Here is a 53212-nt window from a genome sequence, read left to right as displayed (position 1 = left end):
GAGGACATCCTGCCTCTGTTTACTATTTCTTTGAGTTCATTTTTAGTGAGCTCCCATGTATGGACCCATTCACACCTGCCCTCTTGAGAGAAATAAACATGCACATGTAGTCTAACTCTTTGTCTTTCTTAGAGCAGACTCAGTAATGGTTAACACTCCTTAACAAAGGTTTGTTCAAGAACAGAGAGTGGGATTCCCTTTACCAGAGGTTTCACCAGGAACAAATAGAATCAGGCTGTACTGTGCTATAATGTGCTTATTTATTTATTCTCATTACACCACAGAATCATGCATGCATAAGAGTCAGAAAATAATTCTGAACACTGAGGTAAGCAAGCTGAAGGAGACCCTTTCTACACTTAGAGCAGTCCCAACTCAGGACACCTGTGTCAACAATAATTACAGTCTCCGTATATGTTTAGCCATGATGTGAGAAAGGAATTTCTTAATAGGATAGATTGCAAATACAATAAGATAAATGTCAAAATGTTGATTGAAATTACAGTTCCAAGATTTCTGCATTCTCAAACTAAGCTTGTCTGGCTATGAATCACTTGCCTGGAAATCTCCAGGTTGCCTCTTCCTTCCCAGGTTTCCCCTCCCACCTCCTAAAGTCTTGAATCTTGCCTCCAGTAAGAAATCAGGTGGCAGAGAGATGGAGGAGGAGGAGCTTTCAGAGATGACCAGCCTGGTGGGTGGTGGCCCAGGTGAAAAAGAGCTCTGGGGTGGAGTTTGGAGGCCTGGGAGGGGCCTAGGGCAGGAGAGGGCTCATCCCAGTGGCCAAGGCGTTGCAGGTGATGGAGGGCAGGGTTTGGGGAGGAGAGGGAGATAGGGTTCTGAGCTCCTGGCCCTGGGTGTGATTGGAGGAAAGGGCCCTTCCTGGGGGCCTCAGAGGCTGGGCAGAGTCTGGAGGACCCTCCCGGAGTGGGCTGGCTGAAAACAGGAACTTGTGCTGAGATCTCTCTGCCCTTGGAATTAGGATCTCCCTGCCTTCCTCCCTAGTAGCTGAAGTAACTGCTGCCTTCTCTTGGACCTGAGATCTCTGCCTTCAGGACACCAGCTCTGTGGGGCAGATCCCACTTAGGTCTGAGCCAGCCCCTCACAGACCTGCTGCCTGTTCAGGCCCTTGGATTTCATCCTCCTTCTCAGACCATGTGGTGAGTGCCCTCCAGGTCTGCCTGGAGCAATCTTCCTGCCCAGGCCTGGCTACTGCACAAGCTTTAAGCTGCTCTCTTTTGCAGACTCCCAATCACTTCCCAAATGTTCAGAGTCACTCTTCAGATTTAAGATTGGTCACACTTTCCCAAAATTCAAACCTTACCCACAAGGATGCAGGGATCCTGTCTCCCTGCCTCCAGCTTTTGGTTAGAGATTGAGTTGTTCTCCCTTCCAACCAAGCCCCTGTAAGGACAGAAAGTTCTGCCTGGGGGTAGTTGCACCAGGTGGCCTTCCAAGAGGTGGCTGACCTTCCCTTTCAGCTGTTCCCAGAGTTTCTCCATCTCCTCATCCAGGTGCTCCTGATCTCTCTGAATCATATCCTTTGTCCATGGTTGGGGAAGCTTGATGAACATGTTTCCAAAGCAAACCATCACTTCCTTGGCTTTTTGACCCTGTGCAAGTCAACTTCATTCAGCCCATTAAGATAAATTGGGAAAACACACAGATCTGAAATTTGTTGACTTGATCTTAAGTTGACTTCACTTGAGTGTTACCTTTTTTTTTTCACATGAGGCACTTTAGTGCCTAACACAATGCCTGATGGAGGGCAAACATTCTAAATGTTAATTATTATTATTATTAGTTAGTATTATTAGTTATTATTTTTATTAGGTAGTATTATTAGTATTAGTGTTATTAGTATTAGAGAAGAGGGGAGATGATGTCAAAGAGCACAGCTGACAGCAGCTCTAAGGGTAAATGAGGTGGATACGCCTGACTCTCCTCCCTTAGGAAGATGGCCAAGGCAGCCTCCCTATGGCAATGGGGAGTGATCAGAGACCCCACATGCCCACTACCATATAGTTGGGGTCCTAAAAAGAAACTATTTCCACTCTTGTATACTATATAGGAACCCTTAAAGACATCCTGGCAAGTGGGTAGCCATAGAAGGATAGGAGGGAAATTCAGTCATGGTAAAAGAAGCTTAATTAAGACTAAAAATAGGGGACTTGCCACCCAGAGAGTGTGTGGTTTACATCAGCTCAGCATGGAGGAAGAATATATCATGGATAGGCAAGAGCATGAAGACCAGCCCCGCCTCTGGGTCTGCATCAATCCCTCTTATTTTGTAAACTTGCCAAGTCCCTGGAAACCATCTGTGTGGGCAAGGTCATCAGCCCTGGGAAAAGAGCTTGTTTGGGTTATGGAGTTCCTAAACAATGAACACGGCTTGCTGAGAATTTGCAAGGTTATGTAAAACACAGAAATGATTTCTAATGATTGGCTTTTATATCAGGACAAATTTAAATTTGAGACAAAAATTAAAACAAGTGAAATATGTTCATGAAATCTCTTATGTGAGTACTGGTAAGTATTTTATTGTTTCTTGCAGCTCCATGAGAATAAAAATAATTGTATCTAGCCCTAAGCTGTGATTAATGAGACTTGCTATTTGAGGTAAAAGATCTTGAGAACGTAACTGATTTCATTTTAAGGTTTGAATTTAGGTGTAGTTATCTCTCATTAAATAGTAATCCACCATTTCAGAGAAATGCCACAAGGTACTCAGAGGGAATGTGATTTGGGACTGTTATAGGAGGTTTGCATCTGGGAAAAGCCTAGAGGACAACTTTGACATTAGCCAAAAGTGGGAACTTCCTGGCTCAGTTTCCCCATTGTGTTCCTTTGAAAAGGAATGTTTCCCAATTGCCTATTCCTGAGTCTGGTTATGAGGTGGAATTGACATGGTTGGTTGCAAAACTGTGACACTTCACTGAAATCAAACATAGCTCAGGATGCTTTATCCTACCATATATGTGCCCTTAGGTTTAAGCCTGAAGGATCAGTTTGATGCTGGTATAATTATGACCCTACTTCTTGCTTTCATAGCAAATTTCTATAGTCAGAGTAAATGGGCAGTAAAAGAGCACAATGCAAGTAGGTGAGATCTTGCTGTTTTCAATGTGAATATGTAATAATTCCATATTCCAAAACTATGAGGTAAATTTGTTCTTGATCTTGTCATCAGCCTGCTAATGCATACACAGTCTTATATAAAATTGAATCCCTGAAATAGTTCATTCTTTCAGCATAGTATGGGAATAATTAGGCAAAGATAAAATAAGGTCCTTAAATGTTTCAAAATGATGTAAGATTAATTGGGTATTGGCACAACTGATTGAGGAACCTAGCTGTTATTCTATTAATTACTGAAATTAAATCAGAAACATCTTCAGTTTGCTTTGTGGAAGTGAATTTCAGCGCAATCAGTTTTCTTAGAGGGATATAACTCATGGAATATTTTGTGTTACATTAATGGAAAAGTCAATTTCATCAAGTTTACTACTAATGTGGAAATAACACCTGTTTATACTGCATGTCCTGTAGTACAAACATGTTTTATTATAAGCAACTTATTGATATGTACTATTTTGGAGTTAAATATCCTCCCAATTATTTTATTATAATTGGAATAAAGCCAGCCTCTTATAAGCAAATTCATTTGTATAACTATTGAACCCAGAGGTGGAAAGCTTCTACCCACAAGAATGTTGTTACTTAAATTTTCATGTATAGGATTGAATCCTCATAACATCTGATCCTCCTAAAGGAATTGGAATCAGAGTGGAAACTTTTGACAAAGTGACAAGATCAGACAATGCTGTATGTCAAAACCAAATGATTTTAATGGGGCATGTGAAAAAAAAACAACCTAAATTTTCTGAAGCTTCAAGCAAACTTTGGATTCCTACTTGGATGTTTCCATTTATAGATCTGTTGTTAAGATCAAAACTCTAAAATTTGAGCTGGTTTCCACAGCATGAATTAGTTATTTAAGAAGCAAATTTGACAGCCTATACTAATTTGTATCAAGATCTGTTTTGCAAAAGATTTTAGCAAGAATATCTAAGGAGTGCCTTCAACCTGGAACTAGAACAACAATTCTAGCAAAGGTTTGCCCTGATGACAAGACATTCTCTAGACGGCGCCAAGAAAAGATGTTCCAGAGACCAGACTACGACATGGGACATCTGGATTCCAAGATAAAGTTTACCAGTTAAATGTACAGTGGGAGTAGGTTGATGGTCATCACTGTACAAGTCTCCCCTTGACAAAACAAGGTGGATTGAGAAAATCAAATTGTTCAGATCCTGTTCTCTGTCACCCCAATATGTTGTAAAACTTCCCAAGCCATGTTTACGTGTCTCTGAACCAAGTTTAGAAATTCAGCTCGCCCATTAATTTCAAATGCCATTCATTCTTCCTTCACCTCCCCAGGGGTGAGATGGAAGAAAATACTAACAATTGGGATCATTTTTTTGTTGGTCATATTATTTTCCTGCCTGTGCTTATATTGCTTATGTACTTTATGCTTACAAATGAGGTCATACTGGCATAATAATTTCCCTGGAGAACCCTTTTAAACTTTTTTTTTTCTGTTGCCATGTCTGAGACCCCATCATGACTGCCAAACATTTTTTCCATTTCCCTGGGGTATAATAGGTACTGTTTTGGAGCATCACTTCTTTAGGACAGCCATTATCCATTTACTTTTCAAAATTTATCTTCAGTGATTCCAATCTGTCATCATCAGGCATAGAGTGATTTTGGTGTTCATGAAGTGATGATACTAAACTCTGATCACTTCTAAGTGCAACAAATTCTTTTGGTTTCTCAACCTGAGATCAAATTGTTTCCAAACTGCCAGAAAGGTTTGACATGCAAGTGCAAACCTTCCCAATAGATGGATCCAGGTATGCGCATATCCTCATTTACTTTCTATACACTGCACCAAAGCAATGGCCACATGCCAAGATTACCTTGTAATCTCATCCCATCAGCCTGGTAATCACCACATAAGATGTTAAAAATGTTTGCATTCTTCCAGTACAGGTGGAAAGCTCATTGAAAAACATGATCACGAGGTACACACTTTACAAACCATCTTGAAACCACTGCGTGCCATCAAAAACATTCTATGAAAACAGCCCTTACCTTGCCTCGCATTGTAGTATTAAACCTACTTTCTGATTTGAACTTATTTTTGATTTATGTTACCCTCCGTCTATCCTGTGGATTTGCAAAGGAACTGGATGGCAGCACAGGTCACTCATTCCGTGCTTGCTCTGAGAGTGTGGTCGGTGTAGCACAAAGAAGAAAGTGAGGTAAGAAGAGGTCTTGCCTTACAAATATTGTCTTATCTACTTAATACACGACTTATTATTTGCGAATAGAAAAAAAGATCTTTTATGTGTCGGCTCCCCATTTGTTTTGTTGCCAGGCTTGGGGACTAAAAAGAATGAATTTCTATCTCTGAACAATAGATTATGCAAGTTCTCCTGTCACATCCAGGTACAAGGGAGCATATTCACTGCATGCTGGTTATAAATCAAAACACAGCTGGTAATGCATTGCATGGATACACCTGGACTTTATAAATTTATAGAAATATACATTTATATAGTTGGACTATATATGTATATATATAGATATACTTGGACTAAGCAGTCAGGAAGATCTTAGTTCAGATTTCTTTTTAGACACTTGCCAGCACTCTGCAAGTCACAACCTCTGCTTGCCTCTGTTCCCTCTACAGTAAAATGGAGATAACAGTACCTCCCTTTAACATTGTGGTGAGAATTAAATGAGATAATGTCTATAAATCACTAAGCCCAGTAACTAGGCACTATATAAATGCTAATTATTATTGTTTTGTTGTTAGTATTCTATTAAATTAACTTGATGAAAAACCAAATCAAAGACGGCATTTGTCAGGTGTTGAAGCAAATACCACAACCTTTTGTTCAGAGAAAAAAGCCCAACTTTGAATTAATTTCATGTATTACATTATGTTCAACACCTTCCAAGTTGTAACTTATTTGATTAAAAATATTATTCAAACATTTGTTAAATAAAGAAATTTACATCGAACTCTTACAGGAAATAGTAAATATAAGGTTTTATTGGATATGCCCTAAACAGCATTGCTTATGGATATGAAGTGGAAGTGATGAATAGATTTAGGGGATTAGAGCTGATAGAGTGACTGAAGAACTGTGGACAGAGGTTTGCAATAATGTACAGAAGGCAGCAACAAAAAATATTCAAAAGAAAAAGAAGAGCAAGAAAGCATAATGGCTGTCTAATGAGGCCTTAGAAATAGCTAAGGAAAGGAAAAGGGAAAACATATACCCAAATGAATGCAGAATTCCAGACAATAGCAAGGAGAGATAAGAGATTTGTGAAGTCTCATGAGATCTGTGCTACAGGCAAAGGTCTTCTGTCATTAATCAAATCCATCAGATTTATCTCCAAGATGATTTCTCCAATATACACACATGTATGAGCTCCAGTTGAAGGCCTTCCCACAATTATTGCTTTTATAAGGATTCCTTCCAGTGTAAATATTGTGATGTTGAGTGACCTGCATCTTCCAGGGAAAGGCAGGTCCTCACTGAGCACATTCATAAGTCTCCTCTCCACCATAAATCCCTGATGTAAAGAAACAGGAGATCTCTGCTGAAGGCATTCCCACATTGAATCCTTGTACGGCTTGTTCCTAAGATGATTTTTTCTGGAGTCTAACAAGCTCTATAGACCATCTGAATGTCTTTCCACATTCATTATAGGAATACGAATTCAACCTCATGGCAATTCTCCAATGGGAAATAAGATATGACTTTAGCCTAAATGCTTTTTTGTATTGATTATATTAACAAGGTATATCCTCTAGAACGGATTCTCTGATGTGAGATCACTTATAATTTTTCTCATATTAATAACCACTTATTGATTTAGGCCTCAGCTCTGTACCCCGCAGTTTCTATTTTCATTCAAGAATCAGCCCCTGTAGGTGATTCAGCCTGTCTCTAAAGGGCAGGGCTGATGAAGAGATGAAATCTTGGGAGAGACTTACGCAACTGAGAAAGTGTAGATCTAACCAAAAGGTAAAGAGATTTTAGTCTTGGGGTAAATGCTGGTCCATTGTGTTTTAGTCAGAAAGGTCTGAGGGGAAGTAGATTCCCCTTTTTTTCTAGATTTCCCGAGGCATGGGTGGTCTGGGAAGAGAAAGGCTATCTGTCCAAAATTGAGTAATGAGTCCAGTCCATCAGCTACTCATTAGAGTAAGTCCACCTCTGCTAATAATATTCATTCTCAGTAATTTTTAACCAATTAGACTTGATTGGTACCTGTTAGTAACACCCACTTTTCTAAAGGCACCTGATCTGTTCTCAACCACCTCCATGTTTGTAGGCCGTTGGCAGCTCCTTGACAGCAGGGACTGCCTTTTCCCTTCATAAAGCTCAGTGAGGTACTTAGAAAACTGGAGCTATTCATCCATGCTTGCTGACTGATGCCTAGGCCCAGGGCTGACACCAAGCTCCAGGCTGTACCTCAAGCCCTATATTCTGGTCTCTGTTGTACTTGGCAAATGCAGGTTCTGGTTTCAGGCTTGTTCTTATCTCTTTCCTGCACTTTATCTCCTATATTGAGTGGCCTTTTTGTCTAATTCTAACAATGTTGGAACCTGACTAGATCCACAGTAAAGATCACAGAGACCTCTTTCTAGGCTCCTGAAGCATCTTATACTATGGGACACCTGGGAGTTTCCACTTGCCACTACCCCAAACTGAGAGTGACTGTCAACTCAATGAATCTGACCAATGATTCTCCAAGAATTGGCCAAAGATTGAGCCTCAGAGACCAGGGGAGGGACACAGGTAGAAGGTTTACATAAATCATAGCCTTGGGTTAATTCTACTTTGTGACTACTTGGATACTTAGAACCAGGATTCCTAGGTTCACTTCATATTCAGGCTATACAACCTCAATGTGGCCCTTACTGTGCTAAGGCCATCTTTTGACATCTCCATAACTGACTTCCTTGGGACAGCTATATGGTGCGGTGGATCAAATACTGGTCAGGAAGACTTGAGTTCAAATCCAGCCACAGACACTTACTAACTGTGTGACCCTGGACAAGTCACTTAGGCCAGATGGCCTCAGTTAACTCATGGGCAACAGGAGCCTGAAAAGGAAATGGCAAACCACTCCAGCATCCTTACCAACAAAACCCCAAACTAGGTCATGAAGAGTCAGATACAACTGAAATGACTGAACCATCACATGACTGACTCCCTGTTGCATTTACAACAACAGCTTTTCCAATTCTTTTTATTCTTCCCCAACCCTCCCTTATTTCTCACCCCCACTCTCTACACCCACCACCCACCTCCTCAGCAGGGAAATTTGCCTCATATTTTATTGAAAAAATTGGATACTTAACAAGAGCTACCTTATCTTCATCTCCCATAAATCAAGCGCTTTTTTTCCCTTTATGACACCAGTATCAGATAAAAGCTTCCCCCTGCTTCCTAAAGAAAACTCCTTTCCATGTGTAAATCATCCCATTCATCACACCATCTTGCAGGCATACTGCCTCTCCAGTGTTGCCTTTTTTTCACTACTTTTCACTCTCTCCAACACTAATATCTCCTTCCCTATTGCCGCAAATAATACCTTTTCTCTCTAATCCTCAAAATATAGTCACTTGATCCATTTAATCCAAGAGATATATTCTAATTTCTTTCTTCCATGTCATGACTAAAAAGCTGGACAGGCCCGTTTACGACTGCTGTCTCCAACTCCTTGCTTTTGCTTTCTCTGAAATACTCTGCAGTCTAGTTCCCAGTTTCATTCTTCAATGGAAACTCCTCTCCAAAATTACCAAAACTCTCAAAAGTTGCTAAATCGACTGGTCATTTCTTCATCCTCATCCTTTTTTGACTTTTCTGCAGCCTTAGACACAGTCAATCACCCTTTCCTCTCTCTCTCTGAGTTTCAGTGACATTCCTCTCCTGGTTCTCCTACTGTATCCAAACTAAACTCCTCCTTTTTTCCTCAGCCCTCCTACCTGCCTAAGGCTGTCCAAGGCATCCTCTCAATAGTGCTGACTCACAAATGAGGTGTCATGCACCCCTCAATGACTCTCATACATTTACACTCCTGAACCCCATATTCAATCTCTTGCAAAGTTCTGTGATTCCACCTAGGTAACTTCTCTCCCATGCACCCTCTTCTCTCCCAACACTGCCGCTGTCTTGGTTCAGGCCCCAAACACCTCACACCTGAGGTACTGCCAGAACCTGCTGCTTGGCCCAGCTGCCACAAGTCTCCCCCCACTCCACTCATTCCTCCACTCACTTCTCAAAGTTCATCTTCCTAAAGTTTTGACTGAACATGATCCCCATGTACTCAACAACCTGCTATATCTCCCTAGGAAAAGGATCAAACATAAAATCCCCTCTAGGGCTATTAATCACCTACCCCTTCTTTACCTACCCCTCTCCCACTCTTCCAATCTTCTTTCATCTTATATCTCCACCAAACATGCTATACTCCAGTGCTACGGGCCTCCCTTCTCTTCTGTGAACAGGACACTCCATCACCTGACTCTACAGGCTGTCCTCACCATCCCTGTGCCTAGAATGCTCACCCTGGCTTCCCTGAAGCCCCAGCTGGAGCCCTCTGTAGAGGGCCGGCTTTGGGGAGCTGGACGGCATAGGCCAGCCCGCGTCTTACCTATACTAAGCCCAACAGCTGTGAAACTCAGGATGTGGGCTCACCACCCCTCTGTTCCATCTCTTGAGAACAGGATACAGGAAGGGAGGAAACAGGAAGGGTACAGGACAGGACTCGGAAAAGAAAGTAACAGACCAGGTACAAGGAAGTAAGGAAGTCACTTAATTAGGTTTGTGCTTTTTATGGAAAATAATGTTACTATTTCTTGATCCAGTACTATGTAAGCCTGAGCCCTCAGATCAATAAACAGAGTTTGTTCTTCACTGCTCTCACCTGGCCCGTGTTTCTTTCTATCTTCACACTCTGCCAGCATCAGACCATGGCTGCGGACACAGGTGCTCGTGGCAGCTCTCCTTCCACAATAAGCCTTTCCAGTGAACCTCACTCAGTGAGCTCCTGTGCATAGAAGAATTCTACATAGTTGTTGGTATGTCATCTGCCCCAAGCTACCCCCACCCCAGGTTCTGAGCTTAGGGGAGAGCAGTGTCTCTTTATATCTTGGATTCTTAGCAGAGGGTCTGGCAAATAGCTGGCACTTAATAAATGTTCATTGACTTGAAGAAAGTCTAAGAAAGAACTCAAATTGGAAAGCCTAACCTCTTTTTGCATTTTCAGAAGAGCCCCTGCCTCCAAATTCTAAACAATGAGTTTTTATAGGATCGCAGATTTATCACTGGAAGAAAGCTTCAAGTGTCCAACTCCCCAATTTTACACATGATGAAACAGATTCAGAGGTTCCATAACTTTTCCAGGATCCCATTGCTAAAAAGTGTCTAAAAAAAATTCCAAGTCAGGTCTTCTATCCTCCAAACCTAGAACTTGCTTCACCTCCACACCTAGAAGCCTCTTGTAATCACAGCTCTCATCCTTCCGCTTTCACCTCACTCACCTCGGCAGCAGCTCCTCCGGCCTTCTACCTCCAGCATCCATGGTGCTTCCCTTTCCTCAAAATAATAGATCAAATCTTCTCTGGCAACTGGCTGCCCTGGGCGTGGGGATCAGGGATGAGGACAGTGAAAACTTGTAATTTAGATTTCTTAAAGGAAAATAGTGTGAATACAAAGATAATGCATTCTGAGAATCATTCCATCATGTTCACACATATCTGGCTTCTTCTCCCATTAATGCTTATAATGTAAGTAACCCAAAATAGGATGTGCCAGATCAGCCTTGAGCTCCAGCAAAAGGAACCTTGAAAAATCAGATTTAGACCTGTCTCCTACCCTGCTCCTCATTCCCTGAAACCTATAAAAACCTTGGGACTGTTCATTCAGGGAGTCTTTGACTCTTCTGGTGGGATTCTCCTGCTGGGGAGCTCAATGAACCTTAGTCCAAGTTCTGATTCTTGGCCAGTCTGTTATTCCTGCCATTGACAGGAGCTTGCAAACAAGGAGCATAGGACAGTTCCCAGGACTCCTTAAGCAAGGTTTCCATAGCATTTATTTTTGGGAGCTTTGGGGAGAGGTGGGGGAGAAGATCATGGAGCCAATTAGGAATCAGAGAATTTGGTACTGGCACACCTTCTTCATAGAAAGATGGACTCATTGCAAAGTTCTTCATTATCTAGAAATTAGAGGCATCTGGCAGTGCAGTAGAGAGAGCCCTGGGCCTGGAGTCAGGGATGCCAGGGTTTAAATCCAGCCTCAGGCAGTTACTAGCTGTGCCTCTGGAAAAGTCACTTAACCTTTACTTGCTTCACTTTACTCAACTGTCAAATGGGGATAATAACGTCACCTAATGACAGACTATTGTAAAGGAATCACTTAGCACAACAGCTGGTGAACAGCAGGTGAATAGAAACACTTATTCCCTCCAGTCTCAGACATAAAACACTTCCTAGATGTGTGACTCTGCGCAAGTCACTTAACCCCATTGCCTAACCAAAAAAAAAAAAACAAAACAAAAAGATGAAATGATGGAAATGTTTATTCCCTTCCTGTCTTTCCCACCATCTGTGCTGGAATGAGGGCACTGTAGAGGAAGATTCAGGACAAACCTGCCATACCAGGCACATGTAGGAGCTATAAATTGAGGCTTCTGAAGAAGAATGTTCCATACGGTAGGGCCATCCCAAAGAGGAAGGGGTCACAAGGAAAAGGCACCTCAGCAGTTTCCAGAGACTTGGAAGACAAAACTCACATCTAGGGAGAGGCTGGACTATGTAAAGTGGGATTACTTCCACACCTGAGATGCTTCAACAGTGATCTGATCTTTGACCTCAAGCTACCTAGAATTGGCAAGAGACAGCTTGAGGAGCAACCAGGAAACCTCCATGTTCTCTTCACACAGTGTACTGACCTTTTCTAGGAAAACCAGGCAGCAGGGGACCCATCCTGTCTCTTGGACACAGGAGACCAGCACTTTTCACTTTCAGTAACTTCAGTAACTGCTAAATGATTCCAAACCCAGCCCACTCAAGAATGAAGATATTCCCTTGCATTGCAGACTCAGAGTGGCCAGGGGAAGTGTCCTTACCCAGGGAGAGCAGGTTCTGGGCATTCTCCAGCATGACCTCCTTGTACAACTCCTGAGGATGGTCCAAGAAGCTCCACTGCTCCTGGGTGAAGTCCACAGCCACATCCTTGTATGTCACCAGCTCCTAAACCATCAAAAGTGACAAGATTTAGATCTGAAAGAGACTCCAGAATTCCTGCACTCTACTCTCATCACGTGAGAGGAGGAAACTGAAGGGCAGAAAGGTGTTTACCCAAAGGTTGTACCCTTGAGGAGTGTCAGAGTCAACACTTGAAACCATCATCATCAAGAGCCCAATGGAATGTTGAGAAAAGTATTTCATATGGTCAGTTGCAATAAAGTTGAGGAAGGTCTTACTATGGAATGTGTCTCACTGTGGAATCTGGGACAAAGTATGTGTTTTAACTGTGAGGTAGGAGATTCTGTGGAAGAGACAGATAGAAGATGATCTGAAATTTCTGCTTTCTCAGAACTAATACAAGCAATATATTATAAAAAAAAATTGCAAGGAGTTTGTGAGAAGTTGACAAGTACAGTGTATTTGGGAAAGGGGCTGAATTTGTATGAATACACAAGAGAGGACAAAAAAAAGATCTAGTTTATTTCCTGAGAAGCTACAATAAAGTCTCATGTAGATAAAACATGAAAAGGATTCTAGAGACATACTAATTACAATCTGGACTGAATTTAGGATTATGAGACTTTCCAGACAACTGAAAGAGAGTTATCTGTTGTTGCACTGAGGGCTTGAGGCTGCCCTGGGTACGATGTATCATAGCCAAAATATCTTATACTTTCAATTTATGATGGTTTTCATTCATCAATGACATTTTTTATTAAAATATGTGGTTTCCACAGTTGGTCATTTTTGTTGTTCATTTTGCTCAAAGAGGACCAAAATGACATCACTACGTCAGGGTCAAAGCGTGTCTGACCATGGATGATCAGACTACTAGACCCAGAAGGCTCCACCCCAGGTTGGGCACAAATAGTGCATGTGAACATTTAGGCTGCACATCTCGCCATTCTGTTGAGCTGCTGCCATTCTGCTTTGCTCACACAGCCCAGCAGAGCACATTCTTTGATGTAGGCAGGCCATGCTGGGCGGTCCTTTGGCATTGTCTCCCATGGCTCTTTAGAGAATGCCCTTGTATCACTTTTTCTGACCACCTGGTGAGCACCTTCTTTGTGTGCATTCTCTGTAAAATAGTCTTTTAGGCAAACATCCTTTTGGCATTTGAACAACATGACCAGCCCATGGATGCCATCTCCACTAACAAGACTTGGTAGAACTTGGGGGTACCAAAGGAATAGCTGGGGAGGTCTCAATGGCCAGCAGGAGCCCCAACAGCCCTCCTGCTCTATCCAAGATTAAGAGAATGTGCGGGGGGGGGGGAGAAAAAGAAGAGTGGAAGGTAAAGGGTGGAGGAATGAAGGCCCAGAAAAAGGTGGGAGGGAAAACTGAGAAACCAGTAGTGGAGGCAGGGAATAAAGCAAAAACAAATGCTAATGCAAGTGAATGGAAGAAGGGTCAGAGATGGGAGAAGGCTGGCACCTGTAATTAGATGGGTTAATGGAGGGCAGATCTACCCTCTACTCTTACAGCCTATAGAACTTATTACAAATCCTGGCATGAATTAATTAAGAGCTGAATAAATGACCATTCATCAGGAGAGGTTAAAGGAATTGAGAACCAAGTTCCAGGCCCCCAGTCATTTAAGAGGTAGCCACAAATTTCCTGGCTCTGGGGAACCCAGTCCCTGCCCAATGGGCACTTAGGAATAAAGCTGAGGAGGAGCAGAAAGGAGTCACATCATCTAGGCTCCTAGGTACTTAGATTAAGGAGAAATCTCAGAGACCATCTACTTCCCTGCCTCCCTCAGTCAATAAGCCAATCACTGGACAGAGTGCCTGGTCTGGAGTCAGGAAGACCTAAATTCATATTCCAATCTCAGACACTAGCTGTGTCACCCTGGGTATGTCATTCAATCCTATTTGCCTCAGTTTCATCATCTGTAAAAAGGAGCTAGAGGAGATGGCAAATCACTCTAGCATTTTTTCCAAGAAGTCCCCAAAGGGACTCCCAAAGAGTGAGACACAACTGAAAACCTCTAAAACTGCAACAAAAAAGCAACTACTATGTGCCAGGCACTGTGGGAATGCCAACAAGACTTCTTGGAAGACTTTTCAAACATAGGCCAGAGCTGGGAGGAAAGTAATTCATGTCTATTTAAGACTAGATAAGAGAATGACTACGAGGCCAGAAAAAGTCCCTGAGAGCTGGGCAGAGCACAGAGGAGTAGAGATTAAAAAGATTGGAGCTAGGAGGAAAGTTTGTGGTTGGATGAGGATTCATTCAGGTCCCCATAATGTGTTTGAAGGATTCATTCTGTACCCCAGCATGGGCTGGGGTGATGACCAAGGTAGGAGAGTAGCAGGGAACCAGGAAGCTAAGTGGGGATGGAGATGGTTTCACAGGCTGGAGTCCACTTTTCAAGGGGCCAGCTCTCAGAGGACCAGGGGCTAGAGCCAGGAGGGTCCTCAGAGCTCCAAGCCCTCCTTTTGCCTGGAGGAACAAGGCTCAGAGAGGTCAGTGACTGGCCCAGGGTCACAGGGGCATTAAGGAACAGCCAGGATTCCAGCCTGGGGCATAGATTTACAGCCAGTAGGGAATTCCAAGATCATTTTCTGTCATCCTTCCAACTCTAGATATCCCTGAGGTTCACTGACTTAGCTGCCAAGACTTAGTGGTAAAGCCCCAGGCCTGGAGTCAGTTAGACCCGAGTTAAGGGTCTTCACTCTGATTTGTCCTAGCTAAGACTCTGGGAAAATTACTGCACCTCTCAGCCTCAGTTTCCTCCTCTTGAAATGAGGATAAGAGGCCCTACCTGGAAGGACTGTTGTGATTATCAAAAGGGATCACACATGTAAAGAAAGCATTGTAAGGAGTGTAGTAGTGGCACCTGGGAAGCTGGATTGGAAACCAGGTCCTGATTTTAAAAGCAGTGTTCTTGGGGGCAGCTAGGAGGCACAGTGGATAGAGCACCGGCCCTGAAGTCAGGAGGACCTGAATTCAAATCCGGCCTCAGACCAAACACCTCACACTTACTAGCTGTGTGACCCTGGGCAAGTCACTTAACCCCAATTGCCTAAAAAATAAAAGCAGTGTTCTTGCCCCTCCCACACTACCAGGAAGCCCCCTATGGTGGGGGCAGGGGGCAGGTCTCTGAAGAGTTTTCTCAAGGGAGGAAGGGAGAAGGATTCTTGGAGAGGAGGACACAAGACTCAAAGAATTCTGAAAAATGCTTCTATTCTTCTTCTTCTTGAGGCGGTCTACTACCTAAGGAGGCTGGGAGGGGGGGTAGGGAGGGCAGATAGCTGTGGGGCCATGGAGAGCAGGGGTGGGGGAGAGGGTTCCTGAGACCCAGACTTACTTTCTCTGGCAAAAGGCTCCGCTTTCTTCAATGTCTCATCTGTCTTCATACACAGCCATATTATTCCAGAGGAATTTCAAGTAATTTGCCCAGAGTGAAGATAACAGTGATTTGGTGGAATTTGAACTCAGGTCTTCTTTTTAGCTGGTCAAATTGATGGAGAAGGGGACAGAGCCCCTGGTGTGGAAGGCCCATCTACCTGAGTTCAAATCAACTGGCAGACCACTTGCTAGTTATGGGACCTTGGGCAAGTCTCTTAACCCTGTTTACCTCAGTTTCCTCATCTGCAAAATGATCTGGAGAAGTAAATGGCAAACTGTCCCAGTGTCTTTGCCCAGAAAACCCAAAATGGTGGTTCTTAGCATTCTATCTACTGAAGTGCTGACTCAAAGTATGAAATCCCCTCATCTCCCCATCTTTAAAGCACTTCAATTAACTCTACCATCAGGAAGTTATGATTCCTCCCATTCACAGGGAAAGTCCCAAACAAAAAGCTGCATCCACTGCACCACCCAATGGTCCTCAAGGATACCACCAGCCTTCCATGGCTCAGAGCCAGGGAGCTCCTTTTAGATCTGTGAGTTCTGAACAAGGCTATGACTAGGTTTTCTGGAAGCCATACCTGAATGGGCAGGGCTCCCTGCCCAAACTGAAGAGAGCAAAGGCCAAGGCCTGAAGCACATGCCTCAGCCACAGGGAGCCTTCCCTCCCTTCTTCCCCTTCCATTCATGAGCCACAGACAGGGGCCAATCTGGGGCTTCTAGCCTACTGTGCCCAGGTGGTGGGGACTCTTCTTCTCTTGTGGTCCAGGCGAGGCTGCCACCCAATAGAAACACGGTTCCTCCAGAAGATTGTGATGGGAATAGAAGCAGGAGCTAGTTCAGGCCTAGGGGCCATAATAGTGGCTGGGGGAAGTAAGCAGTAAATAGCATTGGAAATGCAGAATTGGTGTAGGCCCAGCATAAATGGAGGCATCTGTTCCATAACGTCAGCTTGTGGAAGACCAAAGCCTATCCCTAGGAGAGAACCTAGAGCAAGAGAACATGGCCCCTGTGACCCAGAGCCCCTCATCCCAGGTGAGTGCAGTCCATCCACAGACCTGACTGTCCTCAGCAAACTTGGAAGCCAAGAGAGCCAAGGAAGCTTTACCCTGTTTTGGGGAATCTAAAATTTAGGAAAACTTTAATACTTTAATTGCTCAGAAGATCAATAATAGAAAAAAGAAAGCTATAATAAAATAGAGATTAGAAATAGAAGATAAATCCAGATGGTTTAAATGAAAATCAAAATGACAAAAAAAGCAGAGAACTCTTTCTACATGAAAGAGAATTGCTCTGAAATAATAGAAAAACTGAAAAAGTGACTCAAACTTCTAGGAATGGAAGAGCCTCAAAAGCCATGTGCATTGGTTAAACGTATTCTACGTGTAGCAGGTTGGAGAGATTGCTGAGCCCTCCCAAACATCAAAGGATTGCCAGATGTCGCCCTGTATTGTGTGATTGCTATCCATCCATCTGCCTCTGGACTCCTCTTCATTCCTGATCCCCAATGTTCTCATTTTAGTGACATGCTGAAATAATTTATTTTTCTTAAACAGTACCAGTGTCTTTCTCATTCGTTAACTCAATCCCAGACCTCAGCTCACAAAATAATACATTTTTACTGAATGAAGGAACCCTCCTTTCCCCCAGAATACTTTGTTCTCTGTTCTTAAATATAAAAATGAGTGCATTCCATGACCAACCGCAAACAATCATAAAGCAATGGCAGCAGCTGTTTCTGACCAAGACACATCATACACAGTGTCTTCTCAATCCCTCAGTTGAAGAAGAGAGAACACTTCTTCATTGGGCTGGATATAGTGTTACACCATTCAGTCGAGGTTAAATTGTGAGCATATCTCTTTAGAATTCTTTTGATACTTTCATCTATCTAAGACTTTATTTCAGACTTTTAAGAAATTTACTAGATCATTCCTTTTTCTTTGTTCTTTCCGCAATGATCACTGTTCAATTCCCCCCCCCACCACACACAAAGGCAGAATACACATTACATGTCAGGTTCTCCTGCAAACTCCTCATAGAATTGTCTTAATTTGTCACATAGGACACTGCTGGTAGGGAGGAATTTCACATCATTTTCTCTCCAGATTTTGATACCTCACTGATAGAGTACTTAACTTCTCCCTAATTCCATTAGAAGAAGCATTTTATAGCAAGACATTTTTCAAGCTTTTATTACTCCAACACTCCACTTCAAATGTAAAATGGTTTTCTCCATATTTCATTGGGTTCTTAATGACTGATTTCAAGTGTTGGCTGTGATACTTGTAAAGGTTATGAATTTTAGGGAAATATCCCTTCTCTTTGCTTCAGTTTCCTCCTCTAAGTTGAAGAGGGTTGGACTAGATGAATTCTGGAGTTCTCTTTCAGCTCTAAATGATGTGACTTCATGGTTTAGGAGTTGGTGACATTCAAGGATGTGGTTGTGGACTTCACTGAGGAGGAGTGGTATCTCTTGGACCATTCTCAGAAAGAGCTGTACAAGGAGGGTCATGCTGGAGAATGTCCAGAACCTGCTGTCCCTGGGTAAGGACCGTTTTCTCTTTTTTCTTGGTGTTAATTTTAAGATTAAAATTAGCGTGACACAGAGAATGGATCCACACTCTGATGCATCTCAGCCTCAGAAGTTTGAGTGTTTCTTGAAGCCTGCACCAATTCTATCCACTTTGGTCTTGGCTTTCAGCTTTTTCAAGTTAAATAATTTACCATCAGTCAAGTAGCTGGAGATAAAGGTCTGGGTTCATTCTTAGAGGAAGAAAATTCCTTAAATTGAATCACTCCTATTTCAAAGAGAAATTTCAAGTGGTCAGAAGCCCCAAAAGTCTGTGCAAGAACGTAAGGCTTCAAAAATCAAATGAGGAACTGAGGAAAAATTAGGGGGAAAAAAGAAGAGTAGTCTCTGAAATCAAGAAAATTATGAAAAGAAAGTCAACTCATTAGAAAAACATATCCAAAAACTTAATTAAGAAAAATAACTTCTTAAAATGTAGAATTTGGCAACAGGAAGCAGCAAATATATGGAGTAACCTTCAATTTGACAAATATAAAAACTGCAGATTTGGGAATAATTATTCATTATTTGGTAAAAAAAAAATTGTTGGGAAACCTGGAAAGAATGATGGCAGAAATTGGGCATAGAATAATGTTTTACACCTTATCTAGACAAGGTGAAAATGCATACATGACCTAGATTTAAAGAGAAATATTACCAAAAAATTGAAGAATGTGGAACATGTTACATATTAGACTTATCAAAAAGTGAACAATTTATGAATAAATTAGAGACATGGGAGAGAATGGGGTATGACATGGATAAATTTGATTACATTAAATTAAAATTATTTTGCACAAATAAAAGCAATGTAACCAAGATTAGATAGAAAGTGGAAAATTTGCTAGAAGGGATTTTATATACAGATTCTCAGATAAACTTCTCACATCTCATATATACAAAATATACACAAAGATTTGTAAATTCTGTAAGATTATGATTCCTACCCCAATTGATAAATGGTCAAAAGATATGGTCAGCAGTTTTCCAATGGATAAATCCAAACAATTTAGAGTCATATCAAAAAATACTCAAAATCATTATTGAGTAGAGATGCAGATTAAAGAATATTGAGACATCATTTTACACCTATCAGATTGGATGAAATGAAAGGGAAAGTGATAACTGTTGTAGAGGATGTGGAAAAATTGGTGTACTAGTTCATTGTTCGTGGAATTGTGAACTGATCTAACCATTTTGGAGATCAATCTGGAATTATCTCCGAAGACTTCTTAAACTGCCTATTCCATCTACCCCCAAAATACCTCTCCTTAATGTATTTTTGGTGTATTTTCAAAGATGATTAGGGAAAAAAGTAAGGAATCTCTATATTGTAGAATATTTATAGCAGCTCTTTTTGTGGTGGCAGAGAACTGGATACCCTTCAATTGGAGAGTGACTGACCAAGGTGTAATGGATAATTGTGATGAAGTATTACTGTGCTATAAGAAATGATGAGCTTGATGATTTTAGAAAAGCATGGATAGGCTTGCACAAGATAATGAAGTGGGAAAGGGGCAGACCCAAGAAAATGTTATATAAAGTAACAGCAAAATATGTTTAAGAATAACTTTAGGTGAACAAGCCATTTTGATTATTATAAACACCCAATAATACAAAGGACATATGAAGGAATATACTATCTGCCTCCAGAGAAAGAACTGATAAATAGAAGTATGTTTGACATGATTATGTATATATGTGTGTGTGTGTGTGTGTGTGTGTGTGTGTGTGTGTGTGTGTGTGTATGTATATATATATGTATGTATGTATGTATGTATATCTCTAGGCCAAATTGAACAGGGAAGAAAAAAAATTAAATGATAACTTTATTACCTATTTAAAAGGAATAGGAAGTGGTACATAATTGATTTGCTGCTTCATGTGCAATCATCTTTTCATTATCTTACTATGTTATGGAAATGCTTATTTTATTCCATGAATTCAAAATAGTGGAAATTAAAAACAGAAAACAATGATAGTGAAAATAAACATATCTTGTGTTGGCTAAGAGATAGAAAGGTAGATGAGCAGAACAGAGTAGACGTACATGACATGGTAGCAAATACAGTAACTATGTTTTTGAAAAATGTCAAGACATGTTTTAGTGATAAGAATTCCTGATTTGATGAAAATTGTGGGGAAAGCTAGAAAGTATTCTGTCAGAAATTGCACAGAGATCAATATCATACTCCATTTAGCCAGATAAGATCCAAATGGATACGTGATCTAGATATAAGTGGAAACATCATAGGAGATTAAAAGAACATGATGGAACATATAAAGAACTTGGTGAGAAAATGAGAAAATGCCCTAAATCATTATTTATCACTGAACTGCTAATTAAAACAATCTTGATATCATCTTATACCTATCATATTGGCTACAATGATAGAAGGGGAAAGGGACAAATATTAGAGGGAATAGGGAAAACTTGGGACGCTAATTCACCGGAACTGTGAACTGATCTATCAGTTTGGCAGAGCCACCTGTAATTATGCCCAAAGAGTTACCAAACTGTGTCTCCCCCTGATCCAGTAATAGTATTCTGAGGTCTGTTTCCTAGATGGTTAAGGAAAACAGAAAAAACATATATAGGTGTGTGTGTGTTTTAAAATATTTATAATAGGTCTCATTTTGGTAGCCACAACTGTAAGTTGAGGGGATACTCATCACCTGGGGAATGGCTTGGGACTGATTGAGTACAACCTGAGGTAGATGGCCAGTAGCTACAACAGTGCTTGTCCGTGGTCTCTTGAGAATGCTATGGAAGTGTCCAGCCCAACTCTCCAGGATCATGTCCTTATCACCGATCAATGTGGCTCCATCAGCACTGAGTAGTTGAGCAGCACCATGGGTGGATAGGTCTTTGTCCCATAAGTAGCCTTCAGGGAGCTGGGCCATCTCCAGTTCTCTGGATCTCTATCTGGTCACTGGACCCAAATGGCTCTGGAAGAGAACGTGAGGGTTGGTGACTTGCCACAGCCCTCCCTCACTTCCTCAATTCAATTGTACTTTATGGCACCATCTTCCTGATGTCATGGTCCTTTTCCAGAACAAAGGCAAAACCACAACCCTGCAGCCTTAATCCCAATTCAGTCTGGCTCTCATTGATTGGCCAACAATAGGTCCCTGCCCACAGGACACTTAATGGTTATATTTTGGGTCCTGATGGCTTAGATCAAGTGTAAATAACAATTGTTTCTCCTTAGGCCAGCAATCCTGAGGGTCTTCCAATCAAAGTTTGATTTTTTTTTTTAATTAAAGGACTCATCCCTTGACTGGTTTCTAATACAGGCCTAATAACTGAATGGGCATTGCCACAGTCAAAATGAGAAATTGGGAAGATCTCATCTTAAAAAAAAAAACACCAAAGGTCTCCCACTGCATCCTGGGCCATTTCTAGGTATACTGATCTGTATCTGGCCCCTGGACCCAGATGGCTGTGGAGGAGAAAGTGAGGTTGTTGACTTTGCTCAGCTCTCCACTTAAATCCATTTCAAATGTACATCATGGCATCATCTTCCTCATGTCACGGTCCTCTTTCAGAGTAAGAACAAACCACACAGCCTTCAGGGCATCACAAAAGTGTTTTGGATTGTTACTATCAGCAGGAAACTGAATTTCCTCTGGCTTCTTATTGAACCATGACTCTTGAATCTATAAGATTTGCTTGCATTTAACTTTTGTTGGAGTTAAATATGGCCTTCTTAGAGATGGATGAAGTAACCTACTGGTAGACCTGTCATTCTCATTTTTTATTTAGCACCTGGTGAATTTCCCTATCATTTTCATCAAAACCAATTTGGATTTTTACTAGTGTTCTGGCCCAAATGAGTGGATATGGTGCTGTATAATAATTCTCTGAAAGCTGCTTTCATGTTCTATTGTTGAACACTGTGTTTTGGCTCAACCTTCTCTCCAAGCAACAAACTGTTCTCCCATGGAGAGTCACTGACAGCTGTTGACACTGAGTCTTCTGGTAGTGACCTTGGCTTAGCATTGCTACTTTGCTTGAATGTTAATGTTTCCTCTCTGATGGGTCAAGCATTTTGTGGTAAACATCTCCTTCATCACTTTCCCATCCTGTCTGTCTCTTCTGCCAACATTTGCTCCAAGATTACATCCACTAAGTCTTGTTGCATTTAGGTTGGTGATGTGCAGGTCATGAGCTGCAGAAGTCTTCAGTAACCTATGCTATTGCATTTATTTATGTGTGTATATCTTTTGGTGTATATATGTTTGATTTTGTTGTTTTCTTCAAATATAGAGATCAGATGCAAAGTAAATGAAATAACTAGAAAGCTGGAAATTTTTTTGGAAGAAAGAGGCCTGCAAAGATTCATGGGTGATGGTCTTTGTGAATTCATATTGAGAAAAATTCTTGACTCTAATTTCAAGGTAGATAAAAATCCAAAGAGTGACTGTGAATTTGATGATATTGGAAAGAGATTCAGACAGTCTTCTACCCTAAATCACTGTAAGAAAATGACCTCAGGGAATGACTGTCTTCAGGATAGTGAATATAGGAAGTGCTTTACTGAACAGGTAGAACCTTTTCAGTCCCAGTGGAAGCCTCCCAAAATGTCACGGTATCCATGCAATCAAAGGGAAATGGCCTTGAGCTGGAGTTCAGACCTCAGTAGGTGTCAGAAAAGTGATATTGGAGAAATGCTTTCTGTAAGTAATAAAGATGGGAAGGCCTTGAGTTGGAACTTTAAGCTCACTACTCAACAGCAAATTCCCACTAGAAAGGAGCCTGATGAATATAATAAATGTGAAACACACTCATCCATTCACTCATCTCTTCCTTGCCAGCCTAAAATCAAAAGATATGCATGTGTTCAGCATGGGAAGGCAAATGCCTCAGATCTTGACGGACCTCAGAAGATTCATAGTGGAGAGAAGTTTTATGAATGTGATGAATGTGGGAATGTTTTCAGCTATAGATCACTCCTTATTGGCCATCAGACAATCCACACTGGACCTTTTGAATGTAATCAGTGTGGAAAGGCTTTCACAATGTGGAAGAATCTTGCAGCTCATCAAAAAATCCACACTGCAGAGAGACCTTTTGAATGTAATCAGTGTGGAAAGGCTTTCACACAGATCTCCAGTCTTGCTGCACACCAGAGAAGCCACACTGGAGAGAAGTCTTATGGATGCAATCTCTGTGGAAAAGCTTTCAAATACAGCTCCAATCTTGCTAAACATCAGAGAGTCCACACTGGACACAAACCTCCTGAAGGTGAAGAATGGGGCAGAGCCTTTAGCTACCACTCTTCTTTAGAGAAACTTTACGAATATAATCAAGGTGGTAATGCATTCAGGCAACAATCTTCTCTTATTTCCCATCTCAGAATTCATATGAGATAGAAATCTGATCATTGTCATGAATAAGGAAAGGTATTCAAAAGGAGTTCAGAGCTTCTTCAGGATTAGGGAAGCTATTCTGTGGAGCAGTTCCCTGCGGACTCAGTGTGGGAAGGCTAAAGATCATCACTTACTTTCTCTCAGAGGCTCCATTGTAGACAGAAGCCTTACAAATGTGCTCAGGGATGCCATGCTTTTCTCTGGAAGAAGGTGATCAGTAGGTAATCTTATTCCTACTGTAATGAAGGAGGATAAAGTCAAAGGTTGTGAAAAAGATTTCACCTAGAGCTTCTACTTGACTGTACTTTGGGGAAAACGTGCTGGAGATGAAAGTTAGGCTTCTTATTAACAAGGGAAGGCCCCCTGTTACAGCACTGAATTTCATTGGACTTACTAACAGAAGAGACCTCATTAAACATCCTGAATTCCATCCTGGCATAAAAAGCTATAAACATATGATGATTTTTGCCTGAAATCCTAATGTTTGTCATCCCTCCTTAGTGTTCCATGGTATTCATATTTACATTCTTCAGCTATTCCTCATTAATTGGTACTTGCTTTCTTTCCTGTTTACAAGCCCAGAACTTCCTCGTATTTACGTTTTAGTTACTATTGGACATTGATTCCTTTCACGATTTTTTTAAAGCAGTTTTGTGATACAGTAGATGATGTGTTGTGCATAAAACTGTAAGGACTTAATTCCAATTCAGTCTCTGATACTTAACCTAATCCTACCTGAGTTTCCCAATCTGTGAAATGGGGATAATAAGGGCATCTACCTCCCAGGCTGGAGGTGAGGATTAAACTGAAGAGTATTTGTAAACTGCTTCACAAACAAATCACTATAGAAATATTGGCTATTTTTTTTGGTTATCATTCCTTGGATCATTGTTCTCATGGTAGAGTCAGCTGGCTCTATGTGGACTTTATGTGGACTTCACATATGGCATATGGACAATTCAGTCACATTTCTTTTAATTCACATTGATATTCACAACAGAGTAGAGGAGCTATTTCTTCTAATGGATAGGGCACAGGGTTTAGAATCAGGGAAAACTCCCAACAAGGGAGCAGGACAGGAGGAGAGGATAAGGAAGGAGTGGTCAAACAACAGATCCCCAAACTGGCAGGGCAAGGAAATGTCTCGTGACAATTCCTTGCTCTGCCTTCAATGCCCATCACTCTGTAGCTAGAGGGACGAGTGGGGCCAGAATGCTGTAATAACACAGAATAAGTTGCTCCCGTATCAATGAGAAAATTAATAGGCTTACCTGCCACGTCGACGAACACCCAGAGCTCAGCCAGCGAGATGGAGAAGGTGGGAGCAAAGCCAGGCCCTGGGCCCCATCACTCCAAGTCCGGAGAGGACCGGAGGGCAGGACACTGGGAAGAGGCTGCTCGACCACACATCACACCATGGGGGCAATCCCTCTTGCAATGCCCAACTTGTTTGCAGAGTGGGCATGGTCCCGGAGGGTTCCTCTGGGAAGAAATCCTGGAAGGGCACTCATGGGACCAATGACCCTTCTTGTGGCATCGGAGGCAGGTGTCCCCATTTTCAAGATGCCAGGAGCACTATTGGGGTTGCCGATTATGGCAGCAGCCATAAGCTGAGCCTGCTCTTTATTTCTGGCCCTAGATTTACAGTCTTTTTACTCTGCCAGAATTAGGTCTCTGTTGTTAAAGACTCCAAAAGCCGTCTCCAATAATTGGGACTGAGGTGTTTGTGGTCCCATTGCCAGTTTCCTAAGTTTCCGCCAAATGTCTGGGGCTGACCGGCTAATAAAATGCACACCAAGGATGGCTGCTCCCTCAGGGGAATGAGGGTCCAGGTTAGTGAATCGCTTTACAGCTTCTACTAACCCGCCCAGGAAAAGAGCTGGGTTCTCATCAGCTCCCTGGGTTACTTCCCTGATTCTGCATAATTTCCTTGCTTTTTAAAGCCCTTTTTCATCCCCTCAACCAGGCATAGTAACATATGATCCCTCTTGTCCCTGTCTGCATCCCTTTGATAATTCCAGCCAGGATCTGCAATCGGGACGGCTATAGCCCCTGAAGAGTATCTGGCAGGTGAGGATATAGCCATCTCATCCCTAAACTTCTGGGCTAAGTACCCGATCCTCTTTTTCTCCTCAATTGTACAACAGGTGGAGAGAATAATATTAGTATCTCCCCAAGACAATTCAAATTGAAGAGAGATCGCTCTGAAACCCTCTACAAACTTAGTAGGATTTTCAGAGTAGGGACCAAGTTTTTCCTTAACCTGGGAGAGATCAGTCACAGAAAAAAGGACCCGAACTCTAATCGTTCCCCCACTTGAATCGGCTATTTCCCCCAAAGGATACAGTTGGGAGGGAATGGAGAAATCAGGGGCTTGGGGTGGAGGGAAATAGGGAGTCCCACCCCTAGTAAGAGAAGGACAGGGGAGTGAGGGATGCTGGGAAACTGAGTCCCGCTGTTGAGGTTGAGGAGACCAATGGGCAGGCGGATTCGGTAGGAGTGAGGGCTGTTGGGAAATGGAGCCAGAGGTGCAGCCAGCGGCGAACTCTGAGAAAGTGGAACTTTAGGGGACCAATGGGCCGGCGGAGCCGGTGGGTAAGGGGGTGGATCCTTCCACAGCAGTTTGCTGGCTTCCTGGTAAGGACCACTCTCTGCCGAGGGAGAAGGGGCAGAAGGGGTAGGAGAGGAAATAGGGGGCTCTATAGATGCTCCTGGAGCCGAAGTTTGGGGGCCTGAGAGAAGGGGATCATCCAGGAGATCAGGTTGGTCTTTATCCATCCTTTTGTGGAGTAAATTTAACCAGGAGCTTCCTACATTGTTTCCGCAAGTCTGAATTTTGGGAAAGAAGCATAAAAGCTTGGACGTGCGGAATTTCTGTACATTTCCCTTCCCGGCGGCAAAACAGATCTAGCTGCAGAATGGAGTTATAATTTAAAATGCGCCCGACAGGCCATTTTTCCTGGTCCTCCGGACTGTACTGAGGCCAAGCAGAGTTGCAAAAGAACACAAGGCTTTTTTTCTTGAGGTCTTGAAGACCAAGCTTTTTCCAGTTGTTTAAAAGACATCCTAAGGGCGAATCTCAAGGGATGGGGGGAGATTGGCCCATCCTCTTTGCCTATAAGGCCTTTAAAAAAAAAAAGAAAGGTACTGTACCTGTGGTCTACTCGCCTCCACCAGCGTCCTGGTGAGGGAGAAAAAAAAAAACTGCAGATGTTCCCAAACAAGGCGTCCCTTGTTAAGAGGGAAATCCGCTAGAGCCTATTGCAGGCTCGACCCAGCCCCAGCAAGCCTTCCTAGGTGCTTGAGGGGCAACCCAACTACAGAGCGGGTGGATGGGGAGGCTTACCTTGACTTGGAGGAGGCTTGAGCTTTCAGACAAGCCCCACGTTGGGCGCCAAAGAAATGATGAGGATTGAGAGGTTGGAACCCCTCAAAAAACCCAAGTACAAAATGGGTTATCTGGAATGAATTCACAAACTCAAGCAATCTTAAGCCAAGTTGCAAAAAGTTTAATATTACGCTTTTAAGTGGGCAAGGATTCTTAAGGAACCTGCAATCTTAAAACAGTATAGCTAAAGCTTTATATAGTAAAATATAGACTGTGTCAAATATGCTAACTAGGTATTCAGGGTGGATTAGGGAGTGGTTAAGGAGTGGTCAGTTCTTAAAGGAACATGCACTTCTTGTACCTACTGTGTGGGCGTTTTACCCAGAGTTCACATGGGCCACATGGAGGTATGGTTTTAGGCCTGCTACCTCACTAAGTCAAGTGGAGTGCAGGGTAACTGAGAGTTGTCCATTGTGCCACAGTCAATGTCTTGTTTGACAAGATAGATGTAGGAAGTATACATATGTTTTAAGTCTAGAAAACAGTTAATGAGGAGTCCAGGATGTAGATAATGAGGTAGGGTGGTAGAATAGATAGTTCAGTGGGTAAAATGTCTTTATGACCCAGTGCAAAGCCAGTTCAAACTAATAAATCCTTCAGGTGCTCAGGGAGAGAGGTAAGGGTTTTGCTGGGGCCCGCTCTTGAGTAATTGCTAGACACAGGGTCCTTGGGCTGGGGAGAAACTGTCAGGGCAGTGTTTCTGAGGCTAGGGAGAAATTGGGGTCCAAGTACAAGCACCCCAACACTAGGAGCCTAGTTGATGTGACTCGTTTCTGCTGCTGCTGAGCTTTATTCCTAAGTGCCTTTGGACAGGGACTGGGTTCCCCAGAGCCAGGGAATTTGTGGCTACCTCTTAAATGACTGGGGACCTGGAACTTGGTTCTCAATTCCTCTAACCTCTCCTGATGAATGAATGGTCATTTATTCAGCTCTTAATTAATCCATGCCAGGATTTGTAATAAGTTCTATAGGCTGTAAGAGTAGAGGGTAGATCTGCCCTCCATTAGCCCACCTAATTACAGGTGCCAGCCTTCTCCCATCTCTGACCCTTCTTCCATTCACTTGCATTGGCATTTGTTTTTGCTTCATCCTGCCCCCATTCCTGGTTTCTCAGTTTTCTCTCCCACCTTTTTCTGGGCCTTCATTCCTCCACCCTCTACCTTCCCCTCTCCTTTTTCTGCCGGCCTCCCCATTCTTTTAATCTTGTATTGACCAGGAGGGCCTCGGGGCTGCTGCTGTCCTTTGAGACCTCCCCAGCTATTCCTTTGGCTGCCCCCAAGTTCTACCAAGTCTTTGTTTTCATCTGTAAAATACAAAAGAAGCCTCCTTTTTGCCTTCTGGTCTTTGTTGAGGGAGTCTGCACTTACAATGAAATGCTAATGGTTCTCCCCTGAATTTGTCCCTACCAGGTCCCTCCTCCACTAGCCCCCTCCTCTTTCCCCCAAGCTAAGTTTTTGCTTTTCTGTCTAGTGGACATCCCCATGGATCTGTTCCTTATTTCCCATCTCTCTCGGAGTTCCAGTCTCCACCCAGGGCTGGACAAAGAAAGACTAAAACACTCCTTGCCCTCGGGGAGTTTGCACTCTAAAGGAAATGATGTGACAGTTGCTGTATAATTTATGAATATTGGGAACTCTCTATGTGGGTGGAGTGCCTGACCTCCTGGGAGCTGATCCCAGATCTCTGACTCTAGCGTGGATCTTGAATGCGTTCCAGGTCATTAGTCTCTTCTCAGTGACTTGCTAAAGGTATCCCTGCCAGCTGGATCTGAGACTGGTCTCAGACTCTGGTCTTCCTGATTTGTCAGTCTGGCTCTCTGTGCACAGCCTGTAAATAATTCCTTAGGTCAGGCTGCTAGACTCGAGAGAGGAGACAGCTAGGAGGCAATTTCTGAGAGTAAGGCACTAGCAGCTGGGGATGGAGGGAGAAAACCAGGGCAGCCCTGCAGAAGGGAGGATGTGAGTGCCATCTTGAAGGATGCTAAGGCCCAGGGGAGAAGGGAGTAGTTTTCTATCTGTTGGAAGATGGGGAAGGGGTAGAAAGTCCAGTGAGTGGAGCATGTGCCTGGAAGGTGCATAATCTTAGAAGAATAGAGTGGTCTGCAGCACACTTGCATTCAGTCTCATGGGCCTCATTTTCCAATGTGTGGAATTAGGAGGTTGTATTAGATGACATAACATCCCTTTTATACAGGGCATAGGAGTTTTTGAAACCTTGGTTTCCCTGACAAAGACCATGTTATTCCAGAGGAGTGTCAATTAACTTGCCCAGAGTGAAGATAACAGTGATTTGGTGGAATTTGAACTCAGGTCTTCTTTTTAGCTGGTCAAGTTGATGGAGAAGTAGACAGAGCCCCTGGTGTGGAAGGCCCATCTACCTGAGTTCAAATCAACTGGCAGACCACTTGCTACTTATGGGACCTTGGGCAAGTCTCTTAACCCTGTTTACCTCAGTTTCCTCATCTGCAAAATGATCTGGAGAAGTAAATGGCAAACTGTCCCAGTGTCTTTGCCCAGAAAACCCAAAATGATGGTTCTTAGCACTCCATCCACTGAAGTGCTGACTCAAAGTATGAAATCCCCTCATCTCCCCATCTTTAAAAGCACTTCACTTGACCCTACCATCAGGAAGTTATGATTCCTCCCTTTCACAAGGAAAGTCCCAAACAAAAAGCTGTTTCCACTGTGCCACCTAGTGGTCCTCAAGGATACCACCAGCCTTCTACTTGACCATGTTCACATCATTGCACCACCAGACCCTAGCTTAGGGCCCAGTACACAGCTGGTCAGGAACTCTACAAGCATTTGCTATATCCTTGTCTGCTTCCTTGAATTATGGTTGCTAGACCTGCCTGTTTTCCAGCTAGTGGGAAAGACTGAAAGCCCTTTGCATCCATGTAGTAGAAACTTTTTGTCAGGTGGACCTTTGTTTCTCAAACCCCAACTTGGCCCTTGGGGCCCATCTTGTAACTCACTTTTGACAGTTTTTAATTTGTTGTGGAATTTTACTCCCTGACTCGCTGCAGTCTTCCATATCTTGGCCTCCCCTGACCATGCATTTCAGTAAAGTACCTGCTTTACCCTGGGCATAAGGACATCGCTGTCAAGATGGTCTAAGATTAGGACATTGGGCAAAAGCTTCACCAACCCTGAATCTACAGATGAGATGTGGCTCTGCTCAGATGCTGGAGGAGGGAATGCTCTGCCCCCCTTTGAAGATAGGAGGGATCCCCCATCTTCCCTTCAGAGCTGACCAGGAATGCCTTATCTGTCCACATCAGGAGGGCATCACCCCAGAGAGACTATGAATACCCCTCAAATCCCCAGCAGCTGCAGCATTCACCAACAGTTTTGGTCTGTTTGACTGTCTTCCCCTCTCCTCTCCTTTGTCCTACAGGGCTCATTTAACCCCCTGCATGGGAGGTACCTGGGCTCTTCCCCTAACCCTTCCCTTCCTTTTCCCTGTCCCCATTTAGGTTGTGCTGCCACTGTGCCCCTCCTGCCTGGAGACCAGAGCAGCCTACCCACCAACCAGCAGTGTTGTGCCAGGCACTAATCCAGCTGCCTGTAATGACGCCTGGAACTATTCCTAACTGACAGAGTCTGACTGAATCAGCTGGATTGGTAACAAGCCAAGCCTAGACCCCAGGGACCTCCCTTTAGTTCCTGAGCCACTGACCAAAGCAGAGCCTTAGAGGTGCTGGCAGCTCTGAGGGCTGGGTCACTGTTTCACTGAGAGGGACCCTTACTCATCTCCTACTTAGGCCTCTGTTGCCCAAACCAGGCATTTGCCCTGATCATCCTGAGAAGCTTGGCATTGATTCAAGACTTGAACTCAGGGGTTGAGGGTCTGGGGCCATGGCTCAGAGCCAGGGAACTCCTTTTAGATCTGTGAGTTCTAACCAAGGCTGTGACTAGGTCTTCTGGAAGCCATACCTGAATGGTCAGGGCTCCCTGCCCTCACTGAAGAGAGCAAGGACCAGGGCCTGAAGCACATGCCTCAGCCACAGGGAGTCCTCCCTCCCTTTTGCCCCTTCCACTCATGAGCCACAGACCAGGGCCAAGCTGGAGTTTCTGGCCTACTGTGCCCAGGTGGTAGGAACTCTTCTGTTGTGGTCCAGACGAGGCTCCCACCCAATAACAACACTATTCCTCCAAATGATTGTGATGGGAATAGAAGAAGGAGCTAGTTCAGCTGGATGGGTTAGGAGTAAATAGCATTGGAAATGCAGAATTGGTGTAGGCCCACCATAAATGGAGGCATCTCCATCAGTGGGCAAGTTGGGTCACCTTTTGAGGGTGGAGGGTGAGCAAAAGTTCACAAGGACCGTAGTGGCCAGACAGGGGGTCACCAGGCAGAGTTCTAGAGGGGCAGACTTCCTCCTTCCATGAATGTTTCAAGTTACTGGAGGGTCTCTGATCAGAGAGAGGGTAACCCACCCTGGGCACTGCTGGTGTGGCAGCCCAGGTGCTAGGGTTGAGGGGAGGAACATCGGAGCAGGGGGCATCATTTGACTGTCCTCATTGTCAGTGAGGCCTGCCCAGATTGCTAGCAGAGTTAAGTTTTGGCCCACCCACTCCTGAAGCAGACATACAGTGGAGATTCTGGGAAAGGTCAAACCAGAATGTGTTGTCCCAGCCCCCCAAAAGCCCCCATGAAGCAGCACCAGCACTGGCTGTGTGTAAGAATGTTGTGTATTGGAGTAGTCTGTGCTACATGGAGCTGCTTCCCAAGTGAAAGTGTCCAGTAAGAAGATGAAATCAAGATTGTAGGAGAGGCAGAACCCTGCACCTTCTCATCACTGCCAATCCCCCAAACACACACACACACACACACACACACACACACACACTCACACACACACACACACAACATTCACACAGTGCTCACACACACTCACACAATGCTCACACACTCACACAACACACACATACACACTCACACACTCACACTCATACTCATGGTGGTGAGGAGAAATAAAGGCATGAAAGGCAGGCAGCCTGGAAGCTGAGTCAATACACCCAGGACAGCTCCTTCAGAACCTTCTGGCATTATGGTCCCCTCCCTGGATAGGAGCTAGGGACCACCAACCAGGCCCATAGACCACCTGACCTGCACCAATGACCCTCATGAAATTCACCCTTGGCATGCATACATTTATTCACCAGTAAAGGATGGGCTGTTAGATGGCACAATGATTGGATAGAGCACCTGGCTTGTGGTTAGGAAGACTCATGCTCCTGAATTCCAATCTGGCCTCAGACACTTCCAAGCTGTGTGACCCTGGACAATCACTTCACCCCTTTTGGGTACACTTTCCTCAGTGGGAGAAGGAAATGGCCAACCTTTCCAGTATCTCTCCCAAGAAAACCCCAAATGGGGTCATGAAGTGTGTGACATGACTAAAACAACTGAGTTACAAGAATATTTATTTGCCCTGTTACCTGCTGTGTATGAATAGTGGCCAGAGACTGAGACAGTGTAGGAGCCCAAACCCAGGGGACCCCTGGGTCAGCACTCGGGATCTCAAAAGACAGGAGTTTCCCTATCACTGAGACACAGGCTTGAGGACCATCAGCTTGTGGTTGGACCAGGCTATTCTGCTCCTCTGGACATCTGTTCATCTGCCAAAGGTCCTTGTCCCAGCCTTGATCAGCTGACTGTACTGCCCTGTGAGAAGGGAGTGCCAACCACTGGGAACACATTTTGTGTCCTGATACTTATAGATGTATGTGTGTACGTATATATAGATACACACATGTATGCGTGTATATGTGTATGTGTGTGTACAGGTATGCGTCTCTATCTTTCTCTGTCTTCCTTCTTTTGGCTTCATTTTCATCCCCAAATTTCCCTGTCCTCTCCAATTCAGGAAAGAAGAACCAAGATCAGTACCTACTCAGCTGCGGTGCCTGGATTTTGGGTATCAATCCATAGCCTGAGGCCCCATTCTCCAGCCCAGTAATTTTTTCATCCATGGAGCCCCTCCCTACTCACCACTTCCCATAGCAAGATAAGGTCCTGGGTGGTCTGGCCTGTCTTTACTTTGGTAAAAAAGAAAAATGCCAGAAGGATCATTCAGGATTCAGTGCCTGTAGTACTGTGTTTCCCCCCACCCCCAACAGTAACTCCACACCAGTCCTTCCTAATTTCCTGCCATCCTCCAGCCCCAGGACCAATGCTTCCCACTTCCTGCACCTCTCTCCTTCCCATTAGAACCCAGGTTTTGAGGGGTGAAGGGAGAAATAGTGGGACCTCCCAGTGGATGGATTTCATTTGCTTAATCAGGTAACAGCCAAACCCCTAGACTTCCTGGAAGATGGGAAGGTTTATATGCATGGGTAGAGAAAGTTTGTAACGTGAGCTGTAACATATGCCCTGGCACCAGGTGTCCTGATGTCCTGGCCTCAGCTCCTCATTAGGATCCGGCTGTCTGCCAGACATGGAACATCTCTTAGGAAATGGAAATGAGACAGAACACAAAGCACAGTTAGGATTGGGGTGGGGAAGGTCAAGAATGGAGATGGGGCAAGGTGGGAAATGTCTTCCTTTTGGAGGAGGGCTAAGGGGGGGCATGCAAGTCTGGAGCCCAAGCCCTAGAGAACGAAGGTGGGGCCTGAGTGGGGAGGGAATCAGGATGGCAATGGCTGGGAGAAGCAGGAAAGATATAGGCTTGTGAGAAAGAAAGTGAGTGTAATAGGGGGAGAGTGGGAAGACCAGGAGATTGGGCTGAAAAGAAGAGTTGGAGTCTCAGAGGAGGGTAAGGGAGGGAGGGAAAGAGGTGATAGAGGAATGGGGGAGGGGAGTTCCCACAGGTGACCAGCCAGGTGGGTGGTGGCCCTGGTGGAATTCTTTCCCTGGGGTGAAGTACAGAAGCCTGGGAGGGGAGGGGAGGGGAGAGGAGGGGAAAAGAAAGGTCATTCTACTTGACTGGGGGGAGTGCAGGGCAGGATTCTTGAGATTAGGAGGACCCACCCAGTACAGCCTTGCTGGAAGCAGCAGCCCTAGGATCTGAGATCTCTCCATCTTCTTTCCTCAGAGCTGAGATCTCTCTGCCTTGTGGGAGTCAGCTCTGTGGGTGCAGGTGCCAGGTAGGTCTGAATGAGGACCCCTCCCCAGCCCCTACTTCTACTGGCTGCCCTTTCCATTGGGCCTCATCTTCCCTCTCTGACATCTTGGTGACTGTCCTCCAGCTTTGCCAGGAGCAGGCCTACCTCCAAGGCCTGGCTGGGGGGTTGCCCTAGCTACTTGTCCAGGCTCCCTGCCACATCTCAATAGTCCTAGGGTGCCATACCCAGTTTTACCAATGGGTCACAGTTGCCCGACCCACATATCTCACCCATAGTATCAGGTGGAGGCAGAGTTCTGGTCTGGAGCCACTGAGGCCTTAATTGGTCTCCTCCCAGCTGGGATCCCAAGCCCCTTCTGCCTCCTGGTGTCTGTAGGAGGATGGAGGAGGGGCATGAGGCAAAGACAAGGAGTTAAAGTGGGAGGTAAGTCCTCTTCCTGCTCAAAAGAAGTTCACTTCCCAGCCTGACTCTCCCAGTTGCCCTCCTCCTGGGGTGCATTCTCTCCCCAGGGGCAGGTCCATGGCAGGGCCTTTGTAATTGCTCTGAGAGCTCACCCTCCACCTTTCCAGGTACGTCAGCATCCGCCCTAGGAAGATAAGGCAAAGACAAAGACTTCCCATCTCTGAAATGCTTCTCCTTCCCCAGGTCAGCTTGCAGAAGGCCAAAGCCTATTCCTAGGAGAGAGCCTAGAACCAGAGAGCATGGCCCCTGGGACCCAGAGCCCCTCATCCCAGGTGAGTGCAGTCCATCCACAGACCTGGCCAGCCTCAGCAAACCTGGAAGCCAAGAGAGCCAAGGAGGCTTTACCCTGTTAGACCTAAGTTGGCCTTTGCAGTGCTATCAGCAGAGCAGAAATTGTCCTCCTGGTTCTGCTCATATCCTCCTGCCCCAGGCCACACAGGCCTTCCCTGGTGTCTCTAAATCCCTGCCATTTGTCATTTCTTAGGTCAAGTCAAGAAGCATTTAGAGAGTGGCTCCCCTGTACCAAGCACTGTGCTAACCTACTGGGGATGCAAAGGAAGGTTGAAAAAATGACAGTCCCTGCCCTCCATGAGCTTATAATCTAATGGGGAGACAACATGTTAACACCTGCATGCAAACAAGCTGTGTACAGTGTGGATGGGAGGTACCCTGAGAGGGAAGGCTCTGGCAGTGTCAGGGTCCAGGAAAAGCTTGTTTTCAGAAGGTGAGATTTTAGCTGAGACTAAAGCCAGGAGGCCAGATGAGGGGGAGGACTTTCCAAGCATGAGACACAGCCATTGGGAAGGTACAGGGTTGGAGATGGAGGGTCTGGTCATTATCAGCCAGGAGGCCAGTGTCCCTGGCTCAGAGAAGATAGAGGACCAAGGTGAAAGAAGACTGGAAAGGCTTGAGGAGCTGGTTACATGGCATCTGCTATGTGCCAGGAGTCCTATCAATCTCAGCTCCTTTTATCCTGTTGTGAGAATTGTCAGGGTCCTTCCTAGGGACAGCCACAGTAAGGAAGCACAGGGTTACAGACAAACAGTAAAGTGTGGTTCATTTATCCAGTGAAGAATGTGACACGCTCCAGGAGTGCCTGATGGACATGGGTGAATTTAGAGGTAGAGTTAGGAAAGTCTGGTAGAAAGGTCTTTAGTGTAGCTGGTTAGGCCAGTCCAAAGAAAATAGTGTCTGCTTGATTGATCAGGTAGTTAGTAAACATTTGCTAAGCCCTTCCTGCCTTCTTAGGTAGAAAATCATCTGAATAGGTGAGTCGTACAAGTTTTCTCCAAGAAACTGAGGGAACAAGGGTGCTGATGGGGACATTGAGTACAATGCTATAAGAACACCCAGTGTAGTATCAAATGGAGTCTTGTCATGCTTTCTTAAAAACTTACTTTGGAAAACCATTCCCCACTTGCTACGGGAAAGCCTCACTGATAAGAGTTGTGGGATCAGAGTGCCTAAGGTGTGTATGCTTCCCAGAGGTAAAGGAAGAAAGAGATTGGGAGGGCGTGGCATCAAGATGTTCAGAGAGTAGAAGGCAGGGGATAAGGGTTGGGCTGGTTCAGAGGTCTCTCCATGCAGAACATCTCCTCTGGGTCAGCAGTAGGGGCTGAATGAAGCAGGAATTGTAGCATCAAGACATGTCAAAGACCTCTTCTTGTTCTTTGAAGGCCAGTCAATTAGAATACTGCTGGCCATCTGAACTGTCTGACCTCCTGGCTCAGACTTAACTAGCACCTGCAAGCCCAGCACTCCATTTTTAGGAGACAGTTATCTCAACTAAAAGGGTTGCTTCCTCTAACCAAGGGGTCTGCCAGGAGGAGGAGTCCAAGGCAGACCTTGCCTAGAAAGGCAGGCCATGTGAAAAGTAGAAGAGGCCCCAAGGATTTCAATGGACCAAGACTTTTCTGGGAGGGTACATAGGTCCTCTCTGCTGGATCCTGAGGCCCCAGCATCATCCTCTTCCTCCACCCACACTCAGGTTCAGGAACTCAGGCCCCTGTCTTCCTCTCTGCCCCTATTCCTGGTCTCCATCAGCTGCAATGCCATGGCAATGGGAATGACCTCTCTTCTGCCTTGACCTTCTCCTCCTAGTCCATGAACTTCCACCCCAGGGCTCAAATTCTACCTGAGCCAAAATGCAAAGGACTGGTTCCCACTGAGAACTCCTCCTCCATCTGTCCATCAACCCTCATTCTCCCTTCCTTTCAACTTTTTTTTTCTCTTTGATTAATGTTAGATTTATTTTCCAGTAATATCTGTGCACAATAATAGTGTCCCTCTTGGGAAGCTAAAATGAAAGGTATATGGCCATCGATGTATTTTATTTGTTCTGGCTGCTTGCTGAATGAGTGCTTCACATCTTAACCTGTAACCTTCAAAAGCTGCCTTGTGCAATGGTGTCCATCCTGTGTCATCTTGGTGATTTTCATCTAACCCTCTGTCCAGCAGAGTTTGTACCAACCTCAACATTTCCTTTTTCTGAAGCTATGCTGAGAACTGTCCTTTGACATCCTGGCCACAAAGGGAACTGCATTTGTCCTAAACGAAATTATCGTGTGGTCTCATTTAATGTCACCTGTGTATTCCTCTTAGGATGCTTGTGATGTTTAACCCTTTATGGGTGGATTATGCCTTAATGACAAACCTTCAAATCTGCCATTGAGGCAATATGTTTAGAAATTCAAAAGATAAGAATTAAGAGCATCATTGGATCAAAATGACTCCTGATTGCAATCAGTCTCTAGTGTCAAATCACCAAATAGAGAAAGTGATTTTTGCTTAGAAAACCTCAAATGGCATCTAGAAGAGTGAGATACAACTGAATACCAACTAAGGAGTGAGTGAGAAAGGAAAGTAGAAAGTTCAGCCAGATGTTTAATAGAGTTTCAATGAGAAAAGTAGATAAGATAGAATGATTGCTCAAAGGGTAGTGAGGATTTAGGGAAGGTTTCCTTAAAGAAGGGCAAGATGGATACATACGAATTCACAGGGAGGGTGACCAGCTGATAGAGAAAGGTTAAAAACCTGAGAGAACTCGGTGTGGGGAATGATTGAATGTGTTAACTTTTTTTTGGGGGAGGGGAAAGGATGGGGTCAGATTAAATTGCCATGTAGATGATTGGTCTTTGCAAAGACAAGGCTTCCACTTTCTTAGAGAATGGAGGAAAGAAGCCACTGTAAGATCACTTGAAGAGGTTCTGAGAGTGAAAGAATGCAGATAGTTATTCACTCTACACTTTTTAAGTGCCTCCTATGTGCCCAGTCTTGTGGTCTTGCAAAAAAGAAGCAAACAGTCAATTGTATATAGTTAATAGAATGAAGGGGAGCTGGCAAAAATAGAAGGTGGGATTTTGGTGGGGACTTCAAGGAACCCAGGAGGCCTAAATGAGGAGGCAGAGAATTCCATCCACTTTGGAGAGCCAGAGAAAAGGTCCAGAGCCTAAGATGGAGTGTCTTCTCCCTGGTATAACAAGGAGGCCACTATCATTGGATTACAGAGAAGGTGGTATAAAGTAAGGTACAAAAAGATCAAAAAAGTAGGTGATTTCTGTCTTGGTGGACAAAATAAGAAGCAAGATCCTCAGATGAGAGTGTTTGGGTAGTCACTATTTCATAAATATTTATTAAGAACCTTCTATGTGCCATAGTGTGTGTTAAGGCCTGGGGGACTGAAACAGAAAAGAAGACTGTCCTGTACCTACAGAGTTTACACCTTCAAGGTCAAGGCAACACACCAAAAGAATAGATTTTGGGCCAAAGACACCAGAGGTTGGGACATAGTGGCAAAGTCAATGAGAAGTTCCAAAGTAGTGCGGCCACTTGCAAATGTGGAGATGTTTCAACAGACCCCCTCCTTCTGTGGAAGTTTGGAGTACATGATCACACACTGGGGTGAGGAAGAGAGAATGTTGGAAGATGGGGAAGGAAAGAGAAATGCAAGAGTTTCTAATAAGAACAAGTTAGGAATTCAAGAGATTAATTATCCATGCATAAAAGCATGCCCTTCCTCTACTGATTGTTCATACTTTGAAAAGACACAATGCAATGAAGAATCATGACTCAGAATAGCATGTGAAAAGGAATATTTTTAAAATTTTTGGGAATCTAAAAAATTAGGAAAACTTTAATACTTTATTTAATTGCTCAGAAGATCAATAATAGAAAAAAGGAAGCTATACTAAAATAGAGATTAGAAATAGAAGACAAATCCAGATTGTTTAGATGAAAATCAAAACGACAAAAAAAGCAGAGAACTCTTTCTACATGAAAGAGAATTGCTCTGAAATAATAGAAAAACTGAAAAAGGGACTCAAACTTCTTCTAGGAATGGAAGAGCCTCAAAAGCCATGTGCATTGGTTAGATGTATACTACGTGTAGCAGGTTGGAGAGATTGCTGAGCCCTCCCAAACATCAAAGGATTGCCAGATGTCGCCCTGTCTTGTGTGATTGCTATCCATCCATCTGCCTCTGGACTCCTCTTCATTCCTGATCCCCAATGTTCTCATTCTAGTGACATGCTGAAATAATTTATTTTTCTTAAACAGTACCAGTGTCTTTCTCATTCATTAACTCAATCCCAGACCTCAGCTCACAAAATAATACATTTTTACTGAATGAAGGAACCCTCCTTTCCCCCAGAATACTTTGTTCTCTGTTCTTAAATATAAAAATGAGTGCATTCCATGACCAACCGCAAACAATCATAAAGCAATGGCAGCAGCTGTTTCTGACCAAGACACATCATACACAGTGTCTTCTCAATCCCTCAGTTGAAGAAGAGAGAACACTTCTTCACTGGGCTGGATATAGTGTTACACCATTCAGTCGAGGTTAAATTGTGAGCAATATCTCTTTAGAATTCTTTTGATACTTTCATCTATCTAAGACTTTATTTCAGACTTTTAAGAAATTTACTAGATCATTCCTTTTTCTTTGTTCTTTCCGCAATGATCACTGTTCAATTCCCCCCCCCACCACACACAAAGGCAGAATACACATTACATGTCAGGTTCTCCTGCAAACTCATAGAATTATCTTAATTTGTCACATAGGACACTGCTGGTAGGGAGGAATTTCACATCATTTTCTCTCCAGATTTTGATACCTCACTGGTAGAGTACTTAACTTCTCCCTAATTCCATTAGAAGAAGCATTTTATAGCAAGACATTTTTCAAGCTTTTATTACTCCAACACTCCACTTCAAATGTAAAATGGTTTTCTCCATATTTCATTGGGTTCTTAATGACTGATTTCAAGTGTTGGCTGTGATACTTGTAAAGGTTATGAATTTTAGGGAAATATCCCTTCTCTTTGCTTCAGTTTCCTCTTCTAAGTTGAAGAGGGTTGGACTAGATGAATTCTGGAGTTCTCTTTCAGCTCTAAATGATGTGACTTCATGGTTTAGGAGTTGGTGACATTCAAGGATGTGGTTGTGGACTTCACTGAGGAGGAGTGGTATCTCCTGGACCATTCTCAGAAAGAGCTGTACAAGGAGGTCATGCTGGAGAATGTCCAGAACCTGCTGTCCCTGGGTAAGGACCGTTTTCTCTTTTTTCTTGGTGTTAATTTTAAGATTAAAATTAGCATGACACAGAGAATGGATCCACACTCTGATGCATCTCAGCCTCAGAAGTTTGAGTGTTTCTTGAAGCCTGCACCAATTCTATCCACTTTGGTCTTGGCTTTCAGCTTTTTCAAGTTAAATAATTTACCATCAGTCAAATAGCTGGAGATAAAGGTCTGGGTTCATTCTTAGAGGAAGAAAATTCCTTAAATTGAATCACTCCTATTTCAAAGAGAAATTTCAAGTGGTCAGAAGCCCCAAAAGTCTGTGGGAAGAACTTAAGACTTCAAAAATCAAATGAGGAACTGAGGAAAAATTAGGGGAAAAAAAGAAGAGTAGTCTCTGAAATCAAGAAAATTATGAAAAGAAAGTCAACTCATTAGAAAAACATATCCAAAAACTTAATTAAGAAAATAACTTCTTAAAATGTAGAATTTGGCAAGAGGAAGCGGCAAATATATAGAGTAACCTTCCATTTGAGAAATAAAAAGTCTTCAGATTTGTGGATAATCATTCATTATTTGGTTAAAAAAAAAAAGAAATTTTTGGGAAACCTGGAAAGAACTATGGCAGAAATTGGGCATAGAATGATGATGTTTTACACCTTACCTAGACAAGGTGAAAATGCATACATGACCTAGATTTAAAGAGAAATATTACCAAAAAATTGAAGAATGTGGAACATGTTACATATTAGACTTATCAAAAAGTGAATGATTTATGAATAAATAAGAGACATGGGAGAGAATGGGGTATGACATGGATAAATTTGATTACATTGAATTAAAATCATCTTGTACAAATAAAAGCAATCTAACCAAGATTAGATAGAAAGTGGAAAATTTGCTAGAAGGGATTTTATATAGAGATTCCAGGTAAACTTCTCATATCTCATATATACAAAATATACAAAGAGATTTGTAAATTCTATAAGATTATGATTCCTACCCCAATTGATAAGTGGTCAAAGGATACAGTCAGGCAGTTTTCCAATGGATAAATCCAAACAATTTAGAGTCATATCAAAAAATACTCAAAATCATTATTGAGTGGAGAAATGCAAATTAAAAGAATATTGAGACATCATTTTACACCTATCAGATTGGATGAAATGAAAGGGAAAGTGATAACTGTTGTAGAGGATGTGGAAAAATTGGTGTACTAGTTCATTGTTCGTGGAATTGTGAACTGGTATAACCATTTCGGAGATCAATCTGTACTTATCCCCGAAGACTTCTTAAAATGCCTATTCCATCTGCCCCAGAAATACCTCTCCTTAGGTGTATTTTTAGTGTATTTTCAAAGATGATTAGGGAAAAAAAGTAAGGAACCTATATGATGTGAAATATTTATAGCAGCTCTTTTTGTGGTGGCAGAGAACTGGATACCCTTCAATTGCAGAATGACTGACAAAGTTGTAATAGATAATTGTGATGAAGTATTACTGTGCTATAAGAAATGATGAGCTTGATGATTTTAGAAAAGCATGGATAGGCTTGCACAAGATAATGAAGTGGGAAAGGGGCAGACCCAAGAAAATGTTATATAAAGTAACAGCAAAATATGTTTAAGAACAGCTTTAGGAGAACAAGCCATTTTGGCTATTGTAAGCACCCAATAATACAAAGGACAAATGAAGGAAGATACTATCTGCCTCCAGAGAAAGAACTGATAAATAGAAGTATGTCTGAAATGATTATACATATACATATGTATACCTGATGGTAACCATCTCTAGGGCAAATGGAATAGGGAAGAAAAAAAATTTAAATGATAACTTTATTACCTATTTAAAAGGAATAGGAAGTGGTACATAATTGATTTGCTGCTTCATGTGCAATCACCTTTCATTACATTACTATGTTATGGAAATGCTTATTTTATTCCATGAATTCAAAATAAAATAGTAGAAATTAAAAACAGAAAACAATGATAGTGATAATAAACATATCTTGTGTTGGCTAAGAGATAGAAAGGTAGATGAGCAGAACAGAGTAGACATACATGACATGGTACCAAATACTTACAGTAACTATGGTTTTGAAAAATGTGGACACATTTATATGATAAGAATTCCTGGTTTGATGAAAATTGTGGGGAAAGCTAGAAAGTATTCTGTCAGAAATTGCACAGAGATCAATATCATACTCCATTTAGCCAGATAAGATCCAAATGGATACATGATCTAGATATAAGTGGAAACATCATAGGAGATTAAAAGAACATGATGGAACATATAAAGAACTTGGTGAGAAAATGAGAAAATGCCCTAAATCATTATTTATCACTGAACTGCTAATTAAAACAATCTTGATATCATCTTATACCTATCATATTGGCTACAATGATAGAAGGGGAAAGGGACAAATATTAGAGGGAATAGGGAAAACTTGGGACGCTAATTCACCGGAACTGTGAACTGATCTATCAGTTTGGCAGAGCCACCTGTAATTATGCCCAAAGAGTTACCAAACTGTGTCTCCCCCTGATCCAGTAATAGTATTCTGAGGTCTGTTTCCTAGATGGTTAAGGAAAACAGAAAAAACATATATATAGGTGTGTGTGTGTTTTAAAATATTTATAATAGGTCTCATTTTGGTAGCCACAACTGTAAGTTGAGGGGATACTCATCACCTGGGGAATGGCTTGGGACTGATTGAGTACAACCTGAGGTAGATGGCCAGTAGCTACAACAGTGCTTGTCCGTGGTCTCTTGAGAATGCTATGGAAGTGTCCAGCCCAACTCTCCAGGATCATGTCCTTATCACCGATCAATGTGGCTCTATCAGCACTGAGTAGTTGAGCAGCACCATGGGTGGATAGGTCTTCATCCCATAAATAGCCTTCAGGGAGCTGGGCCATCTCCAGTTCTCTGGATCTCTATCTGGTCACTGGACCCAAATGGCTCTGGAGGAGAAAGTGAGGTTGGTGACTTGGCACAGCCCTCCCTCACTTCCTCAATTTAATTGTACTTTATGGCACCATCTTCCTCATGTCCTGGTCCTCTTCCAGGACAAAGGCAAAACCACAACCCTGCAGCCTTAATCCCAATTCAGTCTGGCTCTCATTGATTGGCCAACAATAGGTCCCTGCCCACAGGACACTTAATGGTTATTTTTTGGGCCCTGATGGCTTAGATCAAGTGTAAATAGCAATTGTTTCTCCTTGGACCAGGAACCCTGAGGGTCTTCCAATCAAAATTTGATATATATATATATTTTTTTAATTAAAGGACTCATCCCTTGACTGGTTTCTAATGCAGGCCTAATCACTGAATGGGCATTGCCACAGTCAAAGTGAGAAAATGGAAAGATTAAATCCATTTCAAATATACATCATGGCATCATCTTCCTGATGTCATGGTCCTCTTTCAGAGTTAGGACAAACCACACAACCTTCAGGGCATCACAAAAGTGCCTTGGATGTTACTATTAGCAGAAAACTGCATTTTATCTGGCTTCTTACTGAGCCACAAATCTTGAATCTATAAGATTTGCTTGTATTTAACTTTTGTTAGAGTTAAATAGGGCCTTCTTAGAGATGGATGAAGTAACCTACTGGTAGGCCTGTCATTCTCATTTTTTATTTAGTGCCTGCTGAATTTCCCCATTATTTTCATCAAAACCTATTTGGATTTTTACTAGTCTTCTGGCCCAGATGCGTTAATATGGTGCTGTATGATAATTCTCTGAAAGCTGCTTCCCTGCTCTATTGTTGAACACTGTGTTTTGGCTCAACCTTCTCTCCAAGCAACAAACTGTTCTCCCATGGAGAGTCACTGACAGCTGTTGACACTGAGTCTTCTGGTAGTGACCTTGGCTTGGCTTGACTACTTTGGTTGAATGTGAATGTTTCCTCTCTGATGGGTCCAGCATTTTATGGTAAACATCTCCTTCATCACTTTCCCATCCTGTCTGTCTCTTCTGCCAACATTTGCTCCAAGAGTATATCCACTAAATCTTGTTGCATTTAGGTTGGTGATGTGTGGGTCATGAGCTGCAGAAGTCTTTAGTAACCTATGCTATTGCATTTATTTACGTGTGTATATCTTTTGTTGTATGTACATTTGATTTTTTTGTTTTCTTCAAATGTAGAGACCAGATTCGAAGTAAATGAAATAACTAGAAAGCTGGGAATTTTTTTGGAAGAAAGAGGCCTGCAAAGATTCATGGGTGATGGTCTCTGTGAATTCATATTGAGAGAAATCCTTGACTCTAATTTCAAGGTAGATAAAAATCCAAAGAGTGACTGTGAATTTGATGACATTGGAAGGAGATTCAGACAGTCTTCTACCCTAAATCACTGTAAGAAAAGGACTTCAGGGAATGACTGTGTTCAGATAGTGAATATTGCAAGTGCTTTACTGAAGAGATACAGCTTCCTCAGTTCCATGATAAGCCTCCTGAAATGCAAATGCATTTAGGTAATCTGTGGGGATTGGCCTTGAGCTGGAGTTCAGAACTCAGACATCAGAAAAGTAACACTGGAGGAGTGCTTTCTGTAAGTACTAAAGGTGGGATGAAGACCTTGAGTCAGAGCTCTAATCATCATACTCAACAGGAAATTCCCATTAGAAAGGAGCAAGATGAATATAATGAACTTGAACCAACCTCATCCCATCACTCATCTCTTTCTAGCCAGTGCAGATTTCACCCTGGAAAGAGAAGATATTCATGTGTTCAGTGTGGGAAGGACTTTGGTTGGAACTCACATCTTGATAGATCTGAGAAGATGCATACTGGGGAGTTTTATGAACATAGTGAATGTGGGAAGGTTGTCTGCAACACATCTCTCCTTGTTGGCCTGCAGAGAATCCACACTGGAGAGAAATGTTTTGAATGTAATCAGTGTGGAAAAACTTTCACACAGAGCTCCAGTCTTACTATACATGAGAGAATCCACACTGGAGAGAAACCTTATGAATGTAATCAGTGTGGAAAGACTTTCACACAGAGCTCCAGTCTTACTATACATGAGAGAATCCACACTGGAGAGAAACCTTATGAATGTAATCAGTGCGGAAAAACTTTCACACAGCATGGAAATCTTGCTGCTCATCAGAGAATGCATACTGGAGAGAGACCTTTTGAATGTAATCAGTGTGGAAAGACTTTCACACAGAGCTCCAGTCTTACTATACATGAGAGAATCCACACTGGAGAGAAACGTTATAAATGTAATCAGTGCGGAAAGACTTTCAGAATCAGCTACAGTCTTGATACACATCAAAGAATCCACACTGGAGAGAAACCTTATGAATGTAATCAGTGTGGAAAAACTTTCACACAGCATGGAAATCTTGCTGCTCATCAGAGAATGCATACTGGAGAGAGACCTTTTGAATGTAATCAGTGTGGAAAGACTTTCACGCATAGGGCCAATCTTGTTGCGCATCAGAAAATCCACACAGGAGAGAAGCCTTATGGATGTAACCAATGTGGAAAGGCTTTCAAATTGAGTTGGAATCTTGCTACCCATATGAAAATCCACAGTGGAGAGAAGCCTTATGTATGTATTCAGTGTGGGAAGATTTTCACACGCAACTCCACTCTTACTCAGCATCAGAGAATCCACACTGGAGAGAAACCTTTTGAATGTAATCAGTGTGGAAAGGCTTTCACACAGAAGGTCCATCTTACTATACATCAGAGAATCCACAGTGGAGAGAAGCCTTATAGATGTAATCAGTGTGGGAAGGCTTTCACATACAGCTCCAGTCTTGCTAAACATCAGAAAGTCCACGGTGGAGAGAAGCTTTATGGATGTTATCGACGTGGAAAAGCTTTCAGATTCACCTCCAGCCTTGCTTAACGTCAGAGAATTCACATTGGCAAGAAACCCTAAGAACTCCATTCATCATATATTAGAGCACATAATACTAACTGTGTTCATGTAACAATGATACTTAACAATGTTGGCTCAAATTCACATAGTATTCATTGACCTATTCATACATTCAATATGCTTGTTAGACAAAAAAGTCACCACGGGTACATATGTTCAAATTAAATCTAAATAAGTATTTGAGAGGCTTTCAAGCTCCCCACTTGGTTTGGTCTGTAGGTGGGATAGGGAAAGGGGGAGCACACCTGGCCACTGCCGGTAGGCTTCAGAATACAGCTTGCCAATAGGAGTTAAGAAGTTTTAATCCACTGAGTAAGTAGAAGGGAGCAACTACCCCAGGAAATGTTGGGGAGCCAAGCTGGTAGAATGTTGGGAAAGGAGGACAATCAGCACAGATTTTGGAGTCTTACAGGAATGCACTGAGCACTAGTTTACACCCAGTGAAGAGTCGGTTAACAAATGCAACTTTACTATATGACAATTATTTTTTAATTTATTTTGATTTATCAACAATCACTTCCAGATGCTTTTGAGTTTAAAATTTTTCTCCCCCTCCCTCCCCACCACCCTCCCCAACACTGAGCACAATCTGATATAGGCTATACATATACATTCCTATTAAATATATTTTCACATTAGTCGTGTTGTAAGGAAGAATTAGAACCAATAGGAGGAACCACCAGAAAGAGGAAACAAAACAAAACAGAAGAAAAAAATAGCAAATAGTATGCTTTGATCTGCATCCAAATTCCCTAGTTCTTTCTTTGGATGTGGATTGCATTTTCCATCAGGAGGCCTTTGGAGATGTCTTAGATCCTTGTATTGCTGGGAAGGGTTAAGTCTATCAATGTTAGTCATCGCACAACATGGCCGTTACTGTGTACAGTGTTCTCCTGGTTCTGCTCACTTCACTCAACATCAGACCACACACGTCTTCCCAGGTTTTTCTGAAGTCAGCCTGCTCATCATTTCTTATAGCACAATAGTATTCCATTACATTCGTATACCACAACTTGGTCAGCCATTCCCCAGTTGGTGGGCATCCCTGTATGCCAATTATTAACAGATACATGTTCATGATTTTCTAAATGGTCTCAGATGAAACTCACTTCATATTTAAAGTTTAACCTGTTCGTTTGCTTACTTTGGCTGGGAGTTGTCCTAAACTGCAGCATTTCATAGTCTCTGAACACTGTCAGCAGGGCTGGTGAGATCCTTTCACAGGTTAAGTAAGAAGTCCAAAAGAACCTCCACAGATAAAGATCTCTTAAGGGGATTTCGCTCTGCTTTTCTCCCTGGAGTTAGCCATTTATCATTATAATTAGTTAATTCAAACAAAATATACCTCATTATTTTCCAAATATTTTGTTGCATTGTGTAATAGATACATTTAAGATGTAACTGCAACCAGATCAAAAGGAACCTGCTTTACCAGCTTTTTTATATAAAGTTATAAGAGAAATGTTATTCAGAAGAATGCATTTTTAAAAGATGTTATAGTGCAGTTTAGTGATCCAATCTCCTTCTACATTTTAGTAATCACATCTGATGACACTGAAAACCCAGTATTTAGTATGGAATAGCGTACAGTCAATTAAAGAGGTAGCAAAGTTCATTTCTACAGTATTTACTTTTCTCCTAAAGAATTCCTCAGACCCATGAGGTCTTCTAGCCAGCTTGCACTTCACTGCCTGCCTCTAGGTGGCACACCACCTCCTCTTAAGTGTTTAAACTTGCCCCTTCAAAGTTCACCCCAGAAGATGATTTTGCTGCCCTCATTGTTGACAATTGTTCCAGAATGTGCAACGCTGGCTTTGCAGGAGACAGGGCCCCTCGGGTTGTCTTCTCTTCCATTACTGGGCACCCCAGACATCAGGGTGTGATGGTGGGTATGGGCCAGAAAGGCAATTCTATGAGGGATGAGACCCAGAGGAAGAGAGGGTATTCTGCCTACGGGTAACATTTTCCATCATGAGTCTTTTGGAATTGTCTTGGATCATTGCATTGCTGAGAATAGCACAGTCTAACAAAGTGGGTCATTGCACAATGTTGCTGTGTACATAGTTCTCCTGCTTCTGTTCACCTCACTCAGAATCAGTTCATAAAAGTCTTTCCAAGATTTCTGAAGTCCTCATCACTTGTTATGGAACAATAGTATTCCATTACACTCATACCACAACTACTTCAGCTGACTCTAACCCTTAACCCAATCAATGTCCATTCCTTCAAAAGTAAAGGCAGTACCCACCCTTCTGAACCTTCTCTGACAAAGGGGAGTGGTGGGCCTGAAGGTGCTAAAATGGTTGAAAAAGTTACTGGGCTGGAAATTGGGTCCTTAGGGCATACATTAACACTCATCCACCAGGTACTGGAGCACTGTGGGTGTTGATCCTGGTTCTTGTGATCTGAATTAGAAAGGAGAGGGAATGTTTAGGGATGAAGATGAAGCCAAAAGGAATACACACAGACAAACCCACACACAAAAGCATGTACATATGACAGAATTTGGATTGCATTGAAATTCTCCTCCCCAAACCAATCTAAAGATGTTTCTGATTTAATTTCAGTAATTAATAGCAATATCCCATTATTAAGTTGTTTAGGATATGGAAAGCAATATAATTTTGGTCTGAATAGCTCAGATCTTAACATGCATTTTATTATCCCAGCCTTAGTATAGGAGATAATAATTGACATAACTATGCTGACAGGCAGATGACAAGCCCAGGTACTAATTCTCAGGTTGGGGAAAAAGTTAGCAGGACTTTTATCTCAAATTTCAATTTGTCCCAGCATAAAATCAAAACACTAATCTTTAGAGATCATTTCTATATACTTGCAAATTCCCCAGAAGCCAAGTTCAATTTTTAGGAGCTCTATAACCCAAACAAACTCTTTGTCAAATTTACAAAATAAGGGGCATTCAGCCCATCTACATTTGGAACTACTGTGGGATGTGCCTTTTGACTTGCCCTGAGGACTGCTCTGAATGGGTAGAACCAGTCTGGGTGTGGCTTTCACTTCATGCCCTCCTTTCCCACACAGTCATATTACAATTTTCATAAGTGAGCCAAATTCTTTTAGCTTCTATTTTCCTCTTAACTGTAGTCTCAAGACAGAATATCCAGTTTTCCAAATGGCAGTTAGAAAACATGAGACAGATTTAGTGGAGAAATATTTATTCCACTGTCTTTTTAGTTTGTTCTAGTTCATACTCTAATAACACCCAAGTTATGAAAAGTGGCTTGACACAACTGATACTAAAGAAATCCAAGCACTCAAGCCTACTTTCAGTGAGAATGGCCGGGTTTGTTATTGTAACACCAATAGGAGCTGGCCAGATTCCCAGTGAACCTACAACTTAATGGGCAGGAGAGTGATGCTCAGAGACAAAAAGGAATGTGAAAAGATCTGAATAGGATTAGGGACTACTAAGAAGTCTGTGGTGGGCCAAGAGACAGTGAAAAGAAGGTCTAGGTGTTCTAGGGTGGACCAGTGATCTGGGTGGCTAAAATGTGTGGGAAAATTCAGAGTACAAGTCCCATCATGACCCTCGATTTAATTTGGGGATTTGTCTTCAAAGATACTAGAGTGATTTGCCACAATTATCATGGAAACCACTCTTCTGAAATGAGGTTTTTCTGATTTCCAAATTTCTGTCCAAGTTGGAAGGAATGTGTAGAGAGGTGCACCATGAAATTAGTTCTTAAAACCAGGTAGGGCTTCAAAACTTGACTAGTGACTACCCAAACACTCATCTGAGAATCTTGCTTTTTATTTTGCCCACCATGATTTAGAAGTCACCTACTTTTCCAGTCTTCTTATACCTTACTTCCTGCCACTTTCTCTTTGAGCCAATGGTACTGGCCTCCTTGTTATTTCTAGGCTCTAAGCATTTTCTCTTGCTCTCCAAAATGGCTGGAATTCTCTGCCTCCTCTTGTAGGCCTCCTGGATCCCTTCAACTCTCAACTAAAATCCCACCTTCTACAGGAAGCCTTTGCAGCTCCTCTTCATTCTGGTGCCTTTGTTCTATTAATTATATCCCATTGACCTGTGTATAGCTTGTTTGTACATATCTCTATGCTTGTTGTCTCCCCCTTAGACTGGGAGCTCGCTGAGGGCAGACACCACTGTTTGCCTCTTTTTGTAGCACCACCACTAATCACAGTGCCAGACACTTAGTAGGGAATTAATAAGTTTATGGAATACCTGCTTGCATCCACTCATTTCAAAACTTTGTCCTGTAATCTTCTAGTGACTTCTTTCCTCTGTTGTCTAGGAAAGTGGGAGCCCTTGTCTTTTCAAAGGCCAGCTATGTACAAGGGCGTTCGATCCCACCCTATCCAGTCTTCTCCAACAGTTTGCACCCTAGATCATCTTGCTCTACCCCCAGTTCTCTCCAATTTTTAACCATTCTCTGTCAGCTAGTCCCTTTCCTATTGACTTCTAACATACTTGTTTCCTTAATCTGTAACAAAACCTTCACTAACTTCTCATGGCACCTTGAGCTGTCTTTCTGTCTCATCTTTTCTCAGCCAAACTCCTTCAAAAAATCTATCTGAGACAAATGACTATTAATAACCAGTTATTAATATCAGGATCAAGGGCTTTTTCTCTTTTGACTTCCTCATTCAAGGACCAGTACTTGGAGGCCTAGGGAAGATAGTGCTTGTGATGAAAAAGGCCTAACTCTTAAGGAAGAAATCATACTGATGCCCTTAAAACTCATCCACTCATCAACACCACATTATTCAACTTAAGTGGTCTGGGTGAAGATGGATTCTTTGGTCCAAATATCTAGAGGAAGCCGAGTCTCATGATCAAGTCACATTCTCAGCAGGAAGAGATTAAGACTTTTGGCCCACCTCCTCATTAATACCATCCTCTCCACTGATTGTTCTGACCCTCAATTTGATTATTTGCTAGCTGAATTAATAATTAATAAGTTAGTTATTAATTATTTAGAAACTGTCTCTTGGACTTTTCATTTCTCACATTCTGAACTTTCTACTTTCCTCTCTCACTCACTCCTTAACAGGTATTCAGTTTTTTCAGTAGTGTTTGACTCTTCCTGACCCCACTTGGGGTTATTTGGGCAAAGATTCTTGAGTGGTTTGCCATTTTCTTCTCAAGATGAGAAACTAAAGAAAACAAAGTCAAGTGACTTGCTCAGGGTCACACAGCTAGTAAGTGTCTGAGGCCAGATTTGAACACATGAAGATGAGTCTTCCTCATTTCTACTCCAGCGGTTTGTCCACTGGGTCACTTTGCTACCCCCCTACTCACCCCTTAACCCCTTACAAATTGGCTTTCATCTTCACTCTCATGAAAGCGTTCTCTCCAAACTTATTATTGGACTCTTCAATTGGCCAAATCTGTACATCTTTTCTCAGTCCTCATCCTAACTCACCTCTCTGCTTCATTCAAAACTGTTGACCATCTAGCTCCTTCAAGAAGCCTTTCTTGGTTCACTTTCTCCCTTTGATTTCCTGAAGTGTTTACTTCATAGGTAGGAAACAAGGAAACAAACATTTTGGTGAGGCAATCAGGGTTAAGTGATCTACCCAGGGTTACACAGCTAGGGAGTGTTACGTGTCTGAGTCTGTATTTGAACTCAAGTCCTCATGACTCCAAGGCCAGTGCTCTATCTACTGTGCCACCTAGCTGCCCCTAAATATTTCTTAAGTGCCTGCTATGCGCCATGCACAAGAGCACTAAAAGCATTATCTCATCTGGTCCTAGTATTATCTCAGTTATGTTGGTCCTACTACCACCATTTTGTAGCAGAGAAAACAGACCAACTCTCTAGGAAGTGTCTGAGGCCAGATTTGAACTCAGGTTCTCCTGAGTCCAGGCCCAGAACTCCATTGTACTTTCTTGTTTCATGTTATGTATGTATATATATATGTACGTATTTAGGTAAGTTTGTAGTTATTTACAAGTTGTGTTCCATTTTCTTTTTCCATTCTTGGAATCCCAAGAGTATACTAGTTGCTTGGACCATACAAGATGCTTAATAAAAGCTTATTGACTTTTTGACTTGACTAAACCCACTGGAAAGTGAGCTCCTTGAGGGCAGGGGCTACGGACCTTGCTTTGTACCCCCAGCACCTAAGCATAGTGCCTAGCACATAATCAATGCTCGTGGAATTACTACGAGTGAGTCTCCAGATGGTGAGAATCTGAGCCATTTTCTGTATTCTGAGATCTGACAATGTCAACTGTAATCAAGGGCGGGCTCTGTTGAGACTGAGTTGGCTCAAACATGTAACCACTATGTGGCATTCCAGGTGGAATTTTCTAATGTTCCTAAACTACTTCGTTACTTTCTGGAGGCAGGAAGACAATTTCTGCTCTGCTGACAGCCCTGTAAAAGATAACCTACATCTAAAGGAGTAAAGCTTCCTTGGCTACCTTGGATTCCTCCTTTGTTAATGCTGTGGATGGACTGCACTCACCTGGGATGAGAATTTCTGGGTGCCAGGGGCCATTATCTCTGGTCCTTGGCTCTCTCTTCTGGGTCAGGCTTTGATCCTCTGTAGGCCGACCTGGGAAGAGAGAAGACTGTCAAGAGTGGGAGAAAGTTTGTGCCTTCTCTTTCTAGGGTAGATGCGGACCTGCCTGGAATGACAGAGGGGGAGCTCTCAGAGCAGTTACAAAACTCTGCCCTGGTCTCAGGAGAGAGACTCCACCCTGGGAGCAGGGCAACAGGGAGGGTCAGACTTCCATCCAAGGGATTGTAAGAGAAGGATGGCATTCTCACCATGGGAAAGGCCAGCATAAAGACAAAGCCTAGGATGGAGCATCACATAGAAGGAGCAGGCCAAAGGCCAGTTTGGCTGCTCAGGCTGTATGAAGAGGAGTTGTGTGTAACCAACTTGGAGAGGTAACAGGAGCCAGGTTCTGAAGAGCTTTGAAATCACAAACAGTCATCTACAATTGCTCATAGATATTATGGGAGCCAATGGAAGTTACTGAGTAGGGAGGACTGAACTTTAGACCTGTCCATCACTTTCAGCTGATAGGTATCTTAGGAAGGGTTTGAACTCAGGTCTAAGCTGACTCTGGTCCAGCACTACCCACTGCATCACCGAGCCAGTTCCCTTCACAGAGATGATGGAGAGTTAGCTAAAAAAGCAGGACCAGGTCCACCATGGGGAAGGAGGTGGGCAGGGAGAAAAGGAGACCATGTCACATCAGAGGAAGGACTCACTAAGGACATGGATCCTTTGGTTCT

General features: G+C 42.8%; 1 protein-coding gene and 2 long non-coding RNA genes across 3 annotated transcripts; 2 read left to right on the top strand and 1 right to left on the bottom strand.

Annotated features, from left to right (window-relative positions):
• Positions 1-6105: 6105 nt before the first annotated feature.
• On the bottom strand, positions 6106-19914 carry LOC110203787 (uncharacterized). Its single transcript, XR_013482813.1, has 4 exons — positions 12217-19914; positions 10631-10726; positions 10015-10137; positions 6106-6651 (listed from the first exon to the last, which is right to left on the bottom strand). It is a non-coding gene; the product is annotated as an uncharacterized LOC110203787 (long non-coding RNA).
• Positions 18115-24487, top strand: LOC144454441 (uncharacterized). Its single transcript, XR_013482812.1, has 2 exons — positions 18115-18238; positions 23082-24487. It is a non-coding gene; the product is annotated as an uncharacterized LOC144454441 (long non-coding RNA).
• Positions 24488-26318: 1831 nt separating this feature from the next.
• On the top strand, positions 26319-48093 carry LOC110203783 (uncharacterized). Its single transcript, XM_078146403.1, is given in 5 exon segments — positions 26319-26398; positions 34740-34828; positions 39972-40098; positions 44225-44464; positions 44467-48093. Coding segments are annotated over 4 exon segments (1908 nt in total). The 5' UTR covers positions 26319-26398; positions 34740-34795; the 3' UTR covers positions 45975-48093.
• The last annotated feature ends 5119 nt before the right edge of the window (positions 48094-53212 follow it).

This window comes from Phascolarctos cinereus, unplaced genomic scaffold (assembly GCF_003287225.1).
Source record: "Phascolarctos cinereus isolate Bilbo 61053 unplaced genomic scaffold, phaCin_HiC Scaffold_726;HRSCAF=1367, whole genome shotgun sequence".
Lineage (NCBI taxonomy): Eukaryota > Metazoa > Chordata > Mammalia > Diprotodontia > Phascolarctidae > Phascolarctos > Phascolarctos cinereus.
This window is presented reverse-complemented; position numbering and strand designations above follow the sequence as displayed.